Source organism: Hydra vulgaris, chromosome 09 (genome assembly GCF_038396675.1).
Source record: "Hydra vulgaris chromosome 09, alternate assembly HydraT2T_AEP".
In the NCBI taxonomy this organism is placed as follows: domain Eukaryota; kingdom Metazoa; phylum Cnidaria; class Hydrozoa; order Anthoathecata; family Hydridae; genus Hydra; species Hydra vulgaris.
Window position 1 is genome coordinate 22,032,610 of NC_088928.1, and position 72,089 is coordinate 22,104,698.

The following is a 72,089-nucleotide window of genomic DNA, read 5'->3' on the forward strand; positions in this document are numbered from 1 at the left end:
CATATTAGTGGAGAGTCTTTAATTATAAGAAATTTTAATTGAAGTAATAAAAGAAAAAACAATTGCTGCCCTATGCCAAAACCTCAGTCAATGTCGCAGCACTTCCTTGAAGAAGCAAGCTATAAGATAATCGATGTAGCAACACTCCCTTGTAGCAGCAGGCTACAAGATAGTTGATGTATGTACTAAAGCCAATAAATATTATTTATGATTATATTAAAAAGGCGCCATTTAGAGCAAGTCTCCACTCAAAAGCGCAAAAAGCGATAAAATAAAATTATTTTAGACTGCATATCTGGAGCTTTACCTAGTTTTATGTGCAGTAATCACTTATGTAAAGATTTCTAAAAGTTTAGAAATATTATGGTGCAAAAAGAGTTGGTATTCAGTTTTTGGTAACAAACAAGCTCTTTCTTCATCAAAAATGTTACCTGTCTCTGACAATAGTCTCATTTTTAATGTTTCTTAACTTTTAAAAAGTTAAAAAGTAAAGGATGCCTAACACAGTAAATATTTCATATATATGTATGAATATATATATATATATATATATTCATATATATATATGTATATATATATATATATATATATATATATATATATATATATATTTATATATATATATATATATATATATATATATATATATATATATATATATATATATATATATATATACACATAAATATAACATTTATATTGTTTATAAAATGTAAAAAAACTACTTATATAACGTTTTATTCAGGATCGTATGTACTAAATGTAAATATTTCTAATAATTACAAGTGTTTTTTGCTAAAGCTGTTTTGTTTTGATTTTTAGATAGGTTAGGTGATTAGTAGGTATGTTATTATATCTAAAAAAATTGACAAGACTGAAAAAACACGAAACGTATGAAGCACGTCACAGGATAAGGGACCAAGTCTTAGAAATGGAGTTATCAGCACTAATGTATAATAGAAAGAAAAATGATCAAAAAGAAAAAAAAATTTAACTTAATATCTTTATTTTTGACTAAGATATAGCTATTTATGCGGGAAAACGATCGGAATAGCGTTTTTGAGAAAACTAAAGTTGAAAGTTCACATAATTTAAAAATGTTATAAATTCAACTTGATGATTGGATGAAGAAGTTAGTCGTTATTTTTTGTTTTTAAATGCATAATACAGTTTAGATTACGGGTACAAATTTTTACATCAGATAAATTTCAGTAACTCTTTTCAGTAAAAAAATAGAAACATAACCGAAAAATTAAAAAAGTTCCAACTCTTAAATAAATACAAAATTTTGAATCTGCTTTTCGTTTGGGGCAAACTAGAACTGTTTTTAGCATTCTATTTTTATGTCCAACTTGTTTGCAGTAAGAACATGTGGACGGCTTTCTTTAACCGGAGGCACGCCTATCTAAAAATCTATATTGCCAACCGTTTCTTGAACTGTTTTGCGAACATTTGCTTCTCTGAATTAGAAATAAAAAATAATTTAAGATAATTAGTGATGTTTTCATTTTTCAAAACCTAAATATTAAGTCAAATATATTCATATTTTAATTCTCGTAATGATGGAAGGTTAAAAAATAAAAAACCAGGGCAAACATTATCCTGTCAACTTGTGGTTTTGGACAAATTAAATCATTTCCGCGTTCTGGGACAAAATTCAGATGCTATCGTAGAGATACCATTTTCATTCTGGTGAAAGAAGTTTAGGTTGTAATATTTGTGACGTCGTAATTTTTGAGATGAGTTGGTGTTGCCATATTTGGAATTCTACCTCCGCACTGTCCGAATCAATCTTACAAGTAATCACTCTAGTTTTATCAAATTGAAATGTAAAAGAGTGCCATTGCTTGATATTAGGAATCGTTTTTAAATTAGGTAAAAGCTGTTCTTGCCAATCATAAATTGAAACATTCTCGACACCGACGATGACTGATTTATTTAACTTTGAAATTGGAGTACTAGCTTCTATGCATGCAGCAAACTCTTTGACCGAAGCTATTTCATTTTGCCGAAACTTGGATTTCAGAATCCCAAATCCTGCATCTGGAGAAAATTTCGTGTGACCGACAGACAAAAACATAATAGTTATTTTTTGGTTCAACCCAACACCTACTCTCCAAGAAAAATACTGCATTACAACGTTGTTTTTATTATGCCCTACGCAGTTATCAGCATGGCAATACAGGGTATCTTTGATAGAACATTTATGTTCAGCAAGATAGTGATGAATCATACTCAAAATACAGTTTGCACTCTTTCCGAATAACATGTTTTCAGGTATCACATTATTGTGCTAAACACAGGCCAATTCATTTGCAATACCAAAAATCCCAACCCTAAACGGAGCTAAAAACAGATAGGTCCAGGTTGATCTGGTAAGTTTGGTAGTAAGATTTACTGTGCATAGTCAAAAGAAATGTGTAAAATTTCATTTTTTTTTTGCCAGTTTGATAAAATCATGATGATCGGAGCGCTCTTTCTTAACTAGCTTTAGATGTTTTAACATCTCAGTTATACGCTCTCGTTTGACTTTTACTTCTAGATTAACCATTTCAGACATTTTTATTGTGATATTCTGACACACACTGCATAAATCCGAGCGTGGACGTTGGATAACAATGAAAGGCAAGGTCATTCTCCAAATCTTTGAGAAAGCTATAATTTGCAGCAAATGCATTCCAGACAATTCACATGCGGATTTATATTTTTCATGTATGCTTTTCTTTGTTTCCCATGACGGAAGAAGCATCATCCGATGATCTCTTATTCCTCGAGTTTTTCCGGATAGAACTAGTGCATTGTTTTCAGCATAATTCATTATAAATTGAACAACTGCTGTGGCATCTACTTTTGTACAAGTATTTTTGGGTTGTCTTCAAGTATTGCCATGTCTACGAGGAGCAATTCCAAACTTAACGACTCGCCTGCGTAGTAGACAGAGGCGTTTACGACCAATCCCATGCAAAAACAGAAATGTTTTCAAACATATCTTGTATCCGTGAAACCGATAATCCATCAGTGTTTTTTATCGAAGTTCATTTTGATCTTCATAACGATTACAACACATTAGCCTTTCACTCGTGCGAAGTGGAGCACTTAACTGGGCAATAATATTGTCATCCTCTTTGTTTTCATGTTCAAACATTCCATCAATCTCAAAACATTGTAGTCTGTATTCGCGTATTTCTGATTGTGAGGAGCGCGCCATACAATTTTTATTTTTTACGCCTTAATTACATCCACAACCAGATTTTATAAATTTTTTTATTTTCTCCTCATCTTCATTTTCAAATAACTGTGAGTAAAGTGAACGGAGAGGAATTATTGTCTTAATGGAGTTATCAAGAACAACAATGTCATTTTGGATCGTCAGTTCATCCTGTGAAGTTGAAGCCAAAGGTGCATTCTCACTCATTGGTTCATCGTGAAAGTCGAGGTTAAAGGTTGATTCGTCGCTAGATGCTTGGTTATCAGATAAATCAGACATTAAAAAATTATCATCAAAATCATTTTCACGATCTCTATATTCAAAGAAATTGTGCAGGGCATCGTTGACTTCTGATAAATCTAAACCATCCGTTCCACAACTATTCAAATACTTTGCTATATCAGCATTTTTAGAAGTACTAGATTTACGATAATATCATAATAACTAAAAACTATCAATATTAAACGAGTCACTAAAACTAAACTTAAAGTTTAATTTTATCTGAACATTTTTTTACACCTAACTTGAGTCGGCTCTTATCTTTGGTTTGAAATACTAGCAGAAACTTCGCAACAAATAGTTGTTTATTTGTTATAATTAATTTGGTGCGTATGAACATCACTGTCATACACTTCTATTTAAATACAAAAAAAACGCAATACATTGTTACATTTATGAAATAGGCGGGCTTATTACGTCAGCATTTGAAATCAATTTGTTTCTTAAGTATCGCCAGTTAAAAGGAATTCAACAAAGAAAAGCATATTTAAAATCATTTCTTTATTTAATCTAATAATTGTCAATCAATAAATAATTGTTTATCAATCAATAATTGTTGGTACTACGATTAAAAACATAACAAAAAGTTTAATAAACTATCTCTGTAACTAAAAACTAAGAGGCGCCTCGTATTGACATCCAAGTGGAAAATTTGAAGCACTAACTTTAGATTTTCTAAAATTATGTCATCTTCTTATATCCATCAAACCCGATATTAAAAACAGCTCAATCATAAGACTTAAAAATCAACAGATTTTTGTATTACGATATGTGCGCCAACTCTTAAACGACTAAAATAATACCTTTGCGGTTCATCTAATTAAATCCACCAAATCCAGTAATAAAAGCAGCTTAATAAAAAGATGTAAATATTTATCTGATTTTTGGATTATGGTGTGAACGCTAACTGAACTCTTAAACGACTGAAAATCAAAAATAAAACAATCGAGGTTGATGTGTTTCGAAGTCGAAACCTCGACGTCGCACAGTGACCCAGATTAAGTTAAAAGCAGCAAAAATTACTTAACTATTAACAACATGTACATTAAGCTTATACTATGCATCAAAATAGGGGTTTTTGGGGTCAAGGAATTTTTACATGCCCTTATTACCCGTATAATGCACATGTACGCGTCAAAACACGCATTAGAGGACTTTAAAATTTGTAAATAATTTTTTTTTAGTAAAAAACTTAGCTTCCTTGACCCAAAATATAACATTATTTTATTATTACCCAAACGCTCGCACATGCGTTAAAGACTTGCACACGCGTTTAACGCGCGCGAATTTGCTAAATGCGCGCAGACGCTTAACAAAGCACGTTATGAGTCTTTAACGCAATCTATAATACAAAAATAAACAAGTTAGAATATTAAAATCTTTTTACAATTTAAATTACTTATAAGTTCACTACTTCTGGAGGCAAAGTTCTTTCTTGATAACTCCTGTGTTTTACAAATGAAATGCTTGAGATTTTTGGATCCGATCTAATCAAAAGGTAGTGCATCTGATCTTTCATTGTGTTAATTCTTGATATTTTTGTCGTGTGATGCAACCTTACATTTCGGAATTGCTTGTTTAGACTTTCCTGAGCTTCCTCAGAGTATTGGGCAATTGGCAAATCAAATTGCTTTGAAATGGAGCAACCATGTATCAGAATTTTGTGAACACTGGGTGGCATTATATACCAACCATATTTATTAACTATAATTTTAGCTGTATCAGTACAATAAACTTCAAATTGATTACTATCGATATGGTACCCAGCGGATATTGTAATAAGGACAATGTGCATTCTCTTTATAACTTCCATATCAACCCCTGTTATTTCAGAGAAAATCGCAGAGTTCTCAAATGCTCTTCTTGGAGTATTTCCATAATTGCTATTACCAAAGCCTACTTTGGACTGGTCAACAATGAGACTCAACTTTTCTCTGAACTTTGATTTAATAAAATTCTTCTTTAAATTTACAGTTAGCTTCTCTTTTTCAGTTCTGGCTTGAAACTTCTGGATTTCCATTTTATAACCTAAATGTAAGATGAATTCAAAAGATCTTATCCAACAGTGCAAATTTGAAATATCTAGTTTAAGGGCTTTCTCATTAACAAGCTTTTTTTTAACTAAATCTATATCATTCATCTCTTTGGGCTTACAACCACACACATTACAAGACTGAGTTGACTTTGTGTCAGTCAATAAATTTATTACTTTTCCATCAAACATGGTCATATTAATTTTAAAAGTAACCTTAATAGTTATTACTGCACCAGCAATATTCAAATCTTTTGAGAAAAGTTTTAACTGATTCATTTGAGTTTGAAGATCAGCTTCTTCTTCTTTGCACAACTCTGATGTCTCTTTTTTATATTGCAGGTGAAGAGGTCTACAAAAATGGCAGCTAGAATTTTTAGAATTTTTCCAAAAGTCAATGTTTTCAAATTTAAACAGAAGAGGTACAATAGCTGTGCTAAACAGGCTATCTTCTTGCTTTGATTCTTCAGTAAAATTAAGGCTATCAATTTTTTTTTTGTAAATACTTTGACTTGAAGCTCCATCAAACCCAAGCTTATTAAGACTAGGATATATTTTTACATTAAGAAAAATATTTGAATTTCTCAACATTTGGTATTGTGAATCACTTAAGTCAGTTTGCGTTTTTAGAGCAAGAGCCTCCTCTAGTTTCATAGTTGTTGGAGTCAAGGAATCAATACTTCTTCTCATCTGAGCTACATCAACACGTTTAGAAGTTCTTTTCAAAATATAAGCTGAATCGTTTTCTTCTGCTGATTTAGCACTCTTTGATGCAACAAGAGATAGAGCTACATGATGTTCATTAGCTAAATCTGCAATCTTTGCTCTTTTACTTCTTTCACAAAGATCTCCCCATTCCTTAATTGGTCTTCCAGATCTAGGATGAAAAGACACACTATAATTAATGAGATTTTTTCCGAGCCAATTATTTTCGTACTTTAAAAACTTTTCATAGTTTCTACAATATTTTTTAAGCCTATTTTTCACCTTCGAAATAAAAATCTGTACAATTCTATTTAGTTCACCAAGTTTATCTTTAGGAATTATTTCGGATTTTTTGATAAATTCAACAAGTATTTCAGGAACCGCTTCGTTATTTGTTTCAGATTCGCGAATTTTTAAAAGTAAATCCAACCTTTTCATTTCACTTTTAAAGCTTAATTTTTTTTTTCCAAATAATATTATGATTAGACTTCTTTTATTTTCAAAATAGGGTACTTACGCCAATTACTGGCCACATTTTTACAAGAAACACCCGTTACAGAAAAATACTTAAGTATATGTTACATACCATATATAAAATTTTAGAAAATTAAAAGCTCTGACATTTTAAGTAAAAATTATTGTGATTATAAATAACAATAAAATTATATATAACCCAGATATTAGAGGTAAACAATTTTACCAAATACTGGCCATCTTAACCATTTATTGGCCGTTGGCTGTATTTGATTGAATAGGGCATTGTAATTGATTTATTATCATAAAATTAAAAATAAATAAAAAGCACGTTATAAAATCAAGATAACTTGTTCAATTAAATTATTTATACACTCATTAAGATGAATTAACATGAACAAAAATACCTAAAAAAATTTTCTTATAAAATATCATCTTTTTTCACCTTCTTATAAAATATCATCTTTTTTCACCTCGGTCAATTTCTTCAAGTTTGATATACGATCTAGCTTTTTTTTGCAAAATTTTTTTTTTTTTTCAAATCTTTTGTTTTTCAACTTTTCTATTTTCAATAGCTACCTTTGAAGCTCTATCTTCAAGCTTTGCATTATAAGCCTCCTCTGAGGTCAGAACAAAAAACTTTAAATTAGAGTTTTTTGAGTGTTTGTTTGTTTAATTTGTGGAGAAGGATATGTAAGAACATCTGAATCTTTGTCTGATGGACAAGATGAATTACCAAATGGAAATGGAAGATCTGTTAATGTTTTGCAAAAAAAAAAATTTTATCATTTGAATCTAATGTTGATTCAATTACTTTTACTTCTTCAAGACATATCAGTATTAATATTCAAACCCAGAGTATTGTCTTGAAAATTTAATAAATTCAGAAGTCTAATAAGTAGTCAGAAGTAGTAAATTCAGAATTTAATAAATTCAGAAATTTAATAAATTCATTGTCTTGTACCAGTTTGATTCTTGTATAGCTGTGTTCTGTAACAATATTTGAATATTGCACAGCATTGTCTTGAATTAAAAAATCAATAAACTCATTTTCTTCTTCTGGTTTGGTAGAAGACAGCGAGTTAATCGCAAAAGTGTTTTCTGATAGATCAAACAATAATGGAAGGTTGTTTATTGTTGAAATGTTGCATACATTTTGACCTGGGACAGCATCTGAAATTTTAATATATAAAATGTTTGGGATAAATGCCTTTTTAGGAATAGCATCTGGATTAAAAGGATAAATTCCACAAGCTCTAAATCCTCAGCGTATATTTGTGTCAGTCATAACATATTTCCACGCTTTTGAAAATAAACTGCAAAAATTAGAATGCGAAACTACTACACTTGGGTAATCATTCATCATTGTTTGGCATTCCTCAGATTAGACAGTTTTCAGGGACTTAAAAACTGTTCTGTCACAAGGCTGCAACCAGTTGCTGGTGTGAGCTGGAGGCTCGACAATTTCAATTTGGTTTACGATAACCAGCTCAATCATTTCAACAAAATTGTGTGAGTCATGTCCCTCTAGGATTAAAATCTGTGGTCTTGCTGAGCCAATATTTGGAAGAAATGTTTTCTCAAACCATAACTCCGCAATACCTCGTTTTGTCCAGCCCTTTTCAGACACACTCCATGTTGCTCCTCTTGGAGCATTTTTGGTATCAGAACCATAAAGAGTTCGTACAGTTTTTCCTTTCCCTATTATATGAGGTGGTATGACTTGACCAGCTGCATTTACGCAACATATAACAGTAATTGTTTCCTTGTTGCCACTTGTTCGACTCTGAATATATTTTGAGCCTTTCCTGGCAATAACATGTCTAGGTTTATGCACTAGTTGCATCCCGGTTTTATCCATGTTCCACATACATTTTGGTTTGTCCTGTAAATTCTTACTTTGTATCAGAACTTCTAAAGAGGTAAAATGTTTGGAAACCTTTAACCTATCGATACACATGTGTCGTATAGAAGCTGTAGCTTCTGGACAACGAAGACTAACACAACTGTGTCTCTTTTTAAGTAGTTGCTACCACTTTTCACTAGGTCGACCATTTTTAAAACTTATGTTATGTTTTTTAGCAAGCTTAGCAGCATAAGTGATAAATGTTTTTTTCCCAAAACCGATTTCCATTTGGGCACGATTGCCAGTATAATCAATTAGTTTTTCTTCAAGGTCACCTAGCATTGGCTTTTTCTCTGGTTTCGCTCTTATTTTGGACTTTTCAGAGATTATGGTTTGCAGAGTTGATTGCCGAACTTTATATGATACACTTGCTTTCCGTTGAGACATACCTGATGCAACTGCATGTACTGCTAGTTTCATGTTATTCTCAGTCCATAGTACGCGTTTTTTTATTATCCTTGTTGAAATAACTGGTTTCATGGTTTCATATAATATTATTATCTATTAAAAATAAAAAATTAAAAACATACATTCATAAAATACATTTAGGAAAATCATATATTTACTTTAATGGTGTATTTTTATTGAAACAACATTATCAGAACATAATTAACTATAATTATAGTTAACTAAAACTTTCTGAGTTCATTCTACTTTCAAAGTAACATTAAAATGATTTTAAAACTAACTTTAAAATGATTGAGCATTTTACTTTTAAAGTAACTTTAAAAGTAGAATGAACTCAGAAAATCAGAAACTATTTCAAATGTGGATTTTGTTAATATCTTAACTTAACTTTTCTCACACATGAATAATAAATAAGTGTGAGAAAATCCTATATAAAAATATGAAACTAAAAAATTTTATACCTGATACCATTTATTGGCCATGGCCAGTAAATGGATTATTTAACCGGCCAGTAAATGGTTTATTAGAAAAGGAATAATCTAATTCAGTTAAAACATTATATGTGAAACATCAACTAAATACTTTTGTTTCAAACTGTACATAAGATATTTATCTTTTTTTTCCTTCCTGAATGGACTGGCACAAATATTTGCAACGCACAAAAAAAAGACTCTAAAGTATAATTTTAAGAAAACAAGACGTAAAATTGTTACAATTTATATGTCTTTGACATTTAGTTTTAGTGACTAAAGCCTTCTAGAACTATCCTGGAATTGCAATATTTACAAAGTTTTAATGAAGTAATTGATTTTAAATAATAATATAGGACAAGTTGTGTCATAGTTTTTTATGAGAAAAGCTTTTAAAGGCGGCCATTAAATGATCAATGGCCATTAATTGGCTTATTTACCCTAAAAGGTAAATACTAGATTGTATATTATTACACACGCGTCCGAAAACTCTTTTTAAATTGGAAAGGGAGGGGCGGTGTTGCATTTGACAACACTATGCATGAATCAATTTAAAATATCTCCTTAAGGAGCAGGAGGTTGCAGCAAATTTTGCAGAGTTTACTTGGCTGTAGCTTAGTGGTTTTATTTCACTAAAATTGAACGTGGAACAACGTGGAACTTTTTTTTGGCTGGCACTTATGTTTAAAATTGTGTACTAAAACTTTAATTTTTAAAAGAAAAATTAAAAAAAACTTGTTTTTTAAATCTAAAAAAAAAAAGTAAATAAATTTTAAATATTTAAGCACTCATTACTTTAACAAAAACAAAAATAAAGTTTTGTATGGAGGTGGAAAATAAGGTTGCTTACAAGATAACCATACCTTTAATTTTCATAATTTTATGGTGATAAGTTTAACTTTTTACACATATATCCCTTTAAAATTACACAATAATAATATCTGTAAAATTATTTAAAGTTGATTTTAGACCAAAAAGTAGTTTTACTTTAACATTTTAAGTCTAAAAATTATAAAACTTCCACTTTTTTTTTCGGACTTTTTGCCATTTTTAGGTTAACCTGGGTCACTGTGCGTCGCGTGTGAGCGTGTTTTAAAATCGTTAAAAGTTGCACAAAATTTAATTAAACGGTTTTAAAAATCGTATTACTTTGAATAAAATATATTTTCGCGGTTTTCAAAATCGTAAAAAGTTTTATGCAATTTAATTTGACGGTTTTCAAAATCGCATAAGTTCAAATAAAGTATATATTCGCAGTTTTTAAAATCGTGAAAAGTTATGTAAATTCGAAAATCACGTGTTTTAAAATTGTTTAAAATTTCTAAAGGCTTTCAAAATTGTATGTGGCTGTACTAGCACAATTAAGCTCTTCCCTTCTATTCTCCTAAACTCCTACTCTATCCCTTAGATTTGGAAAAAATCACAATCGATGAGATGCTACCTATGTTCAGGTTCAAAGTCGCCGATATAAAGTAAAGTGAAGTGATAACTGGTTTAGTATATGCTAGCAATCTCTGCCTTTCTAAGTTCTAATTTCTTAATCATAAAAATTTGAAGTATACACTACAGTAACATTACAGAAATACAGAATATACAAAAGATATGCCAAAACTTTTGCATTTATTTAATAATCATTCTAGATTTCAAAAATCCAATTCTTAAACATGTGAAAAATTTCTTGCATTTTATCGATTATCTAATCTAAAATAATCTTAGCATGCTGCCCTAGTAATGAATATTTAGTTGTCCGCTTCCAGTCATTCATTCTCATTTTCTTGTGCTACTTCCTTGCCTTGGGAGCCCAAATGATGTCTGTCATGCCTTTCCAGTTCAACATTACTGGAGATTTTATTTTTAATGTGGCGGTATCATCATCCTATTCTGAGCCATCATCATCATCATTTTGATTTCTGTCTGGAGCAGGTCTAGCCGCCATTTGCTCTTCTATGGAGCAGTATTCCCAAACTGGTACAGAGGAGTTTAACAGATTGAAGTTCTCGTTGATGAAGACCAACTTTTCAGTGATTTTTGAAGACAACCTCCTCTCTTTTCGTGAACCACCTGCCAATTTCACTTAAGGCCCGCTTATTTGAGTCACTTTAGGCTGGCAGGTAGTAATACTCCCGTGCTGGTCCTGCCATATGGACATCTCTCTGCAATGTGGCCTTCACCAGTCTAGGAAATCAACCTTTGAGTTTATCACAGTTTTTCTCCTCATTTTGCCCACTCAACGGTAATTGGAGGACCCTCAGCTGTAGCCTTTTTCTGCCTGAATTGACTGGACACAGTCTAAAAGGTAGGGAGGATGTTAAACGTTTAGTAAACTTCGCGTAACTTTGCTTACTTTATTCTAAAATTATTTAAATTCAAATAATTTTTAAAAAGTTTGTTTAACTTTGAACCCTCCCCCCTTCTCCCTCTCCCCGTATGACATCGTATCCTCAAATTAAAATTTCAATTACTTTTTATTTGATTTCATTAAGATTAGTAGAATTAAACTAACTAATTTTAAAGAAATTTATTTTATATTATACTTCATTGCTCTTACCTTTGCTGTTGCCTTCCAGAATTCAGTCTCACCATCATCTTTAAAAAGCTCATGGGTAATCAACTTATTTAAAGTCTCACCCCTTACACCATAAGTGTACAATGGCAGGATGGTTGCAACCAGCTCAAATTGTTCATCCGTAGGAATAAGTGTGGTCCATTACTTTTTGTCAACACGGAGAGCACACAGCACACTTAGGAGATGAATAATGTATATGAGTATCATCTGGACAGAGTTCCATTTAGTGGCGCAAGGAGAAGTGATCTCTCTGTAGGGTATTGAAACAAAAACTAAAATAAAAATTCGCAAAAGCTTAGCATGAAATCGTAAACTCTTGGAAAACTTTGTTTAAAATTAAAAAATATTTGTAAAAATTTGACATTAAGTTGCAAAACTTTGTATTCGTATCTACTTAAAAAGTTATAAATATTACCATTCATCTCGAGGCACTTCTTTTTCAACACCCCTTCAGCAAGAGGAGAGTGATGGACTCGGGCAGAGATTGTGCTGCATGCATTGGTAGCAGCCTTGGTATCAGGCTGTTTGTTGACAGTCCTTGACAAGACCACGTTTATCTTGTGGTTGATGCACGTGATTGAACCACTTTCAAGATCAGCAAGAGTCTCTGGCTTCCTCAGTGCCGCTTTTATATTTGAAGCTTGATCACAAAACAACCCGCTTTGTGACCTTTTTGAGTGACTCAAAACTTTTAACCAAGTTGTCCAACTGAGTACCAATGTTCTGACAAGTGTGCTTTCCTGAGAATGGAACAACTCCAACAGTTACCTTTTGTAGAACAAACTCATTTGTTATGTAATGAAGCGTCACCGTCATTAACGGATCGTTGTTGCGTGAGGTACAGATGTCAATGCTGATTGTAACTCGGTCGCAATGAGGAAGCTCCTTGTCAAACATGCTCTTCGTGGCATGTTTGACAAGGAATCTGCAGATTCCTATAGAGGAAAGGTAACTTAAAGCGAGGCATGTAGGCATCACTTTTATCCTTAAACCTAGATTCAAAATGGGCAATAGTCTTGTGAACGGGATATAGTCACACATGTAGAAAGGCTGTTGTCAGTTGCAAGGTAAATCATGAGCTCCATATCACTACGAAGTTGAGTGGTGCTCTGTGTTGAATAGCACAGATTCTTTCTGGCTTTTAGAACCCTTTTTCTTTTCCTGTGACCTAAAAAAAAATTGTATACATTTGTTAGCATTGAATTAACTTCAGATGCCATTGTTTATATCAATAAAAAATCATATAAATTTGACATCAAGTTGTATAACTTCGCTATATCGCATAGTAATATCCATTATATAACTAAGTTACCAGTGCCAACTGTTTCTAATTCATCTTCTGCCTCTTCAACTTTGTCCTCACTAGCTGCTTCTGCCTCATCTCGTATCTTTTGATTCTGACACATTTTGATGCACTCATCCTCATGGTTGGATCGCAGGTGACCACTTAGGGTCAATGTTGGCCCAGAATTCATTTTTAGGTCCTTCTTGCAGATTTTGCACACACCATAGGTCTTATCTCCCGTGTATTCCTTCAATAAGTACTGCCAAACCAGCGAGCGATGGGTCTTTGGCATATTTGTTTGATATTTTACAATGTTTAAATCGTATTAAAAAACATACACAAATTTTAAGGTTTTCAAATTTGTAAACAAGTTTAAACAACTTTCATAACCGTAAAATTTTAATTTACAACTTTTCGCGGCTCTCAACATCGTTTTAATTAAGTTTTTACAACTTAATTAAAACGATGTTGAGCGGCTCTCAACATCGTTTTAATTAAGTTTTTACAACTTTTAAAGGTTTTCAAAGTTGATTAAAAGTTAAAGCTACAAGTTTTTACGGTTTAATTAAATTTTTTTCGAAGTTTAACGGATTTCAACTTCGATTAATTTAAGAAACTTCGCCTAACTGACGGCTTTCAAAATCGAGCAAAAAATAAACGATTTTGAAAACCGTAACTTGATTGTTTTATTTTTACTGAAAATATGTCATGCAATGCCATGTTCCTTTTCATATATTGTTAATCAAGAAAATAATTAGCAAGTTTCATTTATTTCGATTTCAAGTTTTCTTATTGTGTTCTTTTTTTTAAGGATTGAATCTTATTTCGGAATTAATAAAATTTTTATGTTTTTGACAAAAGAATAAAGGTTTCTATTATATTTTAGAAATGAACAATCAAAATAGAGATGGTTTGAATGCTATTTTTACTTTATATAATATCTATAAATAAACTAAAAATTATTGATACGTAAATAATCCTAATAAATATTCAGTTTGTTATTTTATTATACAGAGATAAATTTAAATATCTTTAGGAAAGGAAGAAGATTTTTTCCGAAGTAAGCCAATGTATATATTTACGAAGTAAGCCAATATAAATACTTAACATTGCATTAGTTGCATATAATCTAATTTTTAACTAAGATAAAAAACACATCAAATAATTTCGCAGACTTTAAAACAACGCACCTGGAGGTCGGTTATATCAGCCAATTAGACTGATTTTGTAAAGAGATCATTTATAAATTCGCAACACTGAGTTTATTTTAAAAAGAGAAGAAGGAGATTTTAAACTCTTTTTCCTTAAACTTGGTGCGCTATTTTGATTTTTGTTATTTAACTTAAAGCACTACGAGGGAAAACTTTTTATCTGTTACACAGGCCAACAAAAAAAAAGGCTTTAAACAAAAGATTTCTAAGCAATAATATAAGAAGGTTCATTTTTAATACAAACAAATATTATTTTTTAAAATTTTATGAAACTGCGCTTCATTTGAAACCCAGGTTGACATACTTTTGAATAATAATTTTTTTTAACAATATCAGAGACTTTATCCCAAATGCTAAAGATTTGAACCAAAATATCTTTACAACTTGACGTGATGTTGAAAAATGAATTGCATATTTGAAATCAAAATGAAAAATACTCTACGGAAAACGCAGTGTTTGCTTGGCAACAGAAATAATTTTTTTGGCCTGTGTTATTAGCGAAATTTAGCGTTGCATTACTTAAGGACAATCTCTTAAGCAGTGAACTTTAAAAATGTGGTTAAGTTTAATTTAAATATTTTGCTAATGAAAATTGACAAACAAGTTTTTTAAATACTAAACTTTTTTATAAAACAAAAACCTTCATCATTTACGGAGTTTTGGATGTATCGTATTAATGTCCATCAATAACTCAATATTTATATCAAAATCATAGTTTTTATTTTAATTGAAATTAAAGTTTTTAAAATACAAGCTAATTTATTTTCAACTAAATTAAAGTACAAATGAATTTAGATTTTTTAAGTTAAGTTGTATAAGTAAATCTTGATTCTCTACATTTTGTGTATATTACTTGTTCAAGAAATCGGAGCCGAGGAGCTTACGCCAAGTAAGCTATCTTTGTTTAAGAAGTCTGTGTGTATATATATATATATATATATATATATATATATATATATATATATATATATATATATATATATATATGTATATATATACATATATATATATATATATATATATATATATATATATATATATATATATATATATATATATATATATATATATATATATGTATATATATATATATGTATATATACATATATATATATATATATATTTATATATATATATATATGTGTATATATATATATATATTTATATATATATATATATATATATATATATATATATATATATATATATATATATATATATATTATATACGTATTATATTTATATATACAAAAATTAATTTTATTAATTAATTCTGCTCTGAATATATTAAGTAAATAGTTATTCATAGTTAACATGGTAAATATTTGTTTAATTGGTTATGCAACGTGTTGGTCCTGGGAGACCAAGTGTTCTAACAACTATTGTTGCTGAAGATGAAATCCTGGCTGAATCACGTGTGTTGCAAGAAAATTGGTGTTTAATGGAGCTTGGTTACTCTATTAAACAACCATTATGCAAAGCGCAGATTGATAAAAAATAGTATGTACGCAAATCAAAATGCCACAGATGGTTACCGGTGGTATTGTAAAGGTTGCAAACAGCGGCGAAGTGTAAGAGAGGGATCCTTCTTCAGTCAAAGTAGGTCGACACTTCAAAAGTTGAGTTGTTATATTTATGGGTGGAGTCGGAATATGTTACAGAGCGATATACAACATGAAGCCTGTATAAATGACGCTAGCCATACATTAGGTGATTGGGGAAACTTTTGCGGAGATCTCTGCAAAGTTTACCTGGAAACAAATCCAACAATGATAGGGGGTATTAACGCTGTTGAAGCACCAATTGTAGTCGAAATTGACGAATCTAAATACTTTCACAGTAAATATCATCGTGGGCAGTGGCGCCCAGATCATTGGGTATTTGGTGGAATCGAAAGAGAGTCACGCAAGTGCTTCTTAGTTGAAGTTCCCTCAACTCTCAAAAACCTCATAGAAAGATTTATTTTGCCAGGAAGTCATATCGTTTTCGATGGCTGGGGTTCTTATGCTGGTTTAGATAACCTCCAAGATGGTATATATTCTCATTCAGTTGTCATGCATAAACGCAATTTTGTTAATTCCCTTGATAACGATGTTCATACACAAAACGTCGAAAACCTTTGGATGCGTGTCAAACGAAAGCAGTTTGGTACGTGTGAAGACTTGTTTACATCACATCTTCATAAATTTATCTGGCGTCAAACATTTAAAGAGTTTCCAATATTTTCGGTGTTTCTATCTTGTGTGTCTCGTCAGTACCCTCTGTAGTTGATAAATAAAATTTTCAATTATTTTTAAAAATATATTAGCAAGTACAATAATTGTAGTATCCTATATTCTATAATTGTAATTAGAAATTTGTATAAACCAAACTAAAATTATACAATCATAAAATATAAAAATTTAAATTTCTTTACATATTTAATAATGTATTAAGTAATTATTACCAATATAAATAATAAAATAATTAAATATTAACAATAAAAACAAAAAACAAAAATATGAAACAAAAACGTATTTAAAAAATAACTACTTTGAAATTTATCTACTTTGGTTTTTATAATTGTTTTAGGAACTTTTAGCCTTTGCGAGCGAGAGCTCTAAAATCAAAATTATTAAATTATTTTACGCTTCTTAACTGCAGTATTACCAATTAAACAAATACTTTTTATTATACTATAACAAAAAGTAGTTTAATTTACAAATTATAGATCCGTTTTTTTTGTTAAAATTTGTGAAAAGATTTTTTTAAATTTGTGACAAATATAATATGTATGTTCTTTTGAGTTCTTTTGATACTATAAATTATACTATAATTTATACTATATTTTTTAGGGACATATACACTTTAGGGAGATATACAATTATATACATTATAACTTATTTATCACAAATTTTAAAAAATCTTATCATAAATTTAAAAAAAAAAATCAGAATATGTGATATCTTAAAGTTACGCTAAAGTTAAGGTAGCTCCTACCAAACGTAACTTTTCTTGCTTAAATCTAGCTTAGCATTTTCTTAAGATGTGAATACCATAATTTACGAATCGAACTTGAATCGAACTTACGAAATTAAGTGTTTAAGCGACATTTCTTGCAGTGCATAAATTTATAATAAGTTATAAAACATCAAAAACGGCATCGTACTAACTAATTTTTCTTATTTGTGATATTTCGGTCTAATTTGTATAGACCATCATCAGACGTAAAATAACCTTTACTCCTTTATCTCTGTTAAGCAGTGCCGGGTATTGCTTAACCTACTGTGATGTTTGCGCATAGTTAATTTCAAGCGATTCCCTTATTTTCCTTTCATGATAGTTGTTATTTATAGATAAAGTTTTTGGGTGCAGCCAGTCAAATATCCCATGACATTCTTTGCAATGCTCGGTTGCTCCAGAAGCATGCCAATTGCCACTTGTTCTATTAGTTTAGTGTTCTGTGCTTCTTTGCAAAATTCTATTTTTTGTTTCCCCAATATAAATTCCCCCACACGAACACGTAAGCTTTAAACTAGATTTGTTTGGCATTAAATTAGATTTGTTGTTTCAAAGAATTGTTTTTAAATGAGGTGGTATTGTAAAAATAACTTTGACATAATGTTTTTAGTGCTTTTCGTAGTTTCGGTTTAATTGTTGGTAACCAAGGTAGCTTTATTATCGCAACATTATTTTCTAGCTTTTTTGCAACTTTGTTGTTAGGATTATTTTTACTTGAAAGGTAATTCGCGGCAATTGTTTCTAGATTTGATCTCTTATGACCGTTTTCAACAAACATATTTTAAACTGAATCTCGCTGTTAATGTGTTTTTCGGTGCAGATTTTTATGGACTTTGAAATCATAATGGTAATTATTTGTGTTAGTTATTTTTATTGGTTCTAATTTCATTTTTATACAAAAAATAGCATTGACTAAGACATAGTTCTATTAATTGGTGGATGTCAGTAAGTGTTTATTTGGTTCTTGTTTTAAGATCATTTATATCATTGTTAAGATAATCAATAATCACAGGTATGGCTTTATCAATTGGTATTGATGTATACGAAGCTTTTACATCATATGATACTTGAATTTTATCTGGACTGATACACCAGGATTTTGCTTCATTGACAAATGATGTAGAATTCAACAAGCGTGTTTTGTTTTGTTTAGGGTAGGCTGAATAATTTTAACAAGATATTATGAGGTACCATATGGAGGAGTGCCAATGGTAGAAACTGGTCGCATTGGATAATTTTTTTTTGGCTTGTGAGCTTTTATAACACCGTAAAGTCGTGGAGGAATACAGTCAGACGGATATAATTGGAAATACATTTTTTTTTATCAAATTTCTTTTCTTTTCTTAATTTGCACAACAGTTTCTGGAACTTTTTCATAAGTTTTTGGGTAGGATCATAGTTTAATATTATTGAGTTATTAACTTCTTTATCAAGTTTCTGAAAAGCATCGAACTCATTTATAATAACAAATCCAGGACCTTTATCAAATGGATAAATATTTAACACATCTCTATTCTTTTTAAATTATTTAATGCTAATCTATGTTCTCTTGTAAGGTTGACTGGTTTATAAATTGTTATTTTACGTCTGATGATGGTCTATAAAAATTATACCGAAATATCACAAAAAAGAAAAATTAGTTAGTACGATGCTGTTTTTGATGTTTTATAATTTACAAAATATATATCGCAAGTTTAGTGCTTAGCAACTGCGCAAGTTTTGTGAATAAGAAAACTATTAAGTTTAAAACTTACGTCAAACTTACGCCAAATTTACCCTTTCGAATGTTTTGTGAATCCGAATCCAGGTGCGTTGTTTTAAAGTCTGCGCAATTATTTTATGTATTTTTTATCTTAGTTAAATATTAGATTATATATAACTGATACAATGTTGAGTATATATAAAATTGTATTGACTTACTTCGGAAAAAAACTTCTTTCTCTCATAAAGATATTCAAATTTATCTCTATATAATAAAATATTAAACTGAATATTTATTAGGATTATTTACGTATCATGAATTTATATTTTATTTATAAATATTATATAAAATAAAAGGAGTATTCAAACCTTCTCTATTTTGATTGCTCATTTCTAAAATATAATAGAAACCATTATTCTTTATATATATGTGTATATATATATATATATATATATATATATATATATATATATATATATATATATATATATATATATATATATATATATATATATATATATATATATATATATATATTAGGCCATCCCATTTTGACCCTCATGAACGAATTTTATTTCACGGAGTGTCTCAAAATGTTCCTAAGATATTGGTTTGTTAATGAATTTTTTTAATTTTTTTTCTGGATGAGTATTTATTCTCGCGCCATTCGTTTAAAGTTTAACTTTTTTACATTTTTTGAGTTTTTATGGGCAGTTTCAAATGATCAGCGCGAATAGAAATTTATAAACCTTTAACAATTTAACTGCGTCAATACAAAGAATGGAAGGTTTTTTATCCATACCGATTGTGCGCATTTTTATTATTATCATATTTGTTACCAGGTGGTACTTTAGAAACGCAAAAATCGGGTAATATTTAAAAAAAGCGCAGTTAAGAAAACAATTTTTTTATCGAGCTACTTAACAATTTTTAATTATAAAAAATCTAATATTACCACCTCAAGTAAGTTTATTATAACAACATAACTAATAATGCATGTTATATTTTATAATTATAGTTAAATGAATTAGGCTATTTAAACATTTATAATATTTTAAATAAACTTTTAAAAAATTTGAAACTTCATACAAATTATGAAAATGTTTATAGTGATTAACATTATGATCAATGAGTAACATGAAATTTTGTTTTAAAGCTAGCTATGACAACAAAAGTATCTGAGGTGTATCCCTGTCCCAAGAAGGGGTTTAAAAAAAGAAGATCGAGTCGCAAGAACATGTTCCTAGTTAACGTCACTCTGGATAGAATGGAAACAAACCAGCTGCCCCTAAGGATTCACGTTATCCAACGCTACTTATTTTTAAGAGAACAATTTCCAAAGAAAGCACTGAAGGATCTCGTCGCTTGTCCTTTAATGTCCAAAACTTTCAAGTAAGCTTTTAGCTTTAGAAATCAATAGATAAGAACGTTATTTCATGTTTTATGTCATATATAGTAAAGATAATTTAATAAGTTATGTTTTTAATTTACGGAAGTTCTTCATAGATTAAAATGCATAACAAACAATGAATTTTGCAATGTCAGTTGTATCCTTTCCGGAATCTTAATTCCTTGGAGAAAAACTGGCTTCAAAGTCATCAGTGACAAAAGGATGATGTATCATGTCAAGAAGTATGTAGAAAAGTACATAGCATTGAAGAAATCCCAGAAAAAAATTGGAATTGGTTATCTTGAGACAAGAAATAAATTTGAGAAATCAATGACAGGTAGGGGATAAATATTAAATGTTAAGATTTTCTAGTCAAACTGCCAGTACTAAGCTAATTTATTGTGAAGTAAATAGTTTACTTTTTCTTGTTCTTACCTAATAAAATTAAATTTAAAGGATTATTTTGGGCTGGAGAAGACATTACGCTTCTTGAACGTAGTTTAAAGACTGATAGGCTAAGACTGGAAGCAGATAAGATTGAAGATTTAACCTTCATACGGGACCAGCTAAGTTGCAGAAAGATGGTGATTGGAGCGTTGGACGGTCGGTTTGTAGATGTTAGTAATAGATCTGCATCAAGAAATAACTCTAAAACCTCTGGTATAGTAAAAAAAACTTTCCATGATTTCTCCGGATTTTCCTCTGAAAGTGAAATGATTACTGATGACTCTAATGATACATGTTCCGAAGATGATTTTAAGATTGGTAACGCATCAAAGAAGAAGACAGTTAAAAATATGACTCTAAAGATACCAAAAGACATTTTTTCAAAAACTGCCAGAACTGCTATTGGGATGGGAATATCTACTAACCAGGCAACAGCACTTATCTCTTCTTTTCTTTGCAATGCCGGTGGAGATATAGAAAATGTAACATTATCCCACAGCTCAACTCACAGGATTTTTGATACAATAATAAGAAATGATGCTGGTGTTCTTAGAGCAAACATAACCAGTATGGTTAAGACGAGCGGTAAACCCATCATTGTGCATTTTGATAGCAAAATTATCAAAGATTATACGGGTAGCATAGATGAGACAAAAGACCGAATTTGTGTGCTTATAAGGCATGACAATCAGTCCCATCTGTTAGGCGCTCCAGGGTTGGAACACGGCAGTGGTGAGGCTCAGTTCACAGCAATTCAAAATCTATTAGATTCTTTTGATCTAGGGCAGTTCATCCACGGAGTTTGTTTTGATACCACTGCTTCAAACACTGGCTATTTAAAAGGAGCTTGTGCAAGATTAGCTAATTTTCATGGCCGACCATTGCTCTTGTTAGCCTGCCGCCATCATGTAGGAGAGCTCCATATAAAACACTTTTGCAATGAAGTTGCAGTAAACAAATCTGTTGGACCAGAGAATCAACTATTTAAATCTCTAAAGCAGAACTGGCATGGTATTGATGCAAACAACGAGAAGGTGCTGTTGAAATTTAATCACCAGAATGTTAAGGGTACCTGGTTGGAGAAGCAGGCTCTATTGGCGCTAAAAACTTGCAAGGACCTGATAGATAAAAACAAGTTAAGAAATAGTCAGGTAAGGTTAAAATAAAGAAAAATATTACTTTAAAACAACTTTATACCAAATATATATACCAACTATAAAAATAGAAAGAAGAAACATAAAAGTTTTTAATTAAGTTGTAAATTATATACATTTAGACTTTTGAGAAGCGCAAAGATTATTGTGAACTGGCAGAGGTTGTAATTATGTTCCTTGAAGAAGATCAGACAGTTAGGTATATAATTCACAAAACCGGAGCTATTTCACACGCCAGGTTCATGGCAAAGGCATTGTACTATATGAAGTTCAATTTGCTTCTCCCTAAGATCAGACAGGTTCTTTTTCTGAGTAATGAAATTGTCAAAGAGATCAACAGAATGGCTGAATACATTTCTCTTTTCTGGGCATCGTGGTTTTTGACCTGCGAGTTTTCTGATTCTGCAGCTTTTGAAGTAAAACTTAATTTCCTAAATATTTTTATATTAGTCTCATAATTTAAGAATAATTTGTTTCAAAAAAATACCAACTAAATTGTTTTAGAATAATGACATAAATAAATGACACTTATTACATTAGATGTTAAACGTGTCATTATCAACCTTACTTACTATCTGTATTGCATTATTTTTAACTCACACTCTTAGGATCAACGAAACTATTGGCAGATGTGCCATTACAATGCGTATGAGCCTGTCGCAGAAGTGGTATTAAAATCATGGCGAAACCATATGTGGTATTTGGATCCATCAACCGTGGTGCTGGCGCTAGCATGTTCTAATAAAGATCACTACATCGAAATGGAAAAGATGGCAAAAGTTCTTTATTCAACCCAACGGAGTGGCATTAAAAATGTAGGAACGGTTAGAACCAAAACTAAAATCCTTTCTGATAGCAGTTTTTTGTTTAATATAGATCAACCACCAGGTCTTGAATCATATATTTCGCCAGATTCCTGGTTAATTTTTGATATCCTAGGTCATACTTCTGAAAAATGTCTATGGATGAAACTCCCTCAGATTTTTTGGAAAGAATTTCCAGGATACAATGAGTTTCAAAGCTTCGTAAAATCTGTCGAAGTTGTTAACGACTCATCAGAACGTGAAGTAAAACTCATTCAAGATAATGTAGAGCGTGCGAAGAGCGAGGAAAAACTTCAGAACCTTCTCCAAATGAAAAACTCTTGGAAAAAGCCATTTAAAAAGACATAGAATGGATACAAGGAGTCAGTTACAACGCCTGCTCCCTCGCTACTGGCTGTGAGTTAATAATTCAAAACCTTTCCAATATCTCTAATAATTAGAATTACCTTACTGTAGACTCTAAACCTTGAAAATGTATTTAAAAAAAAACTACATTATGTGATTTTTAGAGATATGTGTCTTAAAGGAAAGAATTTATTATATATATAATAAATATAATAGCAGCTATGGCAGTACTTAGAGTTCTTACTTTAATATCGGAGGTCCGAGGATTGATGCCGGTTTAGTCATATAAACGACATTTACTAGTAAAAAATTTTCCCGCGGTGCTCTGTGATGAGCACTTAAAATTTAATGAGAATTTAAAATAACACACACAAAATCTAAGTAGATATTTTCTGAAATATATCAACACATTTTGATCTAGTTAAATCTACAGCAAAATATTTAAAGTCCTATAACAAATCTTTTGGGGGTAACCATTTTAAGTTTGGCTTTGTTTAATCTTAGGTTCCAATAAAAGTAATTTTTTTAAAAACATCATTTGATACCAATAAGAAGTAAAAAAAAAAAATATTGCACCATGACTGAAAATGACCTCATAGATCAACAAAAAGGCACTTTGAAATAACACAAATGTTGATTTTTCTATCAAAATCAGTGAACGGTAGGCATTGTGTATTTCTTAACTCGAAAAGCCCAGTGTTTTTTTTGGTATGGGAACACATGAAGAGAATATAAATGAAAAAATTAACTGGATTCGACATCAGAATCGATTCGCGCCGTTGTGTTGAAAACTGCTCAATTTTGGTCATAAATTGCCTAGTGCGTAACTTCGAACGACCGGCGCGAATACTTCTAACAGGAAAAAATAAAAAATAAAAAAATTTGACTTATAAATATGACCTCTACGCCACTCATTAGCGACTCCGCATGTAATTTGGTTGTCAAAAAAAAATTATGGGATGGCCTAATATATATATATATATATATATATATATATATATATATATATATATATATATATATATATATATATATATATATGTATATATATATATATATATATATATATGTATATATATATATATATATATATATATATATATATATATATATATATATCTATATATATATATATATATATATATATGTATATATAATATTATATATATATAATATAACATATATATAATATAATATATATATATAAATATAATAGAAACCAGTATTCTTTATATATGAGTATATATATATATATATATATATATATATATATATATATATATATATATATATATATACAGTAGAATCCCGTTAACTAGGACCCTGGATAAGTCGGACTTTTACTAAGTCGAACAAAATTTCAATTCCCTTTGAATTTTCTATACATGCCAAATGCTTCGCGTAACTCGTACATTCGTTAAGCCGGACAAAATATATATCCCCGTTCAGAGTCCAAGTTAACGGGATTCTACTGTATATATATATATGTATATATATATATATATATATATATATATATATATATATATATATATATATATAAATATATATATATTCTTCTTCTTCATCTTTTGGCATTTCTCGTTTTGGGGTCGCCACAGCGGATTAAACTCCTCCATCTAGCCCTGTCAGGAGTGTCCTCCACTGACACACTAGCCACTCTCATATTCTCCACCACTGCATCCATAAACCTCCTCTTAGGTCTACCTCTTATCCTCTTACCTGGAAGTTCCATCCCCAAAACCTTCCTGCCGATATAGCTCTCCTGTCTCCTCTTTACATGTCCAAACCATCTCAATTTCGATTCTCTAACTTTATCTCTAAAACATGCTACATGTACTGATCCTCTAATAAACTCATTTCTAATCCTATACTTCTTCGTCACTCCAAATGAGAATCTTAACATCTTCATCTTAGACATCTCTATCTCCTTCACTTGTCTCTTTGTCAGCGCCACTGTCTCCAGTCCATACAACATAGCAGGTCTCACTACTGTCCTATAGATCTTACTCTTCATTCTAGCCGACACCCTTCTATCACAGATCACACCAGACACTTTGTGCCATCCACACCACCCTGCCTGCACTCTCTTCTTTAATTCTCTTTCACTTCCTCCATTACTCTGTACCCTCTACCCTAAGTAGGTAAACTCGTCGACCTTCACCAAGTCAACTCCTTGTAACTGGACCTGTCCACCGTCTGCCCTCTCATTTACACACATGTACTCTGTTTTACTCCTGCTCACTTTCATTCACCTGCTTTTCAAAGCATATCTCCATCTTTCCAAGTTTAGCTCCACTTGCTCCCTACTCTCAGTACAGATCACAATGTCATCAGCAAACATCATAGTCCAAGAGGATTCCTGTCTAACTTCGTCCGTCAGTCTTTCCATGACAGTTGCGAACAGGAATGGACTCAGGGCTGATCTCTGATTTAGTCCTACCTCCACTTTAAAACTGTCTGTAATTCCTACTGCACATCTCACTGCTGTCACTCTGTTCTCATACATATCCTGCACCACCTTCACATACCTTTCCGCTACTCCTGACCTCCTCATACAATACCACAGTTCCTGTATCGGAACTCTATCATAAGCTTTCTCTAAGTTCACAATGTAACTCCTTCTGTCCTTCCCTATACTTCTCCATTAACACTCTTAGAGTAAGCATAGCATCTGTGGTGTACTTAGCTGGCATGAAACCATACTGCTGCTCACAGATCTCTACTTTACCTCTAAGCCAAGCTTCCACTACTCTTTACCAGATATTCAGGCTGTGACTGATCAACTTTTTGTCCTCTGTAATTACTACAGCTCTGAACGTTGCTCTTATTCTTGAAAATTGGCAACATTATACTATGTCTCCACTTCTCAGGCATCTTCTGACCTTCCAAGATTCTGTTAAATAACCCTGTCAAAAACTACACTGCAATCTCTCCCAAACATTTCCATGCCTCCACTGGAATATCATCCGGTTCATTCTCCGAATTGCAGCCATTTCTTCTTGCTTACCTGAGGAACCTCCTAATTCACAAACTCTGTCTCTTCTAACCTTCCTTCCCTATCATTTTCTTGATTCATCAGTTCCTCAAAATACTCCTTCCTAGACCCGCAAGCCGCCGCCATTAGCCGCTAGCCGTCGCCAAGCACTGCTTTATTTTTAGCCAGCTATGAAAAATGCCTTCGCCAGCCATAAAAATAAGTCGCCATAGCCAGCCGTTAAAATCATAGTTAGTTAATTGATTTAAATTTTTAAATTAGTTTATGTCTAATTTTTTTTTTAATTTTATCATATCACCTATCACCAATCGCTTCGTAATATAGTTTTTGGTTTAACCGTGGAAATCCATGAGTCTCGTGTTAATATACCGTATGCTCGAATACCTTAATTTTCGCGCTATAACAAAAATTCTCTTGCAGTCCGAAAACAGTTGTCAATGTTTATCATAAAAGAAAAGAAAAGTTGTCATCTGCGCAATTTAAATTTTAAAATGAAAAGAAACAATCATTCTAAAGGTCCAAATTATCATTATTGCTTCTGTTATATATATATATATATATATATATATATATATATATATATATATATATATATATATATATATATATATATATATATATATATATATATATATATATATATATATATATACAGTTCGTGAACGAGTAAATAAATTTGTTTCCATTGAAAAAAAAACTGGAGCAATTTGCTTGCTCAAGGATCTGAGATGGATTCCTGTGTCCAACAGCAAATCTAGGGCTTCTACATCCAAAGCATGGGACTTCATGGGTCAACTAATCTTGAAAGATTCAAGAAACCAAATTAATCAAAATTATTTATTTAATAATCAGTTGTATTGCAGATACTGTTTCGAAGAGCAATCACGTGTCAATGAAGGTCGATTATCAAAGGTATATGTTACTTCAACAATGACATCTTCTGGTAACCATCTAAACCATGCTGTTTTTAAACCTGGAAAGACTTTTGAGCAACCAGTTAGTTCTAAAATTACTAATTGGGTCCGCACTGTACAAAATAATAAACCAGCACAAAGTCAATTTGAATTCAACAGAGATCTTTGTCTGTTAATATGTTTAGATCTTAAGCCATTTAGTTCAGTTGAAAGATCTGGGAAGAAAGAACTTTAAAAGTTTTTGTTCAAAAAATACAGCGTTTTAGCCTCCATCATCTGACTGTATATCTGGATCTGCCCTAAAAGATGTTTATACTTCTGTTAAACAAAGAGTCTTAGAAGTTCTACAATCATGTGTAAGTGGAACTTTGATGATGGATGGTTGGACTGACAAGCGTAATCGTTTACCTTATTTTGGAATTCGTTTAAGTGTTGTGCATGATTGGAGATTTAAAATTTTCACATTGGCTGTTCAGCCAGTGGAGTCGCACACTTCTGAGCAACTTTATCGATTTGTTAAAACTGTTTTAAAAGAATTTTTACATCAAGATAAGCATTTTTTATTATTTAACACAACTGATGGTGCAGCTAATATGAAAAAATTATCAAAGCTATTAGGCCATGAACGTATAACATGCACCGCACATGGAATTCATCTGCTTTTAACCTCAGATAGCTTAAAAAAAATTCCAGAATTAACTTTACTAGTAAGCAAATGCAAAGAAGTAATAAAAGCTTTACATTTTAAGGGAAATATGCTATCGAATGAAATTGAAACTGTGAAAGACGAGGAGTTGTTCAAAAGAATTACAACTCATGTTGACGAGCTAACAGCTGATGAAGAGGATCCAATTCTTGATTTTGAAATTGAAACTGAAAATGTAAGCATTCTTCCACAAACACAGCTAACTAAATCTGTTAGTCAAGCTGATGAGAGTTCACTTGAAGAGTATTCTGAAGAGTATTCACTTCTAGATTTTGACATACAAGCTAAAAATAATGTCATAAAAAGTCATGAGCACAGTTCTTTAAAAAATAGTGTCCCAACAAGATGGAATAGTACCTTGGAAATGATTGAATCTATCTTAGATCTAAAAACTCATTTTGATACAGTGTTAAAAAAAATTGGAAAGTATGATTTATGTTTTCTTCCTGAAGATTTAGAACTTCTGCAAGAACTGCGCAATTTTTTATCTCCATTTCGAGAACTGACTCTACTTGTTAGCGAGGGAACACCAAATTTGTCTTGCCTTCCACACATGGTAACTAAAATTAAAAATTGTTGCATTGTTCAAGTCACAGATTCTTCTGCGATAAAACAATATAAAAAGTTAGTTAGAAAATGCATTGAGAAACGGTTAGTTGTTACTAATTTAGTTGAATTAGCGTGTTGTTTTGATCCAGCAATTTGTGATGTTGTTTTGACGAAGGAAAAATGTGAAATTTTGTTAAAAAACAGCTAGAACAAAATAAAAACTTCTTTATTTGGTTCAAACATTTTACCACAAATAGGAACCGATAAAAAGATTAACTTCTCTGCGTCATACATTGACAATAATCAAAATAGTAAAAGCTCAAACGCAGCGCAGGATTTTAAAAAACTTAGACTGACTTTATTACAGGAAACTGCAAAATCTTCACTAAACTCTGGAGCAATATTAGAGAATAGCAATGGGTTGCAAGCTGAAATAAATCTTTATCTTACCATTTGTGATAATCAATCACCAGCCTTACTGTTTTGGAAAAATAATGCAGAAAAGTTCCCTATTCTAGCATCCATAGCCAAGGTAGAAGATAATTTTATTTTTGACATTAAACTAATACTAGTGACAAAAATAACAGCAAATATTAATTTTTTTCTGAAGTTTAATGTTGCTTATTTTACATAGTTTCTATTGTTTAAGGTTTATCTTGCATTGAGCATCGGCAGTGTACCTGTTGAATGCCTTTTTAGCACGACTGGTTTAATTTTGAATGGAAAGAGATCCTCCTTGGCACCATTTCGAATGAATGCAGTTTGTTTCATACACGATAACTATCCAAATGCTGGTCTATGAGCTAAGTCTTGCATTTTTTGGATTAGGACATTATTTATGTTTTTATTTCATTTTGATTAACTTTGTATTTCATATATGAATATTTATTATATGCAAAAGTTTGTTTTGTTTTGGTTAATGCTGTCAGTATTATACTTGTATATATGTCATTATTATACTATAAACAATTATGTATATATATATATATATATATATATATATATATATATATATATATATATATATATACACATCTGCATAGCAATAATAAATTAAATTAGTAAAAACACTTATCTAATTTTTGATTACTTCAACACTGTGTTTCACCATCAGTAGGTTCATCAGGATTCTTCCTGATGAACCTAGTGATGGTGAAACACAGTGTTGAAGTAATCAATAATTAGATTTATATATATATATATATATATATATATATATATATATATATATATATATATATATATATATATATATATATATATTAGTAAAGTGTTTTTACTAATTTATATATATATATATATATATATATATATATATATATATATATATATATATAATAGCCAGCTAAGCAGCCAAAAAAATCAGGCGGCTAGCCAGCCACAAAAATGTAGGCTAGCCTCTCATGCCATCAGCTAGCCGGGCAGAATTTTTTTTAGCCAGCCATGAAAGTAAAATACCGTGGCTAGGAGGTCTACTCCTTCCACCTTTCCAAGACTCTCCTCACTCGACAACATATTTCTATATTTATCCTCAATCATCCTAACCTGCAGCACATCCTGCCCATCACGGTTTCTGTCTGCCAATCTGTACTGATCCTTTTCCCCTTCATTAGTGTTCAACTTCTCATGCAGATTAATATATGCATTTTCTTTAGCTTTTACCACAGCTCTCTTTGTCTTGCCACACATCTTCTTGTTCTTCTGTCTACTTTCTTTTGATGAAAGTGACAATTCTTTTTAGCCAACCCCTTTCCTCTTGAACTTTCCTGAAATTCCTCATTCCACCACCACGCCTCCTTGTCTATCTTCTTCTGTTCTGATGTCACACCAAGTATCTTCCTAGCCAGATCCTTTACTGTATTTGACGTCTCATCCCAGTTATCCAGAACACCACCACCCAGTGCCTATCTCACCTTATCCCTGAACTTTACACAAAAGTCCTCATCCTTTAACTTTCACCACCTGATCCTAGATTCTGCTCTCACTCTATTATTCTTCTTCACCTATAAAACCATCTTACATATCACTATCCTATGCTGTATAGCTACACTCTCTCCTGGTACCACCTTGCAATCACTAACCTTTTTCAGGTTTCTTCTCCTACAGATGATATGGTCGACCTGTGTGCCTCTTCCCCCACTCTTATACGTCACCCTGTGCTCTTCCTTTTTCTTAAAATAAGTGTTAACTATAGCCATCTTTATCCTTTTAGCAAAATCTACTTGCACCAGAGGCGGTCGTTGTTAACCCGGGCCCCGACCGATCCGGTATGAAATTCCTATCGTTGATCCGCATCATTTAATTTGGCGCAGTTTTTACACCGGATGCCCTTCCTGACGCAGCCCTCCCTATTTATCTGGGCTTGGGACCGGCACTAAAATACACTGGTGTTTGCATCTTAGTAGTATATATATATATATATATATATATATATATATTTTTTTTTTTTTTTTTTTTTTTTTTTTTTTTTCTCATCATCGACAGTTTCTTAATTATAATTTTTTTATTGTCAAGCAGAAATACTGAACAGACTACGGCATTTTTTTGTTTTTGTTTTGAGAAAACAAAATTCAATTTTTTTTTTTTTCATCTTTATATATTATTACCGAACTTAATCCTTTAAGAAGTGTTCGTAGTGCCTTTTCGAGCGTGTTTGACACGAAACCCTTGGCTGCCATTGCAACCGAGATAGTGGCAAGAAAGCGTGGCAGTACATTTTGTTGTAAGCGTGAGAAAAGTGTATGAAAATATCTAACGTACGTAAATTTTGAATTAAGTAACATTAAAACATACTGAAAAATGTATCAAGCTTTACAGTTTGACTTTCACATGAATATCGATTTGCGTCAAGCTCTCCTTAATTTTGATGTACAACATTTATTTCCGTTAAAAAATTATTATATAGTTTTAAAAATTTTTGGCTAATCAACGTGACAGCGTGGTTGAGTGGATAGCGCGCCGAGCTTCTAAACAAATAAGCCGAGGTTCGACTACGTACCACTAATGACTTTTTTTTTATTTCAAAATACTTTTGAAGTTTTATAGAAATTATATGCAAATATATGTAACGATATTATACACTTTAATAAACGAAAAGATTTTTTAAAAAAGCTAAAATTTCAAAAAACATCAAAACACCGGAAGAAAAAATTCGTTGCGTATGTGTCATTATTAAGATACTTATGCTATTAATGCGCTTAGGTAGTTAGTCCTAATACGCTGTGGATGGTCTGAAAAAAAATTATCTGAAACTTAATAAAGGAAAAACTTATTAAGACAGTCCTGCTACTTCACAAAGGTGCTGCTGTAAAGGCAAAAAAAAAAAAAAAAATGTCCGTTTTTTAAAACGCCTTAATATGCTTATTACATATTTTGAGAAAAATGCATTTAAAAAAAAATTATTAGGAGAAACTCTTTGTGAAACGTTTTTGAAACTAATAATTTTTATGAATTTTTTCAGAACTCTTTGAAAATATGTATTCAATAACGTTTGTAGATATCAAAACAAGCTTATTTGGTAAAAAATTCAAATTTGATTTTATTTTACCTTAAGGCGTTTTAAAAATGGGCTACAGTATGGATGATACAACGAATATATTGAAATGAGATAAATTGACACAAATTTTAAAAGCTATTAACTAAAGCCACTAAACCAAAAAAGTTAAAGCAATTGCAGTTCAGTGCACCTAAAAATTTTAAGTATAATAAATTGGTGAATGCAAAGAAATATTTTATAAATAGTTTTTTAATATAAAACTAATTTTTTTAAAACTTTGTTGTATAGGCAGCTTTGGCGCTCAACCATCCCAATATAAACAATATGTATAAAAAAATATGTTATTTTTTAAGTATATTATTTATAAAATGTAAAAAATCCACTTATATAACGTTTTATTCAGGATCATACTTATATTACAAGTAAACTTATTATCTAATAATTACAAATCTTTTTTGCTCAAGTTGTTCTGTTTTTTTTAATTTTTTGTATGCATGTTATTATATTTTTTAAAAATTGACAAGATCAAAAAAATACGAAACATGTTGTCTCAATCCAAGTGGAAACTTTGAAACTTCAGTTTTAGGTTTGCCTCTCTTTTAATAATTTCTCATTGTTAAAAATAATAGACGAGGTTTTATCGTAAATCGTTCAAGACACAATTTGTTTGTGTATGTGACGTCACTTTGTGGCTAAAAAACTAAAAAAACAAACTAGAAATAAGATTTTATTTAAATTTTGTTTAAAAACTCCTTTTATTAAAGATATATGGAATATATTTTTATGGAATATATTCTAATAAAGACAAAAACTATTTATTTATTACTTTTGTAATAATATACAAACTCTTATCGCTGAAATGATATATCTGTACCAGTTTTATAACTTTTTGTGTAACTGTATGCAAGATAATTAAAACTAATGTCAGCGAAAGGAAACTTGATGCATAAATGTTTATTTTGCCACAAACTGACATCAATGCGCAAAATTTTTTTGGCTTGACTTTTAAATTAGCGTTTAATAGGTGAGGCTGTAATTCTTTAGTTTTTAATTATAATCATAAGAATGAACTTTATTTTTATGACTATGTTTTAGTTGTCTAAGATCTTCTTATTTCCATTTGTATAGCGTTACGTAAAAACGTCTGTAAGTGTAAACGTCTTTAGAATAAGTTGAGTTTGCAGTCATTATATGGAATATTTGCGTATAATAAAATATATAATCTATAAAGTAAGGACACTCTAAAATTTTATTTTAATTTTTTGAATTCTTTTTTGCTTTATTATTATTTTTTTGCCATTAATACAAACAAAATTTAAGAAAATTCAAAGTGTATTACGCTAAAGAGAGGTCTTGATCCCCCTAAAACAAAACTGATGACAGCACACTTAACCACCGAGCTATCAATGAAATGCATTTAGTTAAAAAAAACCTGATTATAAGTCTCATATAAGCTCTACGTATGCGGAAAAGGTGCAGATGTTAAGTTTTTTGCTCTTGAATGTTTTTTTCAGAATAACCTGTTTTTAAAAAAATATTGAAGTAAATAAGGAATAGTTATATAATTAATCGGTGCGGATTGATATGTATAGAAATTATTGGTTATTTGGTAAAGATTATTTGGTAAAGATCCGGAAAGCTAGGATATGTAAGAAAAAAGTATAGAAAAGTTCGGTTTGGAATAGACTTACAAAGACCCGTATTTTTACGGGTCCGATCTCAGCTAGTTTAAATAAATAACATGAGTAGTCAAGTTATATTTATGGATCGCGATGTTCAAGAACGTCATTTCATTTTATTTTATAAGGAAGCGTGATGTAATTTTATTCCAAACGTATCAAATCAGCAAGCAAACGAGCATGACTAGGAAACGAAGCAAGCTATCGACAAAAATAATTGGAAAAAACTCTTTGCAAACATCAATAGTAAACAAATAGTGAGAAATCAAATATCGGCTTTTACCTCAAATTTAAATCAAATGTGAGGCAAAAGAGTAACAAAAGCAGACATTCTAAAAAACCAACACTGTATAAAAACGCGAAAAACTTGCAGAAGCCTAAATGATCTTATCATCAAGAACATTGCCGTAAATATTAATACATATTCATAAATTTTAACATAAAATTATTACATTATATAATGGTTATGTAATGTCAGATAACAGTGGTAATGGTAATGTCAGATAACAAGTATAAAAATATATTTTTACAAATACCGTTTGTTTTTCCTTTTTCTCTTTGTTTTTGACAAATTATCTAAAAATGACGAAAATGACTAAAAGTTTTTTTGTTTTTAATGCTTTGAAAATTGAAGCGTTGGGGAAGGAGGGAGTTCATTTTGTAATGAATAATGTCTACGTATGCAGAGGAAGGAGGGATGTCGTTGAAGGCATGCGGGTGCGTACAATGGGGGAGGGGGTCCTAAAGAAGTGGTTTGTATGTCATTATGAATTGCTCCGTTGTTAAGGAAGCATTAGTTGAAAAACTTAAACTACTGAATAATTTTCAATTTATCTAGTTACTACAGCTCATCATTTACTGTAAATGCCACACAAAATTAGGTGACATACGAGTAGGGTATAGATGCGTATACTTAGCTGATGATGCAGGATGCCAATATTTTAAGGTTGATTTTCCTGATCCACTACCTGTTTTCGCTGATTTAATTTGAAATTAGCTAAACTCAACTTCAAAAAAATTAGATTTGTATTCATTTAGAAAATTGCTCTTTAATTGCAAAATTATAAACAATAATACTATCCGCATTTAAAGTTCATAAAACTGCAAAAAAAAAATTATATTACGCGTAAGATATACAATTTACTTTAGTTACTTAAGTTTAATAAATTGTCATTTTTCCTAAACTTAACCCAATTTCTTTGATTACTCCATGCAGTTATCTGAATTCCCTTGTTTTTTCTGATTTCTCTGATCTGACAGGCAACTTGTGATGGGTTTAACAAGGCTCTGGCTGTACGTAATTTAATTAACTCACTAAATAACTAGAAAATTTTTTTATTTCAACTTGAAACTGAGTTTACATTTAAAATGAAATCTGGTTATTTATAGTTCAATAACTCAGTGTAGAAACCCCCGAGGCAATTTAAAAATTTAAAAAATAAGAAGGGAAAATTACTAACCAATTGTATTTATATAATTCATCATACAGTTATCATAAATATCTACAACTTAAGTTTATAACAACATACCGTATATAACAACGTCAATTCGTATATCACAAAATAACATATAAACAATATGAACAAGATACTAGAAAATAAAACTATATTTAAATCGTTTTCGTTTAAATATTTTAATCTAATCCACAAATCTAGCAATATTTTATATAAAAATATGAATAAAAGTTTCAATTAACCTGTTAAGGTTAAATAAACGTAAGAGAAATTTTAATTACAAGGGAATAAAAAATTTGGAGAATCTAGGGGGAGGGGACAAGAAAAAGAAAGGGAAAAAATCAGATGGGGCGAGAAGAAAGGGGAAGGGATTTTTAAGAAATGAGGGGCGCAGCGTAATACTACCTAATTTTATATAGAAAACAATAAATAACCTTTAAATAATCTACCAAAAAACCTGAATTTCAGGCAGCCTAGAATAAAATAATTTTAAAAACAAAACATAAAAAAGGTTATAATTTTAAACTTTCGAGTCTTCACTTACGACATTGAATGGTTTTAAAAAAAATTGTTTTATTACATTGAAAAACTGATTTTAAAACTTTTCTTTTTCAAAATATAAAGAAACGTAGCAAATAATGTATTAAACAGCTTAGAAAAAAATTATAATAATAATAATTTGTTTGATCAATTTAAAATTTTATAAGTATAAATTACACTCCCAGCGGGAAAAATAAAAAGTATAAAAAAATACTTCGTTGTATTTTTATTCCAACAATATCTTCTCAACCTTGAACTTGGATGTCATAAGATAAGTCATTCTTTTTACCAGACTGCAACAACAAAAAAAAAAAAAACTTAAAAAGTACTAAAATAATGAAATGGTATGAAGCATAACAGGGAAAGCATACTACTTTTAACTCGACATAAGGTATTAAATGCCGTAAAAGTTTACTTCGCCCATTTTGTTCCGTGCAAATTCAATGCGAATACCACCATTTTCAGATGTCAACAAAACAGCACTAAAAATTTTTTAAAGAATTATAATTTTTACCAAAAAAGCTATAAAACACTATTTACAAATATAAAGTTTACCCATGAAAAATATTCTTAGCGTGAAGTGCTCCAATGACATCACTGTATTCAACAAAACTGACTGGTGTGGTGCCTTTATTGCGAAGCATTTTGAGACGACGAAAACTCGGAATCCTCGAGTATAAATAATAATTGAGTTATATAGTCATGCATTATAAATCATTATATATTAAATTTCTCTTTTTTTTTTTTTTTTATAAACATGAAAAGGTAAACTTCTCAAAGACTAAAAAAGGTTTTACCAACATAATCATATGTAAAATAAAAATGTTTTAGTAAGCAAAAAAGTAAAATAAATACCTGCCAAACATGTTTTTGAGTTCATCTTCCGTTGTATTATATCCCAAATTAGCAACAAACAAAGTTGTACAAACTTGATGGTCTAAACCTAACATAGGATTCCCTATTAATGGCGAATGACTTGGCATATTAACGGTTGACGAAAGCTAAGCAATAAAAAAACTAATACATTTATATAATTAAAGCAAGATTTATATGGTATTACTTACTAATTATTTTTCTGGTATTTATAAAAAGTGAAGTTGCATAGATTGCACCAGCAAGAAAATAAAAAGCAAATAAATAATCTATGTAAACAAAATAACTTTGATTTAATTTTTATTAAAAATTGCTACCATCAGCACCGCTCTTTTTTTTAAAGGTTTTAAGTTGAGGTTGGTTTTACCCTCAGGTAATTTCGTTGATAAATAATTCTTTATTTTTAAGGATTCTTTTTCTAAAACTGTATAACGTTCAAATATGAGTTTATTTATCTTTATAAACTTTATATATCTTTTTTAAAATTAAAAAAATTTTAATGAAATTTGAAATCTAATTAATAATTATGATACAAAAAAAGGAATCAGGGAGTTACTAGGGGCTTTTTTTAAGGAGTATTTTTGTTCCTGTTGTCCAATCGCCATTTTTTTTGTAAAATATCACTTTAATGAATACAAAAAAAGTTTTCTTTACGCTTGACAGAAACCTATTTGGAATGCTAAAGAATCAGCCTCCACTTAACTATAATCAGGAAACTAAACTATCTCTAAATCAAAGACTGAACATTTGTGACCACACTACTTTTAAAAAAAGGTTGGCAGCAGGTTCGCAAAAAAATTATTGCTGACACAATTTTTCTAAATTTTGAGGGTTATATATATATATATATATATATATATATATATATATATATATATATATATATATATATATATATATATATATATATATATATATATATAGATATGTATATATACATATATATATATATATATATATATATATATATATATATATATATATATAAATATATATATATATATATATATATATATATATATATATATATATATATATATATATATATATATATAAATATATATATATATATATATATATGTATATATATATATATATATATATATATATTATATATATATATATATATATATATATATATATATATATATATATGTAATGATGCTTATATAATTAATTTTTTTGTGAGTGAGTGTAGTTTTGTTTTCTTCTCGTTAGTTTTTGCAATGTCGAGTAAAGAGTCTGAAAATTGAAAAAATGTTTTGAAATTTTACATAAAAATATCTATCGTTTTCATATTCCATGATTTCAAAGGCATGTAAAGTTCCAAAACCAGAATTGTTATAAAATGTTATAAGGAAAACAAAACTGTAAAAAAAAAATCGGGAAGTGATGGAAAATCAAGATTAATTTCCAAAAAGAAGGCAAAATCAATAGTTCACTCAATTCATTGAAAAACTCAGTCACAACTAGATTTAGCTACAAAAATGAAATGCAGTAGATTTTTCATTCAAAGACCATTCAAAAAAGGAAAATCTGAAAGCACATTAGCAGTAAAAATTACATAAGGGTTGCTTGATGGTGAAATAAAGGCAATATGATGAGCTAAATATTTGTTAAAATTGATGATAAAAAAATATATACGCATTTTAGAAGACATTGAAACTAACGGTAAAAAGATTAGTCAATGCGTCCTGGTAATCAATACTATTATCAGTCACAACCTTATAAAGCTTGTGACAAATTTAAGTACATTTTAGTTGAAAAACTTGGCTATTTGCAGTGGTGGTTTTAAAAGCTCTTTTTTGCTAACAAATCAATCTTCGAAATAAGATCTATATGTGACTGAATGCTAAAAAAAATGAATACTTTCTCTAATTAAAAAAGATAAACAACCAACCTTATTTTGGCCAGATCTAGCATTGATCCACTATTCTAAAAAAGTAAGCGGTGGTATAAGAAAAATAGTCAACTTTGTTCAAAAGGATGCTAATCCACCAAACTGTCCTGAGCAGCGAGTTTTGAGTCTTACTGGGCAATTGTGAAGGAAATATTGAGGAAAAGAGGCAAATGTGCAAATGGTTTTAAAAATTTCCAAGATTTATGGATTAATGATACAAAAAAAAGTGATGCAAAGTAAAATTGTGGAGATAATAGAGATGATACTTTACAAAAATGAGATTACTTTACAAATTGCGGAGATGTCGGAGATGATACTTTACAATAAATTAAATTACTTGCAAGTCATAAAGTTAAGTCATAATTTATTTTTGTTGAAATAAAAAACTAATTACATAAGCACCGTTATAAAAAAAATCATTATGATTGATAAAGTGGTTTTTGAGAAAACTCAATGTAAAATCGTACAAATTTTAACCAATCATGGTGATTGCAGATTTAGGTCTACACCATATATTAAGTAAAACCACTTTAATTTTTAAAATCCCATTTTTAAACCCTTGAAGTCTTTCAATCATTGCATTAAAGTTCTTTCACATGGTTATTTCAAAATGACTTCATCAATGAAGTTTTAGATGCAAAGAATAATTCTGTACAAATATTACCTTGAAATATGTTTTTTAAATGCTGCACTTAATATTTTGTATTTAATATATATACTCACTATAGCGTATATAGATATGCATATTTTTTTAATATAATTGATCTATTAAACAGCTCCCTTTTACAGTATGATGTCAGAGTGCTGAACTTAGTATGTTATCAGATGTGTGTGTGTGTACATATATATATATATATATATATATATATATATATATATATATATATATATATATATATATATATATATATATATATATATATATATATATATTAATATATATATATATATATATATGTATATATATATATATGTATATATATATATATATATATATATATATATATATAAATATATAAATATATAAATATATAAATATATATGTATATATATATATATATATGTAAAATTAGCTTTTTTAAACCCGTTGAAAAGTGCATGTACGCAGTGCATGGTGGTGTACGAATAACACATATGCACTTACATTAGGGGATAAATTCAGAGATAAAGCATGAAACCGGTCCAGTGGTGAGATATAGGCCTTAAAAAAATAATCATAAGTAATGTAACTGTTTAAAAAAGCATTATTAATCAAATTTTCAGTAAAATAACTTGTTTGAAATATGACAACAATATATACAACTCCTGTTCGTTATAAACTTAAAAAGTTAAAATAAAAAAATATTTGTTAAATGATTATTAATAAAAGACTATAATTATAATCAAAATAATATTAATACAAGATAACATTAATATAACTAAACTTACTAGTAGCGGGGAATGAACCAAAGGTAACTAAAATAAATTTAAAGGTAATTAGCACAAATTTAAAAAAAAAAATAGAAATAACTATCAAAATTTTAATAACAATAATAACAATAAACATAACATCAAATGGCAAAATGTTATTCAAAAAGTGAACAGATGATTTTCTAAAATTATTTTTAATAAATACTATTAATTACTACTACTACCGCAATAGCAACAACAACAACAACTATTATTACTACAACAAAAATTACTGTGACTGCTACTACTACTACTACAACAACTATAACAACAACAGCAATAACTACTACTACTACTACTACTACTACTACTACTACTACTACTACTACTACTACTACTACTACTACTACAACAGTAACAACAACAACTACAACAAAAACATCTACAACAACTACTACTACAGCAACTACTACTACTACAATAACAACTACTACTATTACTTACTACAACAACAACAACAACTAAAACTACTACAACAACACAAACAACAACTACTGCTACTTCTGCACAAGTTTTAATTGTTACAACTAACAAATATTATTTTTAATAAAATAAATTTGTACAAACTTGATCAAAAAAATAAAGTAAAGGTTCTTAGATTTTAAAACGCAATAAGTACATTATAAGAATGATTACAACAAGCCATTAATGCATTTTATAAAGCTAAAAACAACTAAGTGAATATTTAAATCTCATTTTCTGTACTGATTCACTAATTACTATAAAAACAAGTACTCGATTTTAATCACTAATATTTAATCACTCGATAATTAATCACTATATATATCACTCTATAATTAATCACTAATAACACAATACTAGCTATGATTACTAGTGCATAATCAATATACCTTAGTACTGATTAGCATTATTAATATGGTCATTAATGAAAACAAAAAACAAAAAATCTCAGCTCACTACTTACAGTTGTTATGCCAGGGTGAAGATGTTGAAGTGCAGTGTGGTTACCATTAATATCAACAAAGTTTGTGCTAGAGGATAAAAAACTTAATAAAACAATGCAGCTGTCAATAACTACAATCAATGGTATCAATGGTAGTTGTTGACAATTGATTGAAACTACTTTTGAAACATTTAACATTTTGAAAAATCAACCCAATAATTAGAAAGTAAGGAAAAAATGCAGGACCACAAAAAAGAAAGAACTGGAAGCCATTATGCTATCTTAGAATCATTCTGCTTATATTAGGTTTTATATTTATTATCTACTACCATTTATACATGGATCATTTAATATCTATTATAACAAAAATGTTAAATTAAATATGCACAAAATATTTTAATTACTATTACATGTATTAAATTTGTTTTGTTACATGTATAAAAGGTTATGCTTGTTATGCTTTGATACATGTATGAACAATAAGTAAGAAGAAGATTTTGAAGAAGAATATGAAGAATAAAACATCTTATTAATTTATTTTATTATTAATCATTATTTTGAACTTGTATGTGAATGTTTATCTATAATAACAATTTGTATGGTTTTCTAGATATTTAAAAGACGTTATGATATTGTTTTAATACTATCCGCATAATTTGTTAACTTTCTAAATCTAAATTTGGATGTTTCAAGGTTTTAACTAATTCAAAGAAAAATTTCCAATATGTTAAAATGAAAAAAATTAATCTGTTGAAACCAATAGAAATTTATTAAAATTACTAAAACACCATTAATCAAAAATAAATAAAAAATGATATAAACAATGACAATATAAATATTGTCTATTTTATAAATCCTTACATATAAATGATTAAATTAGGTAAGGTTATATATGCTTGCAAGATATGAGCCTCTCAGTGCACTCTTTGATCAACTCCATAAAAATTAAAGTAGAGAAAAGCAATGAAATAACATACATTTTAAAAATTCCTGTTTTGATATAAAAAATTGTACTTTAATGAACTTAATTTTTATTATTTGGGAAATTTATTAAAAATGCAAAAAGCTGTGACTAAATCAAATATGAAATATTAAATTTAGAGATTTTTCAAAAAGTGGAGTTAATCGAACTGTGCACTGAGAGACTCATATAATACCTATCCCGTCAAATATAATTTTACAGGATAGATTTTTTTGCAAGATAATATTATTGCAAAGTAGTACATTCAAAAATAATTACAAAGCTAAAATTTTTTCTGATTTTCATATTACTTTTTATTAGTAATTTTATTTATTATTTAACTTGAAATTTATTTTGGTTTAGTTATTTTAGTTAACTTAATAATTCTTTATTGCATGACCCTTATTCAGGGTCTAGAGAAGCTAAGATGTATTCATCCTATATCAAAGACTCAAGAAGTTCAGAATTTCTGGAATAATTTGAATATTCAATATATACTTCAAATTGCTGATGCAAATGGTAGCCCTTGAAAAATCTTACATTTCTTTGCTTGAACAAATAATAGTTTTTTTCTTTTTTAAACATTTTTTTTCATTTATAACTTCAAAACATTAAAACTTGATCCAGTTGGGAGTTCAGATCTGTTGTATGAGCAAAAAGTTTCTGTTTTTTCTGTGATGTCATTTGTGATGACTTATATTATCACTTTAAGACTTATTGTTTAACTTTTTACCAAACCACAATAAATAAATTTAGATTTATTAGAAGTTACAATAGAGAAACTTATTAGGAGGAGATATTAAAGACTGGTTACCACTTAGTGTTACTGAAGAGCACATACTGAGTGATAATCAGAGAGCATAGGCAAACACTACTTAATTAAATTATTAATAATATAATATTCAATTAAACATAAATAGAATATATAAAATGTATATAGACAAGTTAAAAATTTGTAATAAAATCTGATAGCTGTAAAAATTGTATTTGAAATTATGTATAGGTTTATTAATTCCTACTTTTGTGCCCATTGCATATCTGGAGTAAAAATGCCAGGTGTCAATTCAACTAAAAAACATAAATAAATAAAAATGGTAAACTATTGCAAACTCAAACATGAAAAAAAAATCTTATTAAAACTCCACATTTGGTTCTTAGAACTTACATCCAGGAAATCCTGGCCCAGGGATAATTGTTGTTCCTGAGATAGAAGGTGGACGAATTAACACTGGTTTTGTAACTTTTGTATTAGCTTTAGCAAACTCTATTCGTATAGAAGTAGGCAGTTCTGGGTCAAAACGAATTCCCTGAAAATAAAAAATTAAATTAAAGAAAGAAAAAGATAATAGGTATAAAAATCAGCAAAGTTTACAGAATGAACTGAAAAATTTTTTTGAAGTAGTTTTATAATTTAGATCTGGAGTAATTTCAAAAAGACAATCTTATCAAAAACAATTTTAAAAACATTGATTTTCAATAGATAAGCCTTTTTTAGAATCCTTGTTAAGGCTTTTTAATCAGTAGCACATAAAGCCTTGTTAATAAAATTAAAATCGTGTTGTGTAAATGCATTTGTACAACACAATTTTAGTTTGTTTGAATACCCACAGTCCTTAAATAGATTTTGATTTTATTGTGAACAAAGTCCCTTAATAATCTTTTTTTAGTAGTTTAAACTTTAATTTTTTTTTTATTGTTCTGTTTCTTCAGAAACAATTAAAAGTAATATTATAGGTATCTTCCAATTTATCCTGTCAAATAGAAACTGGAAATACTATTTAAGTATAATAATAATAAAACAACATAAAAGCTACCTGAAGTTCAGCCTTGCAAACTTCTGCCTGTTCTCTGTTTTCAAATGTGACAAATGCAACAGGCTATAAATTTATAAAAATGAAAGACATTAATATAACAAAATTAATGATAACTGCGCTGATCACAACTAAAGGTCTTACACTTGTTTAGTATGTTTAGAACTCTATATAAAGTCTAGAGTTCTAAACATATTTTTTATCAACTGCTATGGAAAAAAATTATTCATTCACATTTATTTAAAAAACCTAGTTGTCAGGGGTCAATATGAAACAATAGAGTCTTAAACTAATGGATACGTGTACAAATTAAATAAACATCGTTAAGTAAATAACGTTACTGAGTTACTTTTTTTTTTATTGGTTTTTTAGGTATAGATGTAGTTATTTAATTTACAAAATATTAAAACTATTAAATCGAGAAAAAAAAATTAAACTAAAAATGTATATATAAGGCTAAAAACCCATAATTCTCATTTAATATACTAGCAATAAACATCCAATAAAAATATGTAACATTTACTCACAGTAATCTTTTCTCCCTAAATAAAAAACATTTGCTTACAGTGGCCTTTTTCCCCTAAAATGAAAATAATAAAACTAAAATTTAAAAAGAGCTTTAACTTTATTACATAACGCAATAATAAATAAATAAATATATATATATATATATATATATACATATATATATATATATATATATATATATATATATATATATATATATATATATATATATATATATATATATATATATATATATATATATATATATATATATATATATATATATATATATATATATATACATACATACATACATATATATATACATATATATATATATATATATATATATATATATATATATATATATATATATATATATATATATATATATATATATATATATATATATATATATATATATATATATATGTATATGATAAAAACTAATATCATGTTATATTATTACTATTATATTATCATAAATAACTTAAGAAATAAAATTATGTTCTATGCACCTACTTCTTTTCCTGTTAGTTTTAACAAAGAACCTTGGTAGCCCTATAATTTAAACAAAAAAGAAAAAATGCACTAAAAAAAAGATATTTAAAAAAGTATTACAATAAAAAAAAGTATATATGATAGACTAACAGGGATTTTTAAATAATTGCTTTAATACTCTCTATTTGTCATTTTTGTTTTTCCTTTTTTTAAAAAAAGTCTAATAATTAAAAATATTAAATATTTTTCAAACAAAAAACCATTTTAATATTGCAATTTTCAGCAAAAAGCAGCAAGCTACAAAAAGATAATTATTTAACATCGTATATCAAATGTATTGGACATTTATTATAAAAAATTATTTTAAAACTTGTTTTTAAATGTGTAACAAGTAAAACACTTTTTAAAAAAAAACATTTTTTAAATGGTAAAAAAGTTAATATAAATTTTCAATAATTAAAACTCTGGTTTTCTTCAAATTAAAATGTTTTTATTGCATTTTGCATTTAATTTTAAATTTATTTGTCTTTTATACGCCATTTTATGCCTTTTAATCTGAGCTAATTTAAGCTTAAGCTACATCAATCTCACACTAGGAATACATACAGAAGAGCAATGAGTAAAAAAAAAAAAACAGAGTTTAACCAGATTTTTATAATATTGAATTCTGAAAAAAAAGCTTATATGGATCATTTAAGCGATAAGAGGATATTTGGGTTCTTACCAACGTTACCACTTGAGTTTATGAGAAGACCCCAGATTTCCCCTCCCAAAAACTCCAGAAATTCCCAGATTATGTACACAGTATTAAATTAAAGTAAAAATCATTTTTACGGCACTGTTAATTGAAGGTGGCTGTTAACAGTAACCCTAAGCCAAAAATATTATCTTAACTAAAAGTATACTACGGTATACTAAATTAATTATAACTATACAAAATATCAAATTTCTTCCTGTTATTAGCATTTTTTTACTTTTTGTGGTCCCAACCATAATGCGGAAGGATCCTCATTATAGTTGACGCCAGATCTCGTTATTAATCCAAGTGGTCTTCTGCAACAATATTTGGGAAATTATTATTTTTTTTTTGCTGCGATGATCGATGGTTTATTTCTCAAAAGAGTCTGCTTTGGGTCTAATAGGGGCATCTGTGCCTAAACCCTGTTTTGTTCTAATGGAAACCTGCGTTTTATTTGAACAAAAGTTCAATCAGGAATGACAATACAACCTCACGAAACTGAACATTTTTTTTTTCATAATGGTGGTTGGATTAACTGGGCTTCACATCGTTTACTAACTCAATGGTACCAAGTTTTATTGCAACTGGTTACTTCCTGAAGGATTAATGTCGGCATAAGAATGATGCTGCCATAAACTTGTTTAATAAAAAGATTAGGAAGGAAACGATACTTGCTTATTACACTGCTGTATAATTTGTGAGTTGTACACTGTACAACAGTAAGACCTTTTTATTCAAAATGATAAATAAAAGCCTGACAATTATTGACCCATACAATAACGGTTATTTTATTAAAAAATATGCTGGATATAAAATGGATGCCTGAAATACCGTCAGAAAGAGAATGGCAGTGATGGATTAAGGGAAATGGCAGTGGTGGATTAAAGGAAATAGTTTTAAAAACTTTTTTTTTTTTTTGTATATATATTTTACCTTCAAAAAAAAATAGCCCCAGGAAGCGAAAAATCCTTATCCACCACTGGAGAATGGGCTTGGGGTCGTCCGTAAATTACGTTAAGGAATTTTTGACCGTTTTCGACCTCCCCCTCTCCTCGTCACAAAATCGTAACACTTTAGTAGCAAGTTTTGTATGAGTCGTCACACAACCACTAACCCTCCCCTTCATAGAGCGTGACGTAATATATGACAACCCCTTTAGCACAACGTTTATCTTTTTATTATTTTTATGCCAGTATTATTGCCAGCGCGAAAATGCCGTAAATAATGCCAGCGCAAAGCGCAGTATGAGAGGGAACGCCACCATTGAATGATTAATATATAATTATATATAAAACCATATATAATTATATATATATATATATATATATATATATATATATATATATATATATATATATATATATATATATATGTATATATATATATATATATATATATATATATATATATATTACATTCTATATAATAATACCTTTAGCCAGTGGGTACTGGACGTAAATTAGACGTCTTTTAAACGTCTATTAAACGTTTAAAAAACGTCATTTTTTAGATTCTGTGCCGAATATAGTCGGCAAATTGAGACCTTTTTGTACATTCAGTTAATGAATTGGAACCTTTTTTAAGATTTAATTGGGAAAATGGTACTTGGACTATTTTATATTTAAACCACTTCCTTTTGAATTTTCTTATTAAGTAAGCTTACTCAGCAGGGACAGAACGTCTCCTGGACGTCTTAAGGACGTTCTACGGACATGTAACGTCCAAAAGACGTCGTATAGACGTCCCACGAACGTCTGTGCCCGCTGGGTATATTCTTTATAAAAAATATTTATTTTATTTTATACAAATTTAAGTCATTTCAGAAACAAATAACGAGACTATTTTTATTATCATAAATAAATATAGATATGAATTTGTACAACCGAATAAGGTTTGCATATTAATATATTCAGCTGTATATTAAAATATTCAGTTGTATATCAATATATTCAAATTCAAATACTTAGTAAACGTTTGAAATAATAACTATCCTGTCGTCTACAAGCATTCATAATTTGTTTTCATAATATAAGATTTAGCTTTAAGTTTTCGTAAGCCGCTAATTGATTTAACATTTAACTTCCGTAAACCTACCGGTTTACGGAATACGAAGCACCACTATCAATCACAATAAAAAATGTATTCTTTCTATAATTTACTGATTAAAAATATTTTAACCCAATAGTAGGTCCCTGAAAATTTCAAACTCTCTACTTTAAATTGTGGATAGCTTACACCCACATGCGGTGTGTACGCTATGAACATACACACCGCATGTGGGTGATATATTGTATATTAATTATTATATCTTTTCAGAAGATTAGGATTTCTTTAAGGATTTCTTTAAGGATTTCTTTAAGGATTTCTTTAAGGATTTCTTTATAGTCCTATATTTTTAGCTCTTGTTTTTTATACATTTCTGTTTCAACATAATAACCTAAATTATAATAAATAATTTATCATAATTTTTAATTGTAATAAATAATAAACTATTTATTATTTATTTTTTATTGATTACCGCTGATCATTCAATGCTTTAAAAAACACTTTATTTAAGTAATTAAAAAAAAAATTGCAGGGAATAAAACTGTTAAAAGCAAATTAGGAAACTTTTAATTTCTTTAACTATTTTTAAAACATTTTTTTAAAACAAATGTTACAAAAAAATCGAACTTAAAATGGCTCCAAATATTGATTAGAATAACTTTTTTTAAATGTTATAAATATTTTAGTTAGTTAAAAAGAAAAAAATTGCGATTTAATGAAGAAGGACTATTAATAGAAATCTCCAAGACTACGTTCATTAAAAAGGTAAAAAGGTTACTAAAGCTAAATTTTAATTCTATTTCAAATAGATTACTTGAATTTTGAGTTTATACTAATTTGCAAACACAAATTGAATCTCAATCGTTTGCAGGATACTTTATAGATTAAAACCGTTGTTAAGTATTTGTTGTCAATTAAGCTAATGTAAATAGTTTTAATTTTTTACTTCGTTATACGATTTAGCGATTTAGTATATCTTAGTATGAAATAAATCGTACGATATAGTAAATCGTAGGCATCTCTGCTTTGCTATTCAATTGTAACCAAGGACATGTTCTGGAAAAGTATCTTCTTACAAACAGCAATAAGTACCTTTTAACATCCCTCATACCTTTTAATGCCTTTTTCAAATTGTTTTGTCTAGTAATTATAATTGAGAAAAGAAATGTCAATAAAGTTTGTTAGACGAGTTTTCAAATTAACATCTAAATATAAATATTAAATATTTATTATAAGTTTAAGCGGTTGTACAAAACGCTATTTAAGTTTGAATAATTTGTACAACAACCATGCACGTGTGTTTCAAATTAATGTATTTTGTTGTTGTTGCTGTTATCGATAATTTTAGACGATTTAAAAGATAAAACTAGGCATATAAATAATTAATAGTTTCTAATTTTTCTACAATTAAATCATACATTTTTAAATAAAAAATTGGGCAGAAGAGGAAGAAACCATTTATTTTATTTTGTAGCGTTACAGTCGAGTAAACCAGACTAGTAATTTATAAAAGTCTTTATCGCGAAAACCATTTAGATTAGTTCTTTTTGAAAGAAAAGTTAAATAGTTTTGTGATAACACGTTTTTCATAATTTATTAAAAATAATTAAAATTCAAAATTTTATATAACTTTTAATAAATAATTGAAAAACGTCCTTTTTTAACGAACAAAAGCTTGTTTAAAAATGTTTCAGGGAAATAAAAAAAATAGAAAGATCAGACAAAATCAGAATTAATTTTTTAAAGTGCTAATTTACGTTGTTAATAAATACATATTAAAGAGACGAGCACGTAAATCACAGACATTTTAGTTATTTAAAGTTGTGTGAAGACATTCCTTATTTCTCTATGGCCTCTTAAAAAAATCTAGACAAAGAAATCCACCTGAAACCCCCCACGGACGCTCTAAATTCAACCTTGAGTATGAGTCACATAAATTCACTGAATATAATGTCACATATGTTTGAAAGATAAATATGAACTTTTCTTACTGAATAACTTCGAAACATTAGATAAATTTCTCTAGGTTTTGTATCCATAGGCAAACCACTTACAAATAAAGTGCGAACCTAAAAAATTAAAGTTTAAAGTTAAATGTTTGACATAAAACAATTGTTTTTGATATAAAAAAAGAAGCCGTATCCTGCAAGTACTGCATTTATAAGATTTTAATTTACAAAAAAAGTGTACCAAGAACTAAACGTAAATTTAAAAAAATATTTGTTAAAAGTACCAATGAAGTAACAAACGATCGTATTAAGACTTTCGGTGACGAAAGTTTGTTTTAAAATTTAAAAACTAGGTTTAAAAAATTTTAAAAAGTATCAAACAGTATATAGAAACTTTCATCACCAAAAGTTTTCAAGCGATTCAAATCAGGGGCAAAATCTTAATAAAATAAACAAAACTATCAAACTTATAAAAAATTATTTAATAAACATGGTTGTACAAACAATAAATTAATAAAAAAAAAAAATTCAACACTTAAAAACAGCGCTTTTTTTGAGTTTTTTTCCGTATTACTTTAAAAAGATTTATTTTGATATAAGCAAAAAATTAAGCAAAAGATATTATCAAATTTCTTATTTTAATATTTAATAACTTTGTCACATTTTTATTTTAGTTTCTTATTGCATTTCTTTAAATCAGCATGTATGATTAATGAAAAAAAAAATACTATTTAAAATGTGGTTTCAGTGCAAGATACAGCTCCAAAACAGCATTTATTTTTTTCACTCAACATTTTTTGTTAGAAATCAACTTTTATAGGAAAATAGAAGTTTTTTTTTTTTTTTTTTTTAGTAAACTAAACAAAACAAAGCAAAATGAAAGTAAGAGTTCATAACGATTTGAAAAATGTTTCTTTTTCAAGGAATTAATCCTAAAGTATTTTTTTGCAGTTAAATTTATTTTGGGATTATTATGCGCATTAAAAGCTATTGTAAATTTCCTATTAAAACTGCAGTAAAACACTAAAAACGTTTCATTTCACTCAGAATTACTCATCAATCTCATGATTAAACTTATTTTATTTAATCGTTATATTGTTGAAATTCATGCTTAATGTAATCTAAAAAAAATGTTGAGCTTTTGGCGACAAGTCGTTTTATCACCACCTTATTAAATATTATTATACACCAAAAATTTAAATCTAATAAAATGTAAAACTTCGCAAAACGTAAAACGCGCAGATTTTTTAAAATTGCTCAAAGATAAAATTTCTCTTAAAAGATTAGAAAAAACGTTGTTTTTTTTGCTTTAAAAAAAATCTGCGTATTTAATAAAGCGTCACTAATTCTTAACGGTCTGCAAATACCTTGCAAAATAATAAGTCTATCGAAAGTTACGTTTCAAAATAGAAAAAAGTGTTACAAGCAAAGTTAAACATGTCCCTAAATACTCACACACGTTGAGAGAAGTAACTTAATAAATACAAGATATGTTGTACACTTTTAGATGTCTAAAGCATGTCTTACTTTTACACAGATACAGTCATTTTTAGATGTCTTTATCACATCACCTATTAACACAGATACAACCCTATTTTTAACTTATTCTTCATGTTTAAAACACGTCTTTTAGATATCTTGCTTTTACACAGATAGAGTATTATTTTTAACTTATTTTTGTTAATATTTGTGTCTATATTTTTATTTTTTTTTACACTTAAAAATTATTACAATAGTGGATCGTAAATTTTAGTTAAATTTAAAACAAACAAGGTCTAAATTTACAACAAAAAAAAAGTCCAAGTAAACAAACCTCTTGCTGAGAGTCGTCGCCTTGTGTTGAATCACTTGATACAGAATTATTATCCATACTTCTGTCTAGAGTCATTCTTCCACTTTAATGCAGTGCTGTTTACAAAGTGTTATGCAGTGGACTAATGAAAAAATTTCAAAAGAATTGATGGTGTTTAGTGAGCTAGTGCTTTACGTGCGCGTGTGGTGCATTTATTCGCGCTGTGCCGTTGTTGCTGCCTTTTTTTAACGTTTTTTGAATTTAGAAAAGGCTTAAAACAAACGATTACAAGATTTTTTTTTAGATAAACCACTTAACGTTTTTTGTTTTATTTTTTTTGTCAAGTTTTAGTTGATTTTAATCTTATCTTTTCAAAAAAAAAAGAGCTGAAATCAATCTAAATACTTCAAACGAAACGCTATTGTGCAAGATTACAATAACGCGTAACGGCTGAAATTATACAATAAATTCTTTTCCACACAGATCAAACAAAATCTCTATCGCAACACGCCTAAAACAAACAAAAAATTTCTTATTTGTTTGCAACAAACTTAATAAACCAAAAAAAGCAACGTATTCTTTTGGAAGTGCTACTTTGCTTCGTGTCTTTACAAATACTAGAAAATTACGAACAAACCAGCAGTATTTATCATGAACATTTTTTTCCTTCCTTCTAATAAACCAATGCTTTCTTTCAATCTATGACTGATATGCATAGAAGTTATTGAAGGAGGGCATTTGAAACCTGCTGAGAAGATGAATTGGCGATTGAATATTGAACTAATGCGCTTTAAAATTTTAAATGGAAAAAATCTAAAACGTTCGATCGTCACTTATAGTTGTGAATGGTTAAGAAAAATTAACCATTGAATTATTCATTTCTTACAAAATTAAATATTTTCTCATAAATTTCTTAAGCGTTTTTCCATTAGAAAAATCTAAAGTAGTTTTTCAAAATTTAAAAATTTTCGTGACAACTAGATAAAAATAAGTTATGATAAAAGATAAATTTCCATTATTATTAGAGGAAATAATTACCTAAAATTTCTAAACTATTTCTATGTTTATACTAGCGAAATTGATGGTTGTAATGGTGGTGGTGGTGTTTTTTTTTTTACTAACTAGTTACCTTGATAATTAAAAAAAAGGAAAAAATTGTTATTCTAAAACTTTTATGTAATGCTAAAAAGAAAGTACAATACAATTAATCAATAAAAGTGATTGGTTTGCTAATACAGCATTTAATAGAGCCATTAATAATTAAAATAGCAAAGTTTGAAAAAAGGATTTTTAAGTTTTAAATTAATTCGCAAAGCATCCACACAGTAAGGGTGTATGGTAGAAGGGCCTACTATTTTGAAGAAAATTTCGCGTTAGAAAATATGTTAAGCTATATGAAGTGCTTGTTATTCATTAAATTTAAAATTAGGCATTTAAAACTTCCTTCCTAAACACATTATGAAGTCGAAGGGTAACTTTTAATAGCTTTCATTGTATTTATTTAATGACAAGAATGCAGCTTACATTCCTTACATATTAAACAAAAGTAATATTTCTATCTATACGTATCCTGCGTTGAGATAAAAACTCCGCAAGGTTTAATTATTCAGCCAATAAATAACTTATAAAAAGAGTATTGTCTATCTCTAGCTCACAAATAAACGAATTTTGACTGCCTAAAGGTATTATATATTTTTCTGGAAGAAAAATACCAAGGTTTTATTGTTTGTCGTGGTAACAAATTTTATTTCACCCCATCACTCCGGATACAACTGACATTTTTGTCTTTTTTAAAACTGTTGCGGTGCGAGTTATTCTTTTATTGTAGATCGATTCTACTCAAGTTAATCGTTTGAAAAAGAATAATCAGGCTAATTATTTATATTTATAAAATCTGTTGATAATTACACCCATTCAAATTAAAACGTTTATGAGAAACTAAAACAAACTACCATTTTCAATTTAAAAAAAATTATAATGTTTATTTTAATATTTATTTTATTATATAACAAATAAAATAAAATGTACTGTTGTTTATATTTCATAAAAACATTTTTTCTCATATAATTACATTTAAATTTATGTTAAAAATGATTGTTAATATAGTCGAAAAATCTTTCAGTGTTTTGGGATTAAATGCTGTAAAAGCCTAACTAAGTGTTATAAGTTGTATAATAATTGCATAAGTGTTGTTAATTGCATGGAAAGTTTATATTTATGTAATATAAATAATTTAATATATGCATATTGTATACAAGAAGAGGCAATATAATGTTAATTTTTGCTATGTTAGAAATGAATACCAAATGTATCTTATGGGTAGACTGGTTCAATGATGTTGAATTTTAAATTGTTATGCGTGTTCAAGATTCACAAACAGTTCCAATTTAATGAGGTTTTTCAAATGTGCATAAAACTTGGTTTAATTCGAATTTAGAACAAATCCACTTAACTGCCAAATATTTTGTGATAACTATGGCGGTGTTTTGATGTTTAGATGTAAATTCTAAAATTTTCAACTTTGTTTTATTGGAACAAAGAAATAGCAGTTTAAAAATTCTTAAAATAACAGTTAGTCTAAAATATAAAGATTTCTGTAAAAAGTTTGAACTATTAAACTTTTATTAATAAAAAACAACCAATTTGTTTAATCGAGTAGGCGAGATAAGAGTGAACAGTCCTAATAGTCAACCACAGTTGATACTTAAACTTCTCTATAACTCTTGTCAAATGCATTTACTCCTAATGCATTTAAACCTACTAATGCATTTACTCCTAATAATATTCAAAATATTTTTACATAAGTTCATTTACATTGAAATTAATTAGTTATATGTGATCCTTATTTTTAGTCTGCTAAAAGTTTTATTTCATTATTTTAAGTTGCGACATTTGCCTAAAACATGTACGACATTTGCCTAAAACATATCATTTTTACATCTATTAAACATTTATTAGATAAGAATATTATTAGATAAGAATATTATTTCATAAGATACTTGTAAACCACAACTAGGGAAACAAACAGGTTTCTTAAGGTGGTATCCAGCCATTAGTTTAGTGAAAAATGAAAAAAAAAAAAAAAAAATTTGAAAGGTGTTATTTAGACAATTGAACCTTATGAATCCAATAGTAAAATATTTTTTCCAAAATAATCTTAGTATATTAAGAATATTCTTCTTAAACACCTTAAGGTATATTTTATTCACATAACAACGGCCATTGCTAGCTTTTTATCCTTTAAGTTAGTCCCTAAAAACTAAACATGCCAATCCTGTAACTATTTTTTTTTAATATTTTAAGTTTATATTGGTCTAAATGTCATAAATCTAAGTCACATTGCTATTTTTAAACGGTTTAACATTGTTTTGAATTCAGATAAAATAGTGCTTTTAATTTTTGCATCTGACCTATTACAGTTAGAGGTTGAAAAGTAAATTATGGCAAACAAAAAAAGAATAATAAGACCAAGGAAAAGAAAGTTTAATGGCAATCAGCATAGTAATTCCAATAACACCAATAAGCAATTTGATACAAACACAGGAACTTGTTCTTCAAGTTGTAGGTACGTGTGTAAAAGTTTTAAACTATTTATTTAAGTTTTATATATGGTTCGAAAGAATAATTACAAAAAAAGTTATGCTCATTTAAGTAACATAATTTTTTATGAAGCATTGTTAAAGAAAAATGCAACTTACGTATAAAGCTCGCGTTCGGCTAACGGCAGCTTTGTAATATAATAATTGTTAATTTGCGTACGATTTTGCATAGTGAAATGTGCAAAACGATTTAAAAACAATTAAAAAAGTTTCGAATTAAAATAACAAAATATTTTTAATGATTATAGTAAAACATCATAGTAAAATTTATACCAAAATTTTATAAAGCATGCATAAAAAAATATCGTGTAATTTTGCGATATTTACAATAATTTTATATATATATATATATATAAAAATACCAAAATAGCACCAAGGCTAGATTTTCTATAGCATATTTTATCGTTACTAATAAATTTCAATTAAAGATCTATATACAAAAAAGATATATATACATATGTAACATCGAAGAAGACGTGACATTTTAGTGGGGGCCGAAGTACAAAAAAAAATCATAAAACACCATCTAGTTCAACTAAAAACCTACATCTAAACATTAGAGGGGGGGGGGGAAGCGTGTCCACCACGGCTCTCTTTCATTTTCCTTTCCGTAGTCCATATATTTATTTATATAACTATATATAAATTCCAACAAACCACAAAAAATAAAAATAATTTTTTTAAAAACATACTGCTTTACCAAAAAATTTAGACTCTAATAATCATTTCCTATTTTGCTTTTTTAGTTTTATATTTTTTATTTTTTTATTTTTTTTATTTTAGGTGCCTCAAGAAGTCCTAACGGTCTTGTCACACAGCACCGCGGAAGTACCTTTAACCATGAAGTTCACGCCTCCTTCTTTACCGTGACGTGAAAATTTGTCCAGAGCTCGTTTCAAACATCGATCTCCTGTTTACATAGCAAGCGCTTTAACCACTGCGCCACGGCCGTTATTAAATGCTCAGTAATGTTTTTAACAGAATTGTGGCTTTGAAGAAAGCCTAATTTTTGAAGCAAATAAAACTGTGACATCCAAATAGTCCATTCTTTAGTGTGCAAAGTACAAGAATTGCAGAATTTTTTTCAGCTAGTTGTTGGCTCAACATTGCGTTTTGATAAGAAAACTTGGTTTGCGTGAATGTCAACAGTTGTTTAAAACAAAAAATTTGATTTTGAAGTTTTTTCAACAGTAAATTTAAAAACTTTTCTTTTAATTTTTTTTTAAGTTGAAAAATTACCTTTTCCTTACGAGTAATAACTTGATTTAGATACTTAGATCTGTATGGTCTAGCCTTTGCCTTATCTCTTAAACCTTTAATATCCTTTTTATGCTTTCTCTTCTTAATTGCCATTTCGTTTGCCAAAATGGTTAGTCTCTTTCTCATAACCTTTTTTCTGGGACTCAACTGGTCAGCTCTCAAACTGGATAGTGGTTCACGAGAAGAGGTTTTTAAAGTAGGACGAGATAAAGGAGATAAGTGATCACTATTTGATTCAGATAAAACACTGAATTGTTGAGAAGAAAATGAAGAACACGTAGCAATGTCAATTGAGGTTGCGATTGATTGCGATGTTTGTGCCACAGCAGATGTTGTTTTTGGTATGCAAAGAGCATATTGCAGATTTCAAAAAATGGTTTCGAATTTCGTGAAAAATGGTTTACAAAGACTTTTGTTCTAACTAGTTGCAGAATCTGACTTATACAAATTTTGATGTTAAAATACTTACCGATTAGTTCTACAGTTACTTTATATAAATCGTTGTTGGTTGCAAATATATCCAGTACATGTCCATTTCTACAACCAATATTTAAATGAGCTGGTCTCGCAAAATTACAAGCTAAGTAACTTTTAGCTTTACCATAAAATAGATATGTTTTCTTGTGAGGTCCCATGATGCACTAAATTAAATTCAACAATCATAATACTACTATTTAATTGAGTCGGCTATTAATCATAATTAAATAATTTAAAAAATCACCATTAATCTATAAAATTTATTTTAAATGTATGTATAATTTTTATATTTCATATATATAAGCGGAACAGTAGTGTATGTGGTCAGAAATATTTTTTAATGAATTCGGTAGGCACATAGAAAATAGATCTATACAGTTGACTAAAAAATTTCAAATATGTACCAACATGCCTTCCATATTAATGCACCTCCGGAACAGAAACGAAATTTTAAAACCGAAAAAAATCACTGGTAACTGTAAAAAAAAACAGAGTTTATAACAAAAAGTAACAGTAACAAGAGCAGAAACAGTTTAATAAAGTGTAACAGTAACACTAAAAGAGGTGGAAATGGAACCTCCACTGGGTCGAAAAATACGGTATGTGGTCAGGAATTTTTTTTTAATGAAATTTGGCAGGCACATAGAAAACTGATTTATACAGTTGACTGGAAAAATTCAAATATGTACCAACATACTTCAATATCAATGCAGTTCCAGAACAGGAACGAAATTTTAAATAGCAATAAAAAAACTGAAAAATTAATTACACGTAAAAAAAAAACATAATTTATTCAACATAAAACATTCTACTTTTTTAATAAAGTCTAAGCTGATATAAAATTCTGAAAAAAAAGACAAATAAATACATCCTTACCACACCGAAAAAGGTTACAGTTTTTGTCTTTAAAATCGGTGCCGTAAAAACCCAGATACGCACGTACCTACAAGTAGTAAAAAGTTGAAAAATCTTTAAAAAACATTATTTGATAATGATGAATTTATATTTTTTATGCACTTTAATCAAATGAAAAGTTATTTTGAAAAGCATGCTATTTGTAATATATGTGGTACAAAGCTTTCCATGTTGCATGATCATTCAAGACATTTGGGGTTTTCTTTGTTTTTTCAAATTTCTTGCAGTGGTTGTGCATTTAAAGATACATTTTTTTCTTCTCCTGTTATCAAAAATAATAAACCTGATATAAATACTAGTGAAATTAATATACGCAGTGTTATAGCATTCAGGGAGATTGGCAGAGGGAGAGATGCAATGTTAACTTTTACCTCCATAATGAACATGCCACCACCTCTATCTAAACCTAGTTTTGACTGTATTAATAGCAAACTTTATGATGCTTATAAATCAGTTGCTGAGCAAAGTATGAAAAATGCTGCTATGAACCTGATATAACCTGACTCTAATATAAATGATTTTATTGATTGTGATATTTCTATCGATGGTACCTGGCAGCGGAGAGAATATTCTTCTTTGAACGGTGTAGCGCCGGTAACATCCCACGACAAAAACAAGGTATTGGATACTGTTATATTATCTCAGTTTTGTAAATTTTGTCTAATTTGGGAAGGAAAAAAAGGGACACTTAAATATAAGCAGTGGAAAGTTAATTATTCCTGCTAATTAAATCAAACTAAATCAGCTGGTGCCATGGAGTTAGCTGGTGCAACAGAAATATTTTGCTCTTCAGTAAATAAACGTAACATTCGCTATTCTAAATATCTTGGGGACGGAGACAGTACCTCAGTTATTGCACAAAAACCTTATGGTGATAAACTTATTCCAATAAAACTAGAATGTATTGGGCATTACCAGAAGCATACAGGGAATCGACTACGTCTTAAAAGAAACTAATTACACCGGGTAAAACTATCTTACGGAAAAGGTATATCTGGCAAAGGTTGGCTCACGGATAATGTAATCAACATCTTACAAAATTATGTTGGAATGGCTATTTAGCAAAATTCAAATAGTATTTTAGAAATGAAGAACTCTGTAATAGCTTCACTTCATCGTTGCACTAATTTTACTTCTGAAGAATACGTCATATATTTTTCACCAATGGTGAAAAAAGATGGTGTAAATGGCACTCTGATATAGCAACTTGTCAAGTTACGTACAAGAAAAAAGGTAAATTTACCAGTTGCAATTATGGAAAAGATTAAGCCAGTATTTTAAGATCAGCAAATACTGATATGCTTACAAAACGTTTGCACGGCATGACTCAAAATGGAAATGAAGCATTTAATCAATTAATTTGGAACCCTTTCCCTAAAACTATATTTACCTCTAAAGCTGTTTTTGAAATGGCTGTTTACTCTGCAACCATTACTTACAATGATGGCATTGCTAAGTTATCTTCTGTATTTAATGCTCTTAATATTTAATCTGGTAGTTGCTTTAAAATTGGTGCAAGTAAAAAAAACTCCATACGGTTAAAAAGTATGAACAAAATAATGTCAGATGAAACAAAAAAAAAAGGAAAAAATTAAGATCTGTTAGAAAAAACTATTTTGGACAAAAGTTAGATAAAGAAACTGCAAATGATTATTGTTCTGGTTGTTTTTAATGATGTATCTGAGTAGTGTACATGATTTATAATTTTAAAATTGATTTTTCTCAACTTTTGTTTTTTTTTATGAGAAGCCGTAGGAAAACAATGATATCTCAATAAAAAAACATTATTTTAGCTTCAAATTTTCAGGATATATTCACTATTAATGTTTTGAGTGCCTCAACCTTAAAAAAAAATTAAAAAAAATTAAACTTAACCTACAAATACCATATCAAATGAGTGTTTTATTGCTAAATATAGTTTTTGACACAATTAAGTCTGCCATTTTTGATCATTTAAATTTTTTCAAAAAGTTTTTGGTTCAGGCTAAACCTACACTAGTATACTAGCATTTTGAAAAATTTCAACCTTTAATATTGATGTAATCTTAAGATATTTATGTTCTTGGAACGTCAACTTTTTCACCTTTTTTTGCTGAGTCAGCAATTTTTTTTTTTTAATTATAAAATTTTTGCAATGCGTTTTAGATTTTATTTATTATGCTAGTAATTCATCGAAGGTAATTATTATGAGTAAAATATAAAAATATAGAAATAATGGCTGAATACCACTTTGAACACAAAACTAGAATCGTTAAAAAAAAGGTTCTCGTTAGCCGACATTTGCTGACTCCTGACTGTCAACTATGGATCCAATTTTGCCGACTCCCGTGTGTTATTAGCTGACTAATAAAATTAGTAGGATGGGGGGCTGGACATTCCCTTTGCCCCACCCCCTACCTTTAGGAAGGCCCTGTATATATATATATTTGAGATGAATTAAAACAACTAATCAGCGGGACTTGAAGATACGTGCTCGAAGGCATTTATTACCGGTAATAAAAACAAAAAACTTAAACAAATCGTTCCAAAAAAGTGAAAATTACTGTATAATGAGTTCAGACGTGACAATTTTAAGTAAAAAACAAAACAAAACATTGTAAACGTAGTATCATTTAGTACAACCCTTCGCTCTGCTTGAATGTCAAAACAAAAACAGGAAACCCTTTTTTTAGCCCTAATTGACACACAAATGTCAGCCAGATAAATTATTTTAGAGAGATCAAACCGTGATCAGAGGTACCTAAGGGTGAATGTGGTGAAACTAAGCACTGACTAGAATCAGAAACAAGGCACAAGTTGAGTTGAGAAGGTAAATGATTCAGACTGTCTGGAAAGTGAGTAAGAAAGTTGACTATTCGTGTTAGAGATTCAGAAAGGCAAAAGTTGTGGGACCTGCAGAGTTACTGACACTAAAGCCAAGCATTCAGTGTGATGAGCATTAAAGTTACCAACTATAACACTATTGCCTGATGGATAAAGAGAAAGGGCCTAGTTAAACCTAACTTCCCGACAAAATAGTGAATTCTTACAAATTTAAATGCACAGGCTAAGTTACTTTCAAGACAACAAATATTGGTGAATGATAAATTTAGAGAACTTGTTGGTGACGATGATTTTTTGTGTTTTATAGTTTTTGGTACTTTACTCATTTTAAATTTGCTAAAGAACTTGACTCAAAGTGCAGATAGTGCTCACTACACTATTTAATAGTCCAAGCAATTGCCTAATTACTATTATTAAACTCTAAGCCGTTTCAAAGGGCTCCAAACGTGGCCACGACAATACGCGTCAAAAGTACGAATATGGACACAATCCATGCGCAACATGGCACTGTTAGTACTCTGATACTTTACAGCTGTTGATGTAGTTTTCTCTTATATTTTTAATAATTATTGAGCGATTGTAGCTTTATTACTATCAAATTGGGTAGAGGGGGCATATCGGGACAGCGGGGCATAACGGGACAGTTATGCTTGAAGCCTTATATCTCAGCTAAAAAATTTTTTTTCAAAAATTATCATTATAGATATACCAATATGCATTAAAAGTAGGGGTGCGCCGATGCCTACTTCTGGCCGATGCCGATGCCGATAGGTACAGGCCGATGCAAATGCATCGGCCGATGCATCGGAATCGGCCCTGAAACTGGATATATGATGGAAATATACACCTGAATGGAAATGCCACATTCCATTCATGTGACGATGAAAGCAACATTTTGAAATTGTTATTGTTGAAGTTTATTTTCCATTTATTTTTTTATTGTTCTCTTGACAATAAGAGCAATTACTTCAGTTGAAAAGCTCGTTTTATAAATATTTACTTTCGTCATTTTGTTCGAATTAAAACGATTTTTTATAAAGAATGAATGAAAGATTTTAATGCCGTTACTTCTAATAATTGGCAAGTTTTTAGCAAATGTTTTCACGAAGTTAAAACATTTGAAAAATGTAAAACAATACTTATTTTAAATGTTTATCTATTAAACGCTATTAAAGCAATTTTCTCTTCCAGTTCCAATTAATTCAAAGTATTGTTTCAATTAAACTTTTATTATCTCATCTAAAAAAGAAAGAAACGACGCAAAAAAAAAAAAAAATTCTATACAACGTTATTCATTCAATTCAAGTTTAACTTTTCTTTCTCTTTTGTTCTACTCTTTTATAAAAATAGTGCGCGATGAAATAAAAACTTTTCTTTCTTAATGTAGAAATTAAATTTAGAGATATTATTAAATTAGAATTAAAGAAACAATGAGTAAAGCAACGAAAAGTCCAATCTGGGACTATTTTGATATTGATGAAAATGATCGCTCAAAAGCAATTTGTAAATTTTGCAAAATATCAAGAGGAGGAACATCTGGCAAAAAAATTACAACATCTAATTTAAGAGGGCATATGAAAGCAAAACATATAAAAGTTTTCAAGAAAGTAGAAGATCTAAAATGTTTCAAAAAAATTAACACAGAAAAAAAATGTTATTGCATCTACTTCAACCAGTAAAGAGAATGATAATAGCAAACTGTCCGTTAGCAACAGTGTTACAGTTATTCTTGATCAAAAACATCAATCTTAGCTTGAGGAAACTATTAATAAGCATACGAAATGGACTTCAAGTGAACAAAGAGCTCAAAAAATAACTATGCTTATCGGAGAAATGATATGAGAAGACATTCAACCGTATTCTTTAGTTACAGATCAAGTATTTAAAAAACTAATTATGCATCTTGAACCAAGGTATACCTCTAGAAGACATATGACTGAAACAGTAGTTCCTTTAATTTATGAAAAAATGAAATTACAAATTATGAATGATGTAGCAAAAGCAGATTTTTTGAGTTTTACCACTGACGGATGGACTACACATCACAATGATCTAAACTTTTATTCATTAACAGCACACTGGATAAACTCAGAGTTTAATTCTATGACAGCTGTGCTATAAATAAAAAAAATAACAGGCTCTCATACAGGTGTAAAGATATCAAAATTTCTAAAAGACTCTTTAAATGAATGGAAAATACCAACTAACAAAGTGTACTTTGTCCTCTCTGACAATGCTGCTAATATGAAGTTAGCCATAAAAGAAGCTGGTTTAGAAAAAAATTTTGTAAAAAAGTTTTGTAATCCACACTCTTCAGCTTTGAATAACCGATAAGCTTTTCAAACAGCAAACAATTGTAAATGATCTTATAGCTAAGTCTAGAAAAATTGTCACACACTTTCATCATTCTTCATCTTCCATGGATATGCTACATGAAATTCAACAACAGCTAAAGTTACCTCAACATTCACTTATACAAGATGTAGTAACAAGATGGAACTCGACATTTTACATGCTAGAAAGACTAGTTGAACAAAAAACTTCACTAACATTATTTTTTATTAGAAATTAAAAGTGTAATGCCTCTAATCTTAATGAAGACCAATGGTTATTAGCTGAGACGCTTATCTTAGTTTTAAAGCATTTTGAGGTGGCTACACTAGAGATGAGTGAAAATAGGACATCAGTGTCTTAAATTATTCCATTTATAGTTTCAATGGAAGCGTACCTAGCCTATGCTTCAGAAAATGCAGATGAAATAAAAACTATAATAGAAGAGTTGAAAAAAGATTTTATCTCAAGGTTTTCCAGCTATAAATGTAACAAAAACTTGAACATGTCTACAGTTTTAGATCCAAGATTCAAACTTAGTTATGCCATATCAGATAAGAAGAAAGACACAATAAAATCAAATATTCAAGAGAAATACATGAACCTAAATAAAACTGATATTACAGATTGCCTTTTAACTACCGACAACTTAACTCAATCAGATAATGAAACAAACATTTCATCTGAATCAACCCAAGAACCTAGCTCTCCACTCAAAAAATTAAAAATGGCAGAAAACATATATAATTTCTATCAAGTTTCAAAAGCACCTCTTGACATTGAATTAACAAAATCAACAAAAGTAAAGAACTGTAAAAAACTTTCAACAGAGGTACAAATTTATTTAGAGAAAAAGGAAAAAATGAAAGTAAAATGATTTTTTAAATAAGAACTTTGATAACTTTTTGTTCTTTTCTAATTTATAATAAATTATTATAGAAAAAAACTAAATTCTAAATTATCATAATGCAGTCTTAGCTGTGAGTAAAAAGAAACTTAGAATTAGAAAAGCTGCTGATACATATGTCATGTTTAAGTTTGCTCTACATTCGCATATTGCTAATAAGCCAGCTCATCAAAAATGTTGCCGAATTGTTAAAGGATATTTTATGTGTGATTTATGTGATCCATAATATTTTTATTTTATTTTTATATTTGTTATTAGTTACCAATTTAATTATACATAGATTATAGTATAGCGAAGGTATTTTATAATAAAATACACACAAAAAAGTTTGTTTCAGCTGTTATTTCTTTTTTGTTGTATATGGGTGTATGGGCGTGTAGTTTCTATGAGTTTGTTACTTTTTTTGAGAGTTTCGTGTCTGTAAATATTTAGAACAAACAAACAAAACTTGTTTAATCGCACTTTGTTTTTCTAAAATGACCTGGTTTTTTAATGCTCAAAAAGAATTGTCAGTCATTATGGATTGGTACAATTTTGAAATTTGATTTTAACTTAAAACTTTCTTTACTATTTTACCTATATGCTGTCAAAATTTGGTTCAAATATAACTTGAAGATTCTGAGAAACTAATGTTTGAAGTTTGATGATTTTTTGATGATTTTTGCTGACACAGGTTTTTTTTTATCAAATATTTTAACAGTAAACTTAGTCTAGAGACATTTTTATCAATTTTTGAAGAATTTAGTAAAAAAGGGGTAGAGCCACCTTAAATGTTTCAATTGCAGTAATAGAAGTACCATCGTGAATTTTTTATAAACAGGGAATTTTTTTTAGAATTTTAGGTCATTAAATGGGGCATCAATTCTGTTTGTACGAGGAAGCCGCATTTTCACATAAAATATAAAATAAAACTGAAAGTTTACAAAACAGTTATAATTCCTCTATATAACTTTTTTCATACTTAGTTTATACTTCACTTTTTAAAGCATCTAAATGGTTTGCAATTTGAAGATCGATATTCTCCAAAAGTTGTTAACTAAACAGATTTCTTACTAATATAGTGTCGGCACACCAAAGTAACTTTCTATTAAATTGCTCTTTATTTTCTTTGCAGAACCATTTATCCAACTTGAACTTGAAAAATCTATAATTGCTGTTGCCTGACGTCGCCCAATTGTATGGGAAATCAATTCACACAATAGTTTTCCTTCAGGTGCACTTAGTTTTCTTATTAATACAACTATTAAATATTTTATTTTACTTCAGGTACCAGCTGTAAATTCCGATGAATAGAAGCGTGCTGCTGTCGCATTTTATTACCTGATCTGCTTGCTGTGCTTTTTGAGATGTTTTAATCGAATTGTGACCTTGTGCTTTGACTTCACCAAATATAATACCTTTCTCTGTTGGATAGATTCAACCTATCAGACATTAATGAAACTTCAGGGTATTCCAATATCTTTTTTTTTCTTTTGTCTAGTAATAATACTTTTTCCTTTTACTAGAAATTTTGTATTCATCATCAAATGCTTGCTATACTTTGGAACTTTTTTCTTTTATATATTTTTTTCTTGATTTCTATTTTTTATTAACTTTTAATTTCTATGTTTTTTTTTTGCTCATTTTTTTTTTACTTTGATGTTATAACGCTTGTCTAATGGACCCAAAATTTGTTTTTTTATTTGACATTGATCTTAGAAAAAATAAAAACTGACTATTGATTTTACGGAAGGTGTTTATTTTTATCTGCATTTGATGCTGCATAAATTACGGTTTATAGGTTGAGCCCAATAGCAATATTTTTAACATTTTTCATGAAGTTCTTTCTAAGATGTGTCAAATGCAGTATCATTCTTACAGTATTTTTTTTTAAATTGTTGGAATTCCTACCATTTTCCAAAAAACATCCAATTTTTCGCAAACTACAGATGAAATTAATTTCAAATCAAATTTTGTAAACTATAGATAATGGCGTAAAATCTCTTCGTTCCTAGTGAGCACAAAATGTGTTTAGCACGTTTAAATATCGTATTAATACGTTTTTTACACGTTTTTAAATACAGGGTTAATTGGTAGTTGACTTAATATCTTTGCATCAAAGAAATGTAATATTTTCCCGACAATTTTATTAACCTTAGCAACCATGCCTGTTTGTTTTTGCCCTTATTTTCATAACTTTTTCATTGGTATTGTAGAAAGGTTATTTTGCCACAGAACAAAAGATTGAAGGTGTTTAATCATTTTTTTCAGGACAGTTTGGATGTTTTTTAATTAGAGATTTTTTTAGTTTAAGGCATTTTTTATTTTGAAAGCTGCTTTTCTCTAAGAAATATTTTTCATATATTTTTAAACTAGAATATTAATATCTCAGAAACCATTTACTCTTTATCTTTGAAATTTTCACAGTTTTTACATTGATATTGTTGAAGGGGCTGGTAGTTGAATAATTGAAAAATATTCTTTATTTTGACCGGAATTAAATATTTTGCATACCTCAAGGACCATTTTTTATGATTTTTAAAGGTTATATTTTGCAATTTTACTTTGGCTCAGTACTTTTGAAAAATTCTACAAGTGCCTTCCACCAACCATTTAGCTATATGTTCGTAAAACTTAAAGCTTATATCTTAAATATTTCTCAAGTTATTCATGTTCTGTAACTGCATGTTTTTGCTTTTTATCGCAGACTCAGTATTTTTTCTTTGTGACTAATATGTAAAAAATGGTGTTTTTCATGTTCAGTTTTTAAACTACTATTGAAAAGTGTTTATCATTTTAAGTAAAGTACCTTATTTTGGAAAAAAAAGTTTGCAGGGTAATACCACCTTAACTACAAAATATATAAATATAAAACTATTGATAATAATGAACTATATTCGCTGTGAAAGTTTTTCTAATCTCAAACTTGCATATAATTTTTTTATTTTAATGATTTTTGATTATAGTTTCATAAAGAAGTTGATCTTTAAGTTAAATGTTTTATTCATATTTACCAACATCATCTGATACATAGCGCAAATAATAATGAAATCAAAGTTGATAGAAAACATGTTTAATTGAAACAGGACATTTTCAAAAAATCGCGCTCGGAATTTTCTACGTTTTTATAAACAATATAATTGGCAAATTCTAATTTAGTCTCATTTAATTCTAATCTAAACATTTGTTTTGTAAACAAAGAATGGTTTACATTAGTAGTGATATCAAAGAGTAAACTAGTTTTAAATTGGAATCACACACGAAATAGAAAAATGAAATTGGGTTAAAAAAAAAATGTTAATGTCTCGAAAAAATTTACCTGGTACACGTTATATAAAGAAAGATACAGGGTCTCGCTGAGTCACATAAATCGTTCAAATGCAGTTTTTTCAAACGCGCAGAAGTCACGAACGGAAGTTACAAACTTTGCAACTTTCGTTCGTGACTTTTTACATTTGTATTACACTTTTTTTTTTTTACAATAACTTCACAGAAAAATATAAATCTGGTACAGATTTATCATTTTACGGATAATAGTTTGTACTCATTACAAAAGTGATGAAAAAATAGTTTTAAAGAAATATAGTAGAAATAGATGTATTTAGTTTTTATTAAAATATATCCCACAAAAAAATGTGCTATATTTTTACTAATTAAGGGAATTGATCTCACTGTAAACAATCCACCCAAAAAAATTCCCCTGGAAAAAAGTATTATATACTTTTTTGAAATTGATAGGATGCCTGCCCAAACCAAAACTCTTAGTTAATGTATTTACACTCCTTGCATGCTCCACTTTAATGTCAGTCGCTATACGAAAACTGAAGGATAATGGTTTTGCTAGTAACATAATAAGTATGTATAAAATATTTTTTTTTATAAACCACTATTTTATTGACACATCGTTTATTTTATACGCTGTAAAATTTATGTCGGATTATTTCGGAAGGAATTTTAACCCAGGAAAATTTTTTTTGATACTAGGGAATTTTCCCAAAAGATAAAACTAAAATATTAGTTTTCAACAGATAAAAAATCGGTTTCAACATTTTAAGAAAAAACCGCGTCTATTGTCTCGGGATTTGAAAAGGATTTCGAGATTTAAAGAAGATTTGTTTTTAAAAGCATTCTCAAAAAAGTATACTTTTGTTAAACCGTAGTACGTACAACATTTCGTGTTTTTGAATTTTTAAAGACTCAAGATTTGAAGTTGTTTTGTAAATTTAATCAAGCAGTATATTTTTCAAAAAAATAAATACAGTATAATAAAAAAAAAAAAATTACTACTACTACTACTAAATTACTACTACTACTACTACTACTACTACTACTACTACTACTACTACTACTACTACTACTACTACTACTACTACTACTACTACTACTACTACTACTACTACTACTACTACTACTACTACTACTATTACTACTACTATTTTTTTATTAGCACATTGCGTGTAGTTAGGTTAGATTAGAGAAATATGAGCAACATGGTAATATGAGCATACTTAAAGATTTCTTAGTTGTAAACAATGAAGTTAAAGAAGCTTTGTATTTTTTGAATCAACTTTATGTGGTGATAACAGGAGTCAGTACAATTAGCATAAATTTATATGCAGTAATTAACGGTTATCATCTAATTAAAATTATGTTAATTTTTTTGAGTTGTTAAAATGATATCATCACGCATAAATTAATCTGTGGCGCGAAATTTTGGTGTTAAAATAATGAAATTAATTTTTTCATAATAAAAAATATGTTAGCTAAAAATCCAATCCACTTTTGTTTGATAAGCAATGCATAGAAACATTTAGTTTTGACTTTATTTAAAGACGCCATTTTTGTGTAATATGAGCATGCCCAAATTACCCAGTGTTTTTCATTGAAATTATCTAGTTTAAAGTCCTAAAATAGCAGTGGTTTAAATTGAGTTTTGAACAAAAGCAAAACATAGTATAAAGTTTTGATATTTCAACAACCCTAAAAATTTTTTTGTAATTTAAATTCAAAAAATTTGAATTTTTATTGTTCAAAGGTTTGACTATAAAAAATAAAATTGAAACAATAACGAACTAATTTTTTTGTTTTATTTGTTTTGCGGAAAACATAGTATTACTGTTTCAACAAAAAGTTGCTTAAAGTTTGATTGTTTAATGATAAGTTTTGCCATTAACGAATTATTATATTTCAAAAATTAGTTTTAATTTTCAGGTTGGTAGTTTTTACTTTATTAATGTTATTTTTTTGAGCTAATTTAAAGTGCTCATATTACCAAGCGGTCTGGGTAATATAAGCACTTTGCTACTTTTTTAAAACCTCTGTATTTTAAAAAAAATTTCGGGTGCCCCAATATCTAAGTGGATCATTAGTAGGGATCCCTAAAAATGTTTATTCGCAAAAATTTCGGCTCCAGCATAATTATTTTTGAAAATATTTTTGCTTAAGGTGGTCATGTTACCCTAATCTACCCTACGTTACTTACAATATGGCGTATGGCGCTTTTTTTATTTTTTATTTTGACGGGGTAAACTATAAACCTCTGCCTGCTCCTAAGTATAGCGTTTCGAAAATGATCATGCATTTTTCAAACCGTTGCGACATTAATACAAAAAACATAAAGTAAAATAAAAAACAATACATTTAATAATTCAGGTAGCCATATATATTATAAAGATATTTTTGTTAAGATTGTTCTTCAAGATAATCATTATAAAATTGGTTAGATACTGCCTGCTTCAAAGTATAAAAAATAAAAAGTCACGCACAGAAATGGAAATGGCAAGCAATACATATTTACAATAATACATTCTTTAGTTTCATATTTAGCCTAAAGTCACTGTTAAATGTTAAATATTTTTTATGAAAAGGCGGCGGAGGGGGTAAAAAATTTAAAAAAGGGGACAAGGGTTAAACTTTAAATTATTTTAAAAAACTTCAAATAATATCTAACAACTTGGATTCATTTCTAGAAATGTAGAGAAAAAAAAAAAGGTAAAACATCCAGTGTTTGCCGATTTTTTTGACCTAGTCATATATAAAAAAATTTTTTACTCGTTTTTTAACAAATTATCGACCTTGAAGTTTGATCGTATAGAGGAAAGATTGCTCTTTACAACTTCCTTTGAAAGAATAACCTCAAATAATAAATATGTGAGTTATTGCCCCCAAAAATCAAAAACGCGGCCACTTGCGGCACATTTGTAAGCTTCACAACTAAAATATTGATTTAATCCTAACCCATGTAGTTTCACCAGCTCAAACTTCGTTGCACCTGTTCAATGGCATTGTATTATCTGAAAATAAAGATAAATCTAATTAACTCATTTTTTATCAATACTGCAATTGAATTGTTAGACAACTGTTTGCAACTAACAGACTTCTCATCGCTTACAAAAGCACTTCATATTTCAATGAATGTTATCAACTTCAGTTTGAGTAAAATTGATAAAATAGAATAAACTGTACCTGCAAACAAAGATATGAGTACAAAACTAGAAAACGAAGTTATTATTCCACCACTTCAATACCTACAAACAGAAGCAACAACGTAAACAACATAATGTAAAAACGTCATTCAAGCTAAAGAAAAGAGCTCGATCATTAGTACCAAATGAAAAAACTTCTGGACTACAAATTTTTCTTTAAGCATAAGGGTATTTTGAAAAGTTTTTTCCCAAAAAAATTTTGCACCTCTATTTTTGAAGTACAATCGTCATATGAGCAAAGCATCAGAGTTCTTTTAAAATTTTAAAACTTAAATTTTTAAGATTTCGAATCTTTCCAGCAATTATTTTTTGCTCTTTATGTTTTTTAGTGACCATGTAGGCAAAGACTAGGTCGCATGGCAAACACTAGGTGTTTTACCCTAATCTAGTATTTATAACAGAGTAAAAAAAAAGTGTGTGTATATTTTTAAATGTAATTTTTCAAATATGTAAATAAATTTAAAAAAAAAGAACGACTTAAATAATAAATGTAGATATATTAATATAATATATAAGTTATAAATACCATAAAAAATATAATTGATCGTTCAAATTTTTATGCTAATAACAATTGGGATTTAGAAATTACATTTAAACTAAAAATCACTTAAAAACCAAAAATCATATTTAAGTTCCATAAAAATATCAATTTATGTGTTCTGATTTAAGTTGAATTCATAATAATCAATAAAATAATATTTTCTTTTAAAATCAGTTAAAAATACGGTAGACTGGTTTTTATTGTCACCAATATAATTTTAGCTATATTTAATATCAAAATCTTAAGTAGCATTGTAAACAGTTTTTACATATTTACTATAATGTAGGAGTTAGCAGAAATAAGTGTTTATATAATAAATATATATATATATATATATATATATATATATATATATATATATATATATATATATATATATATATATATATATATATATATATATATATATATATATGTATATATATATATATATATATATATATATATATATATATATATATATATATATATATATATATATATACACTTATCTAACTTTTATCTTCAACATTATGTTTCACCATCAGTAGGTTCATCAGAAAGAAATTCACGAAATTACGAAATTTCTTCCTGATGAACCTATGGGTGGTAAAACATAATGATGAAAATAAAAGTTAGATAAGTGTTTTTACTAATTTATTATTGCTCTGTTCCTTAAGAACATTGAGCACTCTATTTGTAGAATACTGTTATATAATATATAAATAAGTTAACATAACTTACATAACTTGTTAAATACATAACTTTGTTAAACTTGAGAAAGTGTTTTTATAAATTAACATTTAGCCAAATTAATTTCTGAACTTTTTTTTAATTTAACTTACTGAGTAAAGTAATTCTTGATACTTGATGCAGTTGTGACTTGGCACTAATGGTACCTACTTTATTATTACGTAGCTTCTATGATTATAAAGAAAATACATTTTTACTTTTCACTACATTTTCTCTAAAGTAACAAAAGCAATTCTTTTTATTTTTTGAATTCAAACCATAAAAAGCATTTCAAGTTCAACAAACAAATCAAACATAAAATTACGTACTTGTTAAATCTAAGAGGATTATAAACCGTTAAAAAGTTAGCAAACAATTATAACCAGGCAATCTTTATTTACTTAATCTAAAAAAAAATATTTGAAATGCTATATTTAAACCTGATATAAAAATATGGGTTAGGAAGCAGATATTATATTCCGACTTCTAATAAGATAATAATCTTTTTTAAAGTTCAAAAAATGTATACAAATACGAAAACTCATAAAAGTATTGTATCAATTTTTTTTAAATAAATGTGTATGCAATACAAAAATATTTATCTTGATACTTTGCGTAAATAAATCATTAACGTTTTCTTTAACATAAGATCTGTTTGCGACAAGCTTGAAATATGTCTGTTGTAACAACTATTCATCGAGGAAACTGATTTTCATTAGGTAATTTTTTTAAAGAAAAAGGTTGGGTTTTATGCATTGCCTATTTTAAATGTTTTCCATTTAAAATGTAATCTAAAAAGCAGTATGATTCTCAAGTTTCAAATAAGGTTTAAAACTTTAATTTTATGATGTAATTAATATAAATTATTCTTGTTGTTTTTTATTTAG

The 72,089-nt window shown here is 28.7% G+C and overlaps 2 protein-coding genes and 2 long non-coding RNA genes across 5 annotated transcripts; 2 read left to right on the top strand and 2 right to left on the bottom strand.

The window, feature by feature from the left end:
• Window positions 1–20,395: 20,395 nt before the first annotated feature.
• LOC136085341 (uncharacterized) lies at window positions 20,396–23,409 on the top strand. The gene is made up of 5 exons (XM_065806639.1): window positions 20,396–20,638; window positions 20,753–20,973; window positions 21,093–22,234; window positions 22,360–22,653; window positions 22,846–23,409. Exons 1-5 carry the CDS (start codon window positions 20,409–20,411, stop codon window positions 23,407–23,409), a joined length of 2,451 nt encoding a protein of 816 aa, XP_065662711.1. The 5' UTR covers window positions 20,396–20,408.
• A 5,213-nt stretch (window positions 23,410–28,622) lies between these two features.
• On the top strand, window positions 28,623–29,473 carry LOC136085045 (uncharacterized). Its single transcript, XR_010641031.1, has 2 exons — window positions 28,623–29,105; window positions 29,223–29,473. It is a non-coding gene; the product is annotated as an uncharacterized LOC136085045 (long non-coding RNA).
• Window positions 29,474–35,200: 5,727 nt separating this feature from the next.
• LOC100208163 (uncharacterized) lies at window positions 35,201–51,857 on the bottom strand. 2 transcript variants are annotated; one of them, XM_065805057.1, is made up of 14 exons: window positions 51,196–51,857; window positions 49,425–49,502; window positions 44,670–44,708; window positions 44,206–44,220; window positions 43,644–43,706; window positions 42,995–43,136; window positions 42,849–42,897; window positions 40,890–40,956; window positions 39,944–39,970; window positions 39,660–39,716; window positions 36,598–36,743; window positions 36,298–36,411; window positions 36,158–36,224; window positions 35,201–36,035 (listed from the first exon to the last, which is right to left on the bottom strand). In XM_065805057.1, exons 1-14 carry the CDS (start codon window positions 51,268–51,270, stop codon window positions 35,988–35,990), a joined length of 987 nt encoding a protein of 328 aa, XP_065661129.1. In that variant the 5' UTR covers window positions 51,271–51,857; the 3' UTR covers window positions 35,201–35,987. The 2 variants fall into 2 exon arrangements, with proteins under 2 accessions (XP_065661129.1, XP_065661130.1); XM_065805058.1 differs by lacking the exon at window positions 39,660–39,716.
• A 17,286-nt stretch (window positions 51,858–69,143) lies between these two features.
• Window positions 69,144–71,465, bottom strand: LOC136084642 (uncharacterized). Its single transcript, XR_010640711.1, has 3 exons — window positions 71,316–71,465; window positions 69,931–69,992; window positions 69,144–69,758 (listed from the first exon to the last, which is right to left on the bottom strand). It is a non-coding gene; the product is annotated as an uncharacterized LOC136084642 (long non-coding RNA).
• Between the last annotated feature and the right edge of the window lie 624 nt (window positions 71,466–72,089).

What these genes read in the sequence shown, in the direction of transcription:
- LOC136085341 (XM_065806639.1), top strand. Translation starts at nt 20,409, where the DNA reads ATGACAACAAAAGTATCTGAGGTGTATCCCTGTCCCAAGAAGGGGTTT. An exon ending in ACAAGTTAAGAAATAGTCAG is followed by an intron (nt 22,235 to 22,359) that starts GTAAGGTTAAAA and finishes ATATACATTTAG; the next exon opens with ACTTTTGAGAAGCGCAAAGA. An exon ending in CTGATTCTGCAGCTTTTGAA is followed by an intron (nt 22,654 to 22,845) that starts GTAAAACTTAAT and finishes TCACACTCTTAG; the next exon opens with GATCAACGAAACTATTGGCA.
- LOC100208163 (XM_065805057.1), bottom strand. Translation starts at nt 51,270, where the DNA reads ATGACTCTAGACAGAAGTATGGATAATAATTCTGTATCAAGTGATTCA. An exon ending in GCGACGACTCTCAGCAAGAG is followed by an intron (nt 49,503 to 51,195) that starts GTTTGTTTACTT and finishes TTAATTTTTTAG; the next exon opens with GTTCGCACTTTATTTGTAAG. An exon ending in GCTAAGAATATTTTTCATGG is followed by an intron (nt 36,225 to 36,297) that starts GTAAACTTTATA and finishes AAAAATTTTTAG; the next exon opens with TGCTGTTTTGTTGACATCTG.